The sequence below is a fragment of the Strix aluco genome, chromosome 29 (genome assembly GCF_031877795.1).
Source record: "Strix aluco isolate bStrAlu1 chromosome 29, bStrAlu1.hap1, whole genome shotgun sequence".
In the NCBI taxonomy this organism is placed as follows: Eukaryota; Metazoa; Chordata; class Aves; order Strigiformes; family Strigidae; genus Strix; species Strix aluco.
Window position 1 is genome coordinate 2019552 of NC_133959.1, and position 60948 is coordinate 2080499.

General features: G+C 61.4%; 5 protein-coding genes across 9 annotated transcripts in view; 1 reads left to right on the plus strand and 4 right to left on the minus strand.

The window, feature by feature from the left end:
• RAB3A (RAB3A, member RAS oncogene family) overlaps window positions 1-1247 on the plus strand; it is a 3778-nt gene extending 2531 nt beyond the window's left edge. Inside the window, exon 5 of the mRNA XM_074808705.1 lies at window positions 1-1247. This exon is cut by the window's left edge and continues 191 nt beyond it. The gene's annotated coding sequence lies outside the window, so the exon portion shown is untranslated.
• Window positions 1184-6506, minus strand: MPV17L2 (MPV17 mitochondrial inner membrane protein like 2). 2 transcript variants are annotated; one of them, XM_074808703.1, is made up of 6 exons: window positions 6428-6506; window positions 5410-5608; window positions 4302-4472; window positions 3939-4015; window positions 3719-3847; window positions 1184-2426 (listed from the first exon to the last, which is right to left on the minus strand). In XM_074808703.1, the coding sequence occupies exons 2-6, from the start codon at window positions 5582-5584 to the stop codon at window positions 2211-2213; spliced, it is 768 nt and encodes a 255-aa protein (XP_074664804.1). In that variant the 5' UTR covers window positions 5585-5608; window positions 6428-6506; the 3' UTR covers window positions 1184-2210. The 2 variants fall into 2 exon arrangements, with proteins under 2 accessions (XP_074664804.1, XP_074664805.1); XM_074808704.1 differs by lacking the exon at window positions 6428-6506 and having other exon boundaries at window positions 5410-5619.
• Window positions 6507-6652: 146 nt separating this feature from the next.
• IFI30 (IFI30 lysosomal thiol reductase) lies at window positions 6653-8818 on the minus strand. The gene is made up of 7 exons (XM_074808702.1): window positions 8574-8818; window positions 7628-7807; window positions 7474-7548; window positions 7292-7387; window positions 7049-7201; window positions 6885-6953; window positions 6653-6807 (listed from the first exon to the last, which is right to left on the minus strand). The coding sequence occupies exons 1-7, from the start codon at window positions 8700-8702 to the stop codon at window positions 6715-6717; spliced, it is 795 nt and encodes a 264-aa protein (XP_074664803.1). The 5' UTR covers window positions 8703-8818; the 3' UTR covers window positions 6653-6714.
• A 587-nt stretch (window positions 8819-9405) lies between these two features.
• On the minus strand, window positions 9406-31248 carry PIK3R2 (phosphoinositide-3-kinase regulatory subunit 2). The gene is made up of 16 exons (XM_074808701.1): window positions 31141-31248; window positions 23582-24309; window positions 19984-20076; window positions 19439-19501; window positions 18311-18442; window positions 17916-18117; window positions 17521-17606; window positions 16388-16493; window positions 16181-16279; window positions 15879-16059; window positions 15540-15665; window positions 14611-14753; window positions 14228-14404; window positions 13465-13536; window positions 13078-13248; window positions 9406-12867 (listed from the first exon to the last, which is right to left on the minus strand). The coding sequence occupies exons 2-16, from the start codon at window positions 23919-23921 to the stop codon at window positions 12675-12677; spliced, it is 2184 nt and encodes a 727-aa protein (XP_074664802.1). The 5' UTR covers window positions 23922-24309; window positions 31141-31248; the 3' UTR covers window positions 9406-12674.
• A 1293-nt stretch (window positions 31249-32541) lies between these two features.
• On the minus strand, window positions 32542-60431 carry MAST3 (microtubule associated serine/threonine kinase 3). 4 transcript variants are annotated; one of them, XM_074808407.1, is made up of 28 exons: window positions 60366-60431; window positions 57341-57372; window positions 47168-47256; window positions 46850-46922; window positions 46647-46667; window positions 45496-45574; window positions 44675-44832; window positions 42891-42966; window positions 42221-42430; window positions 42038-42139; window positions 41299-41431; window positions 40723-40790; window positions 40245-40330; window positions 39910-40118; window positions 39442-39580; window positions 39078-39210; window positions 38802-38967; window positions 38421-38522; window positions 38023-38145; window positions 37586-37695; window positions 37302-37447; window positions 36851-37083; window positions 36540-36740; window positions 36230-36456; window positions 36001-36123; window positions 35734-35870; window positions 35346-35527; window positions 32542-35233 (listed from the first exon to the last, which is right to left on the minus strand). In XM_074808407.1, exons 1-28 carry the CDS (start codon window positions 60402-60404, stop codon window positions 34188-34190), a joined length of 4443 nt encoding a protein of 1480 aa, XP_074664508.1. In that variant the 5' UTR covers window positions 60405-60431; the 3' UTR covers window positions 32542-34187. The 4 variants fall into 4 exon arrangements, with proteins under 4 accessions (XP_074664508.1, XP_074664510.1, XP_074664507.1 ...); XM_074808409.1 differs by lacking the exons at window positions 57341-57372; window positions 60366-60431 and adding an exon at window positions 56148-56197; XM_074808406.1 differs by lacking the exons at window positions 57341-57372; window positions 60366-60431 and adding an exon at window positions 53419-53606.
• Window positions 60432-60948: the final 517 nt, after the last annotated feature.

Sequence of the window (60948 nt, forward strand, 5' to 3'; positions counted from 1 at the left end):
GGCCAGCCCCACATCCCCCAAGACCCCCCAAAAATCGGTCAGTGCATCCCCCCCTACCCCTGCCCCCCCCCGCCCCCCCGCCCCCCCCAAGCTCCTCTTCTTGGGGGTCCCGCGGGGGCTTTTGCTGCTGATTCCTCCGAAAGGGCTGCGGCCCCTCTAGGAGCCTCCCCTCCCCAATTCAGTTAGGCTGTGCCCCCCCGCCCCTTAATTTATTTTTAAGCCTGGGCTGGTAGAAAACTCCCCCCATTCTGCTTTTAATCGTTCCATGAGCCCCACTCTCCAAGAAACACTATTTTCTCTGTGCTCGCCACCGCCAGCTCCCATCACCCCTCCTGTCCTTCCCTGGGGAGCAGGGACGGCTCCCCCCTACCCTGGCCGGGGGGGGGGGACTACGATGGGACCCCAAAACCTCCTGTCCCAGCTGGGACTCCCCATGTCCCCCCTCCCCAGCCTGGCAGTGGTCCCACCTGCCCAAAGAGCTCCTGGGGGCTCTTTGTGCCCAGCTCTCCTCATCCCCCCTCCGCAGATGAATGGATATTTCCTAACTCTTGTTTATTTGTATAAATAGATGCTAATTTATGCTCCCGCCGTCTTCCTCCTTGTACATAAGAAAAACTCCTTGTAAATAGGTGTAGGAAGTGACGCTGTGCGCGTGACCTGCTGTGCTGTGGCCGTGTTGGTGCATTTATTTTTTTTTTTTCTTAGTGTGGTAACCTTGCTTGTGAATATCACTTTTAAAAACTCTATTATTTAAAGGTTTAAAAAAAAAAAAAAAAAGAAAAAAAATACATGAGTGAGGCTAGCCAAGCAAGCTGTAGCAAATTAGCCCCGGTTCGGGGATGGGGACCTTTGCGGAGCCCCCGGATTTGGCTCGTGGGGGGGCGAGCGGGGCTCGGAGGAGCGTCGCTAGTTTGCTCCAGGGCGTTCGGCTCCTCGTGTGTTCCTGTAGTACCGTGCTTCTGTGGAGACTGTGAATAAGTGGATATTCCTGTAGCGATGACAGACCCGGAGGTCTTGCTGCCCTCTTATTTATTTTTCTTGGAGCGCTGTGTCTTTATTTTACAGATTTTTTTCCCCCTTCCCAGATCCCGGTACCATCCTCCCCCCCCTTTCCTATTTTTTGTGAAGTTTACTTATGGACGAGTTACACTGTACTGTACAAATGTCAAAAGTGTCAAAAGAGTACAATTTCCTAAAAATCACTGTATTAAAGAAATGTTGTGAAGAAATAAATCAATGCTGATCACCGGTTCCTCGGGGTCATTGCAGGCGGAGAGGGGGCAGCAGGATGGTCCCTCTGCTCGGTGTCGATAACCTCGGCTCTCCTCGGCCTCGCGCCGTTGAGCTCGTTGCCGGAGAGAAGCAAAAACCGATCTGGTTTCTTAATTAGCATTCACCAAATGGCTCCTGCCGTGGCTCAGCAGCTGCGGTGGGGGTCTGGTGTGCCCCTGGGGGGGGTGTGGCAGGAGGGATGAGGACAGAGCAGTAGGCAAGGCACAGCTTTAAGCTTTAGAAAAAGCACATTTAGGCAGTTTTCAGCGATGCTGGGAATAAGGAAGTTTCCAGGTTATAGAGCGAGTGTCCAGCTTCGCTGCGGAGCTGGGATGAGAGGGGAGCTGTGGTCCAAATCCTGCAAAAAGTTTGCCTTAAAAAACCCCCAACCGCCTCCGTGTCGACTCTGCCGCTGACGGCGAGCGGGCGGCAGCGATCGCGCCGCTATTTTTATAAAAATTGGGTGGCTGCAGCCCAGCCCAGCCGAGCCCACGCACGGTGGCGGGGAGGTGGGGGCAAGGTGGAATGAAAAGGAGCTGAGGCAGCGGGTGGGGGGGAGCCGAGTGACTTCTCCCTTCAGCTCAAAGGCAAAAAAGCAGCAGGGAGAGGGCTGAGGAGCCGTGCTGAGAGCCGAGGGGCAGCGGCCCCCTGCCAAGCAGCCGAAGGGCAAGGATCCGAGTTACTGGCTCTGCAGAGGAGGGTGGTGGGGGGGAGCAAGGGGCCAGCCCTCCCCTGAAAAAGGGAAAAAAAAATGTGGCTACAGCAGAGGGGAGAGCGCCAAGGACCTTCCCTGGGGTACTGGAGACAAAGTGGAGCCGTGGCAGCTCCTCGAGCACAGGCTCTGTGGAAGAATACAAAAAGAAACCGTTTTACAGGCTAGCCTGCGACACAAGATTGGTTAAAAATACCCAAACCCATCACCGCAATTAGTAGATGAGTTAATCAGCAAGAGTTGCCCAAGCTGCAGCCGGCGGTGGTCTCCGGCCGTGGCTTTCGTTGGGTGGATTGAGCCGCGTCTGCCGCGAGGCCGCGGAAAACCGCTCGCAGGAGCCTCCGAAAACGTCGCGGTCGCCGAGAGCAGCTGCATCTTCACATCCCGACCCGCGCCGGCTCTCACGTGGCGAGTCGTGCTCGGTGCTGGGGGGGCTGCCAGGCTGGAAAGTAAGGGAGAAATGGTGCTGAGGGGCTGCCAGGCTGGAAAGTAAGGGAGAAATGGTGCTGAGCGGGCTGCCAGGTTGGAAAATAAGGGAGAAATGGTGCTCAGGGGGGTGCCAGGTTGGAAAATAAGGAGAAATGGTGCTGAGGGGGCTGACAGGTTGGAAAATAAGGGAGAAATGGTGCTCAGGGGGGTGCCAGGTTGGAAAATAAGCAGAAATGGTGCTGGGGGGGCTGCCAGGTTGGAAAATAAGGGAGAAATGGTGCTGGGGGGGTGCCAGGTTGGAAAATAAGGGAGAAATGGTGCTGGGGGGGTGCCAGGTTGGAAAATAAGGGAGAAATGGTGCTGGGGGGTGCCAGGTTGGAAAATAAGGGAGAAATGGTGCTGAGGGGGCTGCCAGGTTGGAAAATAAGGGAGAAATGGTGCTGAGGGGGCTGCCAGGTTGGAAAATAAGGGAGAAATGGTGCTCAGGGGGGTGCCAGGTTGGAAAATAAGGAGAAATGGTGCTGAGGGGGCTGACAGGTTGGAAAATAAGGGAGAAATGGTGCTCAGGGGGGTGCCAGGTTGGAAAATAAGGGAGAAATGGTGCTCAGGGGGGTGCCAGGTTGGAAAATAAGGAGAAATGGTGCTGAGGGGGCTGACAGGTTGGAAAATAAGGGAGAAATGGTGCTCAGGGGGGTGCCAGGTTGGAAAATAAGCAGAAATGGTGCTGGGGGGGCTGCCAGGTTGGAAAATAAGGGAGAAATGGTGCTGGGGGGGTGCCAGGTTGGAAAATAAGGGAGAAATGGTGCTGGGGGGGTGCCAGGTTGGAAAATAAGGGAGAAATGGTGCTGGGGGGGTGCCAGGTTGGAAAATAAGGGAGAAATGGTGCTGGGGGGGTGCCAGGTTGGAAAATAAGGGAGAAATGGTGCTCAGGGGGGTGCCAGGTTGGAAAATAAGGAGAAATGGTGCTGAGGGGGCTGACAGGTTGGAAAATAAGGGAGAAATGGTGCTCAGGGGGGTGCCAGGTTGGAAAATAAGCAGAAATGGTGCTGGGGGGGCTGCCAGGTTGGAAAATAAGGGAGAAATGGTGCTGGGGGGGTGCCAGGTTGGAAAATAAGGGAGAAATGGTGCTGGGGGGGTGCCAGGTTGGAAAATAAGGGAGAAATGGTGCTGGGGGGGTGCCAGGTTGGAAAATAAGGGAGAAATGGTGCTGAGGGGGCTGCCAGGTTGGAAAATAAGGGAGAAATGGCATCTCCTCGTTCGCGGTGGCGAGGCACAGCTCCGTGGCACCGTGGTGCCGGCGCTCACCCTGTGTTTGAGGTAGGAGAGGTAGGTGTCCCAGCCCAGCGCGATCACGTTGACGTAAACCACCCGGTACTTGGGCGGGACGAAGAGGAAATTCATGAGCTGAGCCGTCGGCCAGACGCACCAGTCAGCCTGTCGAGAGCAAAGAGCAGCATGGAGGTCCCCGCCAGAGCCTGGTCCACTCTGGGGGCGGGCGGGAGAGCTCGGGGGGGGGTGTATTTACCTTGTAAAACTCCCAAAATTTCTCCTTCAGCTCCTCCCAGCTCTCCTCTAGAGACTGGCCCTCCAGTGTGCCCATGCCTGCGGGGACAGACGGACGTCAGTGGGGATGGGAGCACTCACAAGGCAGGAATTACCATCTCAGCTGTGCCGAACACTGAAAAATGCCCCAAAAAATGCCACCGTGGGAGGGAAGGGCAACGCCAGCACCTGCCAGAGGGAGGGAGCTCCGGGAAACCCACGTCCGCCCCACCAAGGGAGGGTGACGGGCGTCATGCCAGCACCCACACACCGAAACACGTCACTGGCAGCGTGGGCCACGCTCAATCTTCAGCGACATTGAGACAAGGCGGGTGCCGCTGCGTACCGAGGAAGTACCAGGCGCCCAGGGCGGGCGATGACACCAGCTGGTCGATCAGGACTTTCTTCAGGACGGTTTTTAGCCCCCGCACGCCCCATGCCGGGAAGGCAGAGTCCAGCCAGAGGTACCAGTAGTGCATCAGCGGGCCCATGCTGCAGCCGACTGCGAACATGCGTCCTGCAACACAACACCGCCCCGGCGCGCGATGAATTATTTATGGGATGCTCCCCCCCCCTGCCCCGCTCCCCGAAAGCAGATCCAGCTCTGCAGAAGGCACAAAGGGAGTGTGGTTTTGTGTGGTGCCAGGGAGCTGGACCCCAATTCCCCACTCTGTGATAACAAATCCCAGAATCATCCGGGTTGGAAAAGCCCTTGAAGCTCCTCCAGCCCAACCATGAACCTCACCCTGACCGTTCCCAACTCCACCAGATCCCTCAGCGCTGGCTCAACCCGACTCTTCAACCCCTCCAGGGATGGGGACTCCCCCCCTGCCCTGGGCAGCCCATTCCAACGCCCAACAGCCCCTTCTGCAAAGAAATCCTTCCTAAGAGCCAGTCTGACCCTGCCCTGGCGCAGCTTGAGGCCATTCCCTCTTGTCCTGGCGCTGGGTCCTTGGCTCAGGAGACTCATCCCCCTCTCTGCACCCTCCTTTCAGGGAGTTGGAGAGGGCCATGAGGTCTCCCCTCAGCCTCCTCTTCTCCAGACTAAACCCCCCCAGTTCCCTCAGCCGCTCCCCATCAGACCTGTGCTCCAGACCCTGCACCAGCTCCGTTGCCCTTCTCTGGACACGCTCGAGTCATTCAATGGCCTTTTTGGGGTGAGGGGCCCAAAACTGAACCCACTCATCAAGGGGTGGCCTCACCAGTGCTGAGCACAGGGGTCAGATCCCTCCCCTGTCCCTGCTGGCCACGCTATGGCTGATACAAGCCAGGATGCCATTGGCCTTCTTGGCCACCTGGGCACACTGCTGGCTCCTGTTCAGCCAGCTGGCAACCAACCCCCCTGCCCAGGTCCCTCGCTGACCTGCAGCTTTCCAGCCACTTAACGAGCAGGAATTAAACAAGGAATTAAACAACGTGTCAGGCTGTGCTGCGCCCCCTCCCTGGGTTGTCACCTGTGCGGGCCACCTGGAGCTCAGTGTCCGGGTGCCGTCGGCGGTGCCAGGCCTGCTGCAGCATGTCGCCGGTGGCCAGCAGCGCGCCGCAGCTCGCCGTGTTGGTCAGCAGCAGCAGGCGGCCGGTGAAAAGCGGCTTCCAGCAGCGCAGGAGCCGCTGGCCCCATGTCAGCATCCTGTGGGCAGACACACACCCCCCCTGGCCCCCCCCTGCCACCGGGGTCAGTGGGGATGGACCCCCCCTCCCCGTTACCCATAACACCCCCCCATCACCCCATGCCCCCCAGTCACTCCTGTGTCCCTGCTGTTATTCATGCTGTACCCCCAGTTTGTGCTGCTGGACCCCCCAGGTGCCCCAGTGCCCCCCAGTTCCCCATGCTGCAGTCCCCAGTTAGCACTGCTGTGCGCCCCATGTGTCCCCCAGTTATCCATGCTGTGTTTCCCAGTTTCCCCAGTTAGCACTGCTGTGCCCCCCGTTCCCCTCTGTCCCCAGTTCCCCTCTGCCCCCCAGTTTCCCCATGCTGTGCCCCCCAGTTCCCCTCTGCCCCCCAGTTCCCCTCTGCCCCCCAGTTCCCTGTTGCCCCCCAGTTCCCCCATGCTGTGCCCCCAGTTCCCCTCTGCCCCCCAGTTTCCCCATGCTGTGCCCCCAGTTCCCCTCTGCCCCCCAGTTCCCCTCTGCCCCCCAGTTCCCCCAGTTAGCACTGCCGTGCCGCCCAGTTCCCTGTGCCCCTCACTCACCCATGCTGTGCCCCTCAGTTTCCCCAGTGCCCCATTACTCCTGCTGTGCCCCCCGTCCCCCCCGTCGCGCCAGTGCCCCCCAGTCCCCCTTACACCCCCCAGTCCCCCCAGTCCCCCTGCGGGACGCCCCCAGTCACTCCAGTTATTCCTGCCCCTCCCCATTCACTCCCCCATACCCCCCAGTCCCCCCTGCTGTGCTCCCAGTCCTCCCAGTCCCACCCGCTGACCCTCTCCCCTCACCACCGCCCCCCCCCCGTGCCCATCCCCCCCCCCCGCTCACCGCCGCGCGCTTCCGCCACCGGCACGCGGAAGAGGGGCCGCGTCACGTGACGGGGCGACTTCCGCTTCCAGCGGCCGCCATGACATCTACCGAGGCACAGGAGGACGCCATGACACCTACCGAGGCAGCAGCGTTACCGCGGGGCCCCAGCTCCCGGCGGCCTCCTGCGGGGCACAGGCCGCCCGCTCCCTGCTCCCCCCACTCCACACACCACTCCGGAGCCTCTTGTTTTTCCGCTAAAACCATCCTTTTTATTCACTGCTTGCTCAGTTCTCCCACGCCGTCCCTCAGCGCCTGCAGTGGGCCGGGGCCTTCGGGGCCTTCGGGGCCTTCGGGGCCTTTGGGGCCCCTGAGCCACCACAAGCTTCGGGCTTCTCCCCCTGCCAGAGAGCAGCCGGTAGAGCCCTGACGGGGACAGGGACGTGTCCCCCAGCCCCACCCCGTCCCCAAATCCCACCTGGTAGAGGCGGCAGATCAGCCCCAGCAGCGAGGCCTCGGCCTGCGCCTGCAGCTCGTCCGTGTGCTTCTGTTGGGGGGGGGGGAGAGAGATGGGGCGGGTCAGGGGCGTCCCCCCGGTCCTACCCGGCACCCCCAGTGTCGTGTCCCCCCCGCCTGCCGTACCCCGTTGATGACGATCCAGGGCACGTATTGGTGCGGGGGGTCGAGCGCCTCGGTCAGCTGGGCGTTACGGTGCATCAGGGCGGCCCCCGTGTCCCCCTGCACGCAGGCGGCGATGCGGCCCCCATCCAGCTGCGGGGCGTAGACCTGCAGGCACTGCGGGGAGAAGCGGGGGGACAGGGACACGCGGGGAGGTCAGGGGGACAGGGACATCCCCACGGCAGGGCGCGGGGGACGGGGACATACGGCCTCCAGGTTCTTGGTGACGGAGCTGCCTGACTCCAGGCAGAAGATGACAGGGAAGTAGGTGCTGAAGTTCTTGGCTTCGTGCATCAGGCAGGTCTATGGGGACAGGGTGGGCGGTGAGGGGCTGCCAGACACACCCCCACCCTGTGTGGCACCGTGGGGACGGGGACTGTCACCGTCACCTCGATCATGTTGCCCAAACACTCCTCGGGGCCGTGCTGGCACTGGAAGTTCCACTTCCCACTGACATTCTTCTCCTGGCAGGAACAACCGGTCTGAGCGGGGCCGGTGGCACCGGGGCGAGCGCCCGCGGCACCGGCTCGGCCCGGTTCCTACCTTGGCGTTGCCGTAAGGCACCAGGGTGACGCTCAGGGCCTCGTCGGGCAGCACCAGCCAGGCGGTGAAGAGCTCCTGGACCAGGAACCCGCGACACGCCGGGCACAGGCTCTCATAGAACAGGCTCACCTCCACGGGAGTGGCCGTCGGGCGCGAGAGGTTGGCACAGAGGCTCTCTGCCTGCACGCGGGAAGGTTTCGGGGCACAGAGGTGGGGGGATGTGGATGCAGATCCCCCCCCCCCCCGCCATATTAGCAGGGGATGGGGCAAAGCTCCTGGGATTGTGGGGCAGGAGGGAGATGAGGGGGTGTGCGGGGCCAGGGGGGAAGTGAGAGCTGCCAGGGGCCTCCTGCAGCTGCAGGATCCTGTGCGCTGTCAGCATGCAGAATTGGGGCTTTCCACGGGAACTTCCCCAAAATATTTTGGGGGAAAACATCTCCGGCAAGGGCAGGATGTGCCTGGGTGGGGGGTACAGCCCAGCACCCACCACCAAGTGGTGGCTGCAGCCGGACCCGCCGTTGCAGCAGTGTCACTGTCCAGGGATGTTCAGGGCAGAATAAGCCAAAAAGCTGTTTTATGCTGAAAAAGCAGAAGTGTCAGCAGCGCCTGGGGAAGGGTTGGGGTCCGGCTGCAGCATGGTGCTTCCCTCGGGGATGCCGGGGAGCGCCGTGGTGCCAGCGTGGCACGGGGGCTCCGAGCATCCCCACAACACACCAGCCTGCGCCGCAGGGATGCTCAGAGCCCGCGCTGGCACCGGGTACCGCGGCTGGGTGATGCCGCGACACCGTCCCCTGCATCCCCCATCCCCGTTGGCCGGGCAAGCCCCCAGCCCCACGCGTGTGCCATATTGGCGGGACGTGTCCCCGCAGGCCAGGGGTGGCTGTGCCCTGCGTGGGCTGCCAGCGCGGGCGGGCGGCAGCGCAGCCCTGGCACCGGCGGCTCTGACCTGGCAGGCGACGGCGATCTCCCGCGAGCTGCACCATTGGTGGACCGGGTAGTCACAGCCGGGGAAGGCCACCCCGAGCCCCGGGGCCAGCAGGGCCACCAGCGCCAGGAGAGCCAGCGGCACCGCCATGGGGATGGTGGGGTGGCGTGGAGGCGCACCCGTCCGCGCGAGGACTTTTAAAGCCCGGCTGCGCCCGCCTCCGCGCGCCCTTCCTGCCCCGTTCAACCGGCCTCCTCATGTGACGCCGACGCTGCTGACTCACGCGGGGCCGCCTGGCTCCGGCCACCTCGGCCCCGTTGTCCCGCCGGGGGCCGCAGCCCCGAATCGGGGCTTTGTGGTCACAGTCCCTCGCCCCAGCCCCGCCGGCGTCTGCTGCTTCCCCACAGGTTGTGACAGGTCGGGGACAGAAACCCAACCCTGAGCAGCTCACGCTTGGCGTCTCCCGCTCCCCGCTGAGCCCCCGTGGAGCCCCCCCGGGGCTGGGTGCTGGTGCCGAAGCCCCCCCAGACTGTCAGCTCCGGGTGTGGGCAGGGGGTGCTGCCCAAAACACCCCCCAGGCTCATTTCATGGAGGAACCTCGTACTTCCCCCGCTGTTTATAGCTGCTGTTTCCGGCTGTTTCTTGCCGCTTTGGGCTCGGCTGCCGCCTCCTCGCTTGCCCGGCCGGTGAGCCCGGGGCTGGCCCCAGCCCTGCAGCGTCCTGGCCCAGCCCCGCACCAGCCGGGCGATGGGTCACATCCTGCACCCAGCCCAGGAGCTGGGGCACAGCCCCAAGAGCCTCCCGCCTCCGCTCCCCCAGCGTGACACCCCTCCCACAGAAATCCCCACAGCCGTTTCAATTAATTCTGTTTATTTCTTTTTTTTTTGTTTGTTTGTTTTTGTGGGTTTTTTTGAAGTACCGTACAAAAATCCTCTTACAGTAACAAATACTGGGTTTACATTAGTAAACATCAACAGAAAGAGCATAGAGAGAACTACTGCTGGTAACAAACAGCTGAAGTGGCGAGTTACTTATTATTGCATATACCTAGGAACTAAAATTACGCAGCCGCCGCATCCTCTCCGAGCAAAAAGCCTCCGGTGACACGAGAGCTCTCGGGGGGGGGTTTACGTGGAGCATCCCGAGCCGGGACATGGCGTGACAAGAGCAGGAACGGCCACGGGATGCGGGTGCGCAGCTCGGTTGGGGGCTCACGGGGAATTGGGGGGGGGTCACAAGCAGCAAAGCAGAGCCCAGAGCCTCGAAACACATCGTTACCGGGTTCACCCGGCGGCGTGAACACGAAGCGCGAGCGAAAGCATCAAAGGACAAATCACAACCAGCTTATTCGGGGGGCAGCGGGGGGCAGGGGGGGAGCTGCGCTGCAGGCAGGGAGCTCAGGGCTTGGGTTTCCACCTCTGGGGGAGACGGGGGAAAAGCTGCGTTTCAGGGAGCCAAGACAAGCACCGTCAGGGAAAGGCAGCGCTGGGGAAGGGCATTTTCCTCCTCGTTGTCCGCAGGACCCTCGAGCAGAGCCCTGCCGGGGCCGGGCCGCGGTGATGGGTGCTGGCAGGCAGGAACGGGCAGGAACGGGCAGTGCTGGGAGAAGCAGAGGGGTGACCATGACCCCCCCGCCGTGCTCACGCTGAGCTGCCCAAGCTCCTGCGGAGGAAGAGGCTCTGAGTGGGCAGCAGGAAGGGACAGCGCGGGGAGAAGAGCAGAAATTCAGCCAAAAGGATAAAAAAAACTCGCTGTCAAGAGAAGCTGGAATTTCCCCGGCCAGCGGAGCTGGGGTGAGCACCAAGCGAAGTGTTGACAGGTGACGGCTTGAAGCCGAGACTCTCCCCGATGCTTGACGGGGCTGGGAGCGAGTCAGGAGCAACCCCCCCGCCGCCCCAGGCAGGACCAGCCCCGAGCTCACGCTGGTGGGGTGGTGGGGGGAGGACGTGGACTCTGTGGGGCGAGGGGCTGGAGGATCCCACCTGCCTGCAGCCTGCCCCGCGGCGCAGGGCCGAGCACAGGACCAAGGCAGGACCAGTGCAGAGTCCCCAGGCTGAAAATGTGCCGCCATGACCCGCGTGGGAGCCTGGCAGAAAGCTTTGGGATGTTGGTGCGACCCCCAGGGTCACCCCACAAACCCTGGGGGGGGTCTCTGCAGAGAGAGCTCTGAGCCCCGGGCCTCCCTGCCCCACTGCCACGTGCTCTCACCTCACGTGTCCAAGCCCAAATTATTCCCTTAATTATCCCTGACAGCTTTTCTCAAGTGATCCCCAAAGTCAAACGCAGCCTCTCTGCGGCTCCCCTGACCCATCGCCTGCCCCTTCTGCGGCAGTTCAGCACCCAGAGCACCAAACACTGACAAACCAGAACCAAAAAAAACCACAGCCTGGAGGAGGCATGCAGAGCAGGGAACGGGGTCTGTACAGTCGAGCACAGCAGAGCTGCCACAAGCAACGGGAATGGGACGTTTGCTCCAGCAATCCCAGATCCAAAAGGATCTGGGGAGCGGCCCGGAGCGAGGTGAGGAGCAAAGCTGAGCGGGGGAGGAGGAGGGACGGCACCGTCCCCGACGCCGATGGCACGTCGAGGGCAGGATGCAGGCAGAGCAGGAGCACTCAGCACCCTGCAGAACTGCGAGTCGCAACACAAAACAGAAGCGGCAAAACCTACAGCATCCACCAGCCCGTCCTGAGGACGCAGCCTCCAGAAGGGAAGGAGCCTCTCCGGCAAATCAAGAGGACAATTAATGCTTTCTTCAAGCCAGGCAGACGGGATAACCCAGTCAAGAAAATACCACCACGACCTCAATTCTCAGCCTAGGTCCGGCTTTTAAAGCTCTTCCAGGGCCACCTCCGCTGCCCTCGAGCCCTCGGAACTCAGACACACCAAATCCCTGCCCGCGCCAGCCAGCCACGACGGGCAGCACGACCGCAACCGCCAGCTCTTTCACCCCAAGTCCCCGTACAGTACTCGTGATTATAAGTGCTTTGCATACATAGTTCGACATCATGCATATACGTTTCTATGCACTAAGGCCCTTGGCCCAGCGGAGATACCGTCCTCCTGCAGCAGACAGGTCCTTCATTTTGCGTAGGGCTCGTAGCGTGCGTCGGACTCCAGCTCCCTCCTGCTTCAGCCGGTAGGACCCGAGTCTGCAACAGCCTGGCCGGCTGCTGCCCACGCGCTTGCATATCGTAGTGGGAGTTCAGCAAACACCAGTACTAGGTAAGCAGCCGATTACGAAAAGAACCATATTTACAGAGCTACAGTTAGCTTCAACAGGTTACGTTTGCAGAGATTCACTGAAGACAGCCAGAAACAACGAGCTGTGCATCCCATAGATTCTGCCGGGAAAAAAACACGGGTACCAACACGGATTTCACAGCTTAGTTGGCACAACGAAGGCGAGAGATTCATCGCTAACCAGATCCTCCCTCCCCAGACAGCAACACTCGAGAGGTGGTTACAACATTAGGGAACAAAACGGTGAGGTGGGGCACGGCACGGAGCGGAGACCTCAGCCGAGAAGCCCCACGGAGGACGGGGTTTCTCTTTTTTAAGCAAGTCTCTGCACCGGAAAAGCAGCACCCCTCGTACCAGACACCACCGCAGCCTGCGAGATCGCCGAGGGAAGCGAGAGTGGAGGATGCACAAGCTCAACTGCTCAGCGGAGCCTCCTCCTCCTCTGCCTCCCTCCGGCATCCAGGCAGGGAGCCCCTTGCTCAGAGCAGAGCTCGGCCGGGGCGGTGACCGAGGACTCGGGAGCCAAGCTCTACAGTGATGCGTAGTGGGGCGACCTGCCAGCAAGAAGGGGGCTCTGACCTGCTTATCGGGGAAGGGGAGGGGGCTGTGCTCACCCCCAGCAATTCAATCACAACTGGATCCCACCTCCTAGAGGCTGGAGCCCACTGGGAATCAACAGCCCAGCCTTTTTGTCCCATCAGCAAGACACGGGTTTCAGCTACTGACCAAAAGGGACACCAGGAACGGTCACAGACATCTCAGAGGCTCTGGAGGGGCAGGAGCACAGAGACTCAACTATACAGGGTGCAAGAGTCCAGAGCCAGAAAGCAGCGCCCTGGGGAGAAGCTGAAGGCAGCTGTTGTGCTGTGCATGGGCTGCTCATCTGGCTGGTGGCTGGGAAAGGACCGGGTGAGCCAGCGTGACATTCAGGGAGTCGTTGTGCTGCACCAGGGACGTGTGCTTGTAGTGCAAGACCAGGTCCTTGAGGGAGGCGTAGAGGTTGTAGGGTTCAGCGAAGCCGTAGCCAGTCGCCGTTTTGTAGATCACGCAGTGCTTGGTGTCACCGTCCACCCTGCCGGGGAGACAAGGGGGTCAGCAGCAGGCTGGGGACATCACCGAAGCAGCCCAGAAATACACCTGGCCCTGGCAGGAGGAGCTGAGGCGGACGGGAGACCTTGGGGATGCCTCTGCCAGGCTCCAGCAAAACTGGAGAAGGGCAGAGGGAGGCGGGAGCGCGGCCCGCGCCACCCTCACCCCACCAGCTCTGCCTGGGGGTACTCACACCACGGAGCAGGCGTAGCATCCCTTCTGGCTGCTCTCGCGGATCAGGAAGGTGCCGTCCCGCTTGCCGCACAGCATCTCTTCTGCCTGCAAGCGGTTGATCTTCCCCACATACCACGTGCGTTCCTCGTGGTGGGGCAGCTCCTCCTCGTCATCCATCATGGAGTACTGGCTGCAAACGAGCAGAGGCAGGCTCAGATCCCCTCGGTTTGGGCACGTGGACTCCACACCTCCTCTCCCACCCTCATCACCCCTTCCAGCAGGGAAGATGTCCTCAGCTCCCGGGCAGGGAGACAGGACTTGCCCGCAGCCCCGCAGCAGAACCAGCCGCGCGTCCCACGCTCCTGCAGCTCCCCCCATCCCACAACGCGCGAGCAGGGACACTCACTCCTCCGTCTCGTTCTTGATGCCCAGCCACTCATTGATTTTCTTCTGCCGGGCACCCTTTTGCGTCAGCCACCTGGGGAAGGAGAGGCAGAGCTCAGCGCAGGCAGCGTGTCTGGCCTGTGGCGGCCGGGCCAGACCCCACTCGTGCAGCAATGACAGAATCCCAGAATCATCCGGGTTGGAAAAGCCCTTGAAGCTCCTCCAGTCCAACCATGAACCTCACCCTGACCGTTCCCAACTCCACCAGATCCCTCAGCGCTGGGTCAACCCGACTCTTCAACCCCTCCAGGGATGGGGACTCCCCCCCTGCCCTGGGCAGCCCATTCCAACGCCCAACAACCCCTTCTGCAAAGAAATCCTTCCTAAGAGCCAGTCTGACCCTGCCCTGGCGCAGCTTGAGGCCATTCCCTCTTGGCCTGGCGCTGGTTCCTTGGCTCAAGAGACTCATCCCCCCTCTCTGCACCCTCCTTTCAGGGAGTTGTAGAGGGCCATGAGGTCTCCCCTCAGCCTCCTCTTCTCCAGACTAAATCCCCCCAGTTCCCTCAGCTGCTCCTCATGAGATCACCAGAGGGCAGCAGCCGTCCCCTCGAAGAAACCGCCGTGCCCCGAGGCTGCACTGTGGGGCTCCCTCCTGCACCCAGCAGCCCACAAGCCGGTCCAACAAGCCCCAAAGCCCTCAAGGAGCCAGTTGGCTCCCAGGCCAGGCTGGGGGGGGGGCAGCAGGGCCCCAGTCCCAGCCCTCTGCGGGGGCAGGCACCACGTACACCAAATACTGGTCCCGCAGTTTGCGCAGCTGCATGAGGTCTGGCTTGAGGCTGTTCATGCGCTTGTCGATCTCCCGGTTCTCCGAGGCTTGTTTCTTCAGGTCCTGCTCCAGCTTCATCTTGCTGTCGTGGATTTCGGTGATGCGAGACTTGAGCTTCTCCGAGTTCATGAGGATCCTGGGAGAAAGAGGTGGGGGGGAGTTTAGGCTGTGAGCCAGAGCGGGGGAGGCAGAGGAGGCAGCCTGCCAGCTCCAGCCCACAGCACGCTGCTGGAGAGACAAGGATCGCGCATGCCTCAGCTCTGCGCTGGGCCAGGATGATCCTTCCAGCCCCCAGAGGCCTTCCCCGGGCAGGACAGGTCACCACTACCCCCCCGTCCTCACCGTTGCACCTCCTTCTCGTTGCCCTCCCGTCGGAAGCGCTCGATGTACTCCTTGCTACATTTCTCCTGCGTCTGACACTGCTCCTCAAAGATCTTGATCGTCTCGTTGAAGGCCTCGATCGCTGTCCTCTTCATCTGCAGCTCCTGAAAAGGGAGGGGAGAGCTGAGGAAGGTTTCTGCCCATTTGCATCCCCTTTTTGCCCCTCCCCGAAGCAGCACTGTCCTTGCTGCAGCCAAAATATCCCCCTCTTCAAAGACCCTTCTCTGGGGAAGTCCCCTCAAGTCCAGGAGCAGACAAAGGGGGCAGCGGGTGCCCGATCTCTGCTCTCTACGCGCAGCAGCTGCCGGCTGCCAGCGATCAGGGGATGTTGAGGCAGCCCGTGGGGCCTCTGCTCCCAACTGTGTTCAGTTTTGGGCCCCTCACTCCAAAAAGGCCATTGAATGACTCGAGCGTGTCCAGAGAAGGGCAACGGAGCTGGTGCAGGGTCTGGAGCACAGGTCTGATGGGGAGCGGCTGAGAGAACTGGGGGGGTTTAGTCTGGAGAAGAGGAGGCTGAGGGGAGACCTCCTGGCCCTCTCCAGCTCCCTGAAAGGAGGGTGCAGAGAGGGGGGAGGAGTCTCTTGAGCCAAGGAACCAGCGCCAGGACAAGAGGGAATGGCCTCAAGCTGCGCCAGGGCAGGGTCAGACTGGCTCTTAGGAAGGATTTCTTTGCAGAAGGGGCTGTTGGGCGTTGGAATGGGCTGCCCAGGGCAGGGGGGGAGTCCCCATCCCTGGAGGGGTTGAAGAGTCGGGTTGACCCAGCGCTGAGGGATCTGGTGGAGTTGGGAACGGTCAGGGTGAGGTTCATGGTTGGACTGGAGGAGCTTCAAGGGCTTTTCCAACCTGGATCATTCTGTGATGCTGTGAAGGGGAAGGCAGCGCCTGTGTACCTGGGAGGTGCGCGTGTACTCCTCATACAGCAGGTCGTACTCCCAGCTCTTGTCCTGATACTGCTGGTGATAAACCTTCAGCTGCTCCCCGACGGCTTCCACGCTGTCCTCTTTCACCACTTGGTCCTGCCAGAGGCACAGCCTCAGTCAGGACCTGCTCCTGCCCTAGAGCAGCTGGTCCCACAAAACCCCACCAGCCCTGCAGGAGGTCTGGCAGTCACCCCACAAAGCAACAGGAAAGGAGGGGGGTGGACGTTGTTGTCTACCAAAGGGCCAGGAATGGATGAGGAAACTGCCCCGGTTCCGGCTGCAGCCGCGTCCCTGCAGCACAGGCCTCACCTGCTGGTACTTGGAGATGGGGTAGAGCAGCCTGGTGTCCAGCTTGGCGTTGTACTGGGCGAGCGACTCGTGCCGGTAATGGGTGATGAGCTCCACCACCGAGCCGAAAGTCAGGGGCTCTGAGAAGCCATACTTCCCTTCCCGGTGAAAGATCTTGATCAGCTTGTTATTGCCTCCCTTCCTGCAGTGGGGAGGGCAGAGGAGAGGGCACTTAACCACCCCAGCACCCGACAGCAGCCCCAAGTGCGGGGACACGCATGGACCCCCCCACCCGGAGCTCTCGGGGGACGCCAGCGCCCTACCTGAGCGTCAGCGTGTACTCCCCCTGGATCTTGCTGGAGGCATCGCGCACCAGGAAGGTCCCATCCGGCGTGTCCCGTAGCTTCTCATTCACCTCCTCCCTGCAAGGAACAGGATCGTCATGGCCTGGGAGGTGCAATCAGAGCTCCCCTAGGTAATAACTCCATGGACAGGGCACCCAGGACGTGAGCTGCCAGCCCCCACCTTACCGAGAAATGTCACCCCAGTACCACTCGGCGTCCTGCAAGGGCACGCTGTTCCCGTTGGCCAAACTGGCTGCACTGGGCTTTGGCTTAGGCGGTTTTGGAGGCAAAGCTGGAAGGGAAGGAGGGTTGAAGCAGGGTGGGTCTGAGTCCCAGCTCCCCACAGGTAATCCCTTGGAATGTTGGGGCCCCCTCCCTGCTGTGACTCTCTGGGGAAGCCCCCTTGGCTGCCACACTGCCAGGAGCTGCTCCAGGCACATCTACGGCAGCAGATCACAGAATCACAGAATCCTCTTGGTTGGAAAAGCCCTTGAAGCTCCTCCAGTCCAACCATGAACCTCACACTGACCGTTCCCAACTCCACCAGATCCCTCAGCGCTGGCTCAACCCGACTCTTCAACCCCTCCAGGGATGGGGACTCCCCCCCTGCCCTGGGCAGCCCATTCCAACGCCCAACAACCCCTTCTGCAAAGAAATCCTTCCTAAGAGCCAGTCTGACCCTGCCCTGGCGCAGCTTGAGGCCATTCCCTCTTGTCCTGTTGCTGGGTCCTTGGCTCAAGAGACTCATCCCCCCTCTCTGCACCCTCCTTTCAGGGAGTTGGAGAGGGCCAGGAGGTCTCCCCTCAGCCTCCTCTTCTCCAGACTAAACCCCCCCAGTTCCCTCAGCCGCTCCCCATCAGACCTGTGCTCCAGACCCTGCACCAGCTCCGTTGCCCTTCTCTGGACACGCTTGAGTCATTCAATGACCTTTTTGGAGTGAGGGGCCCAAAACTGAACCCACTCATCGAGGGGCGGCCTCACCAGTGCTGAGCACAGGGGTAAGATCCCTTCCCTGTCCCTGCTGGCCACGCTATGGCTGATACAAGCCAGGATGCCATTGGCCTTCTTGGCCACCTGAGTACACTGCTGGCTCATTATCAATCAACCCCCCCAGGTCCCTCTCTGACTGGCAGCTTTCCAGTCACTCCTCCCCAAGCCGGTAGCTGCTGGGGGTCTCGAGATGAGCGTCTCGAGCCGGCCTCCAGGCACAGCTGGGCTACAGAAACGCTCTCAGCAACCCACTCATGGGGGCAGAGACTCCACAACCACAGAGCACAAACGCCAGCGCTTCGGGCGCCAAGGAAGGGGCATCTCAGTACCTGGAGGCAACTGTTCTGGCTCCAGCTCCTTCGTCTGCAGAAGCATCTCCAAAAACAGCGCGGAGAAGTCAGGGCTCAGCTCTGGGCTGCAGGGAGAGAGGAGCCAAATAAGAGCAGTGGTTGTGGGGGAGAACTTGGCACTGCTCCCGTGCCCGCGGGGAAAGGGGCAGCCGCGGTCAGCTGGTTCAGCCCAGCTGCCAGATCCCAGGCTGACACAGAAGCAAGAGCTCTGCCGCGGCTTTGAGTCCCACCTCTGTGTGCTGCCAGCACTTTAATCCCACGGGCAGCGAGGCAGGGGCTGCGGGCAGACCTGCTGTTACAGGCTGGACTCCTCGTCCTGGCAGGCACAGCGGCCGACGCTCGGTACACGGCTGGAACCCGAAAGCCTCACGTACCTGGCGCCAGGCAGCCGGAGGAGAAGGGGACCAAAGATCTCTCCCAGGGCGCGAGGGTGGAGGCTGTTGCTCTCGGCCTGCTGCGATACCTTCCCCAGATGCCGGAGCAGGAACTGCAGGGTGAGCGTGTTCTGGAGTGGGACCGCAGGCGACTCCAGGGCCAGCAGCAGCTGCTTCCGGCAATTCTCCGGCTGGGGGATCTCTGGGGAGAGAACAAGACACGATGGAAGGGCTGGGACAGCCGACACCACTCTCCACACTCCGGCCGTGTCACAGCGTGGGAGCGCTGTCAGCAGCGGGGGCCGTGGGCCAGACCCCATAGGGACAGGATTTATTTTAATACGCCAAAACGCGTCCGTCCCGCCCAGCCGCCCGTTTCCAGGGGAGGCCCTTACCCTGCAGGACACGAAGGATGTCTCCGTGCACCGACACCGGCACCACGGGGGAGGGCAGGTCCTGCAGGTAACCTCGCAGCGCCTCGCCCAGGGAGTGCACGTCGAAGGGCTCCAGGTCGCCCAGGGTCCAATCTGACGGGGCACAGATTTCCCATGGCACGGGGGCACCCAGCCGGCAGCTCCAGCACCCGGCCCGGAGCCCATCACACACCACCCAGCCAGCTACCCCGGGACACGGCACCACGAGGGAGCTCACAGGACAGAGGGTGCCTGGAATTGCCCCCTGCACCCCAGAAACAAGCTGGCTCTGGGAATTCAGACAGGTCCCCCCACCCTGGGAGGGGGTAGAGGTCATTTTGGGTGCCCACACCCCGAGCCCTGCCACAGGAATCCTGGACATGCATGACTCGGGGAGAGTTTTATTCCCTGTGTTGTAGAGACAAGCACAGGCTGAGCAGCCACAAGCTGAACCCAGCGGGGAAAAGGTCTCCCTTGAACCAAGGCGCAGGCTGTGGGGGCAGGCACAGCCTGTCCCGAACGCAGCGTGGCCAGAGGTGACAGCACCGCATAGTTGGGGTTTGCAAGAACATCTGCGGAAGGGGACAAGCCAGCACGGGGCTGGATGAGGCCCAAGCCCAGCCGAGAGGCAGACAGCTCCGCAGGCTCCCCGGCAGAGCCATCAGCTGCTGGCACAGCAGAGCCAAGGCTCCAGCCACCAAGCTGAGCTGAAAGATCCTCCCCTGCTTATTAGTGGCGTGACAGAGCCAGAGAAGCCTCCGCCAGCCCGTCAGCAGGGCACCCCGAGAGCGGGGCACCCCGAAGAGACGGCAGGAGGCGAGCCCAGGGGTCACTCGTTGGCCTGCGAGTCTCCGAGCTGGTGCCACGTCCCTTTGCTCCAGCCCAGGGATGGTGGCAGGAGTGTCCCCCCCTTTTTCCCATCCCTTCCACGCGGGACGGGGACGTGTCGGGACGGGGACAGCCCAGCCCCACAGGCAGCGTGCCGGGAGTCAGGAACTGCCGGGGACAGGCGAGCCTGGCCTGGATTGCATTACTGCTGGCGCTGTCACATCCACTAATCTCCTCCATCTGAGCCGATTCGCCTCCTCACCACGCCGAGCTGGTTCTTACCGGTTCTCAGCGCTTGCCGCAGTTCGGAGCCAGATGTCCTGTACAACATCTCGCCGTCTAACCCTGCGGAAGCGGGGACGCTGCTCTGAGCTGCGAGCTCTGCTGCTCCCAGCGCACGCACCGTTTCGCTGCCAGCCCGGCGGGCCGATGGCTGCGGCACGGTTAACCAGGCCTGGATGGGGTCCAGCCCAACCCCCTCGGCCCCCAGGACTCCCAGTTCAGTGGCCCCACGGCACAAATCCCAGCTGGAAGCGCTTCCCAAACCCCAGCACCCACGTGGGGCGCGCAGGCGTCCTGCGTGCAGACCCAGCGCCCTCACCCCAGGCCTCTGCGCAGGACGGCGCAGCGGGGTCAAGCCCGGCTCAAGCCCAGCTTAAGCCAGGGAGGAGCAGGAGGGCCTCCCCTCCTGCAGGCAGCTGCGTCCTGCACGTCCCACGGAGCTCGGTCCAACGCCAACAGCTTTTAAAGACAGCTGCCTCCCCCTCTGCCCTCACTGGGGGGTTTTGGGGGGTATCAGCCCCTCAGTGCTCAGCATCCCCCCTTACCTTTCTTCTCAATAGCTTCCACCAGCTTCACCAGCAGCGGCGGTGCAATCTCCGGAGGGCTGAACTGCTCCTGCAAGTCTGGGAGAGGAGACCCTGGGGGGGAGAGAAGGGGTCAGCCCCAGCTCAGCCCCCAGCAGACGCTCTGCAGCAGAGCCGGGCTGGGGCACAACCAACGCTGCTCCCAACGGCAGCGTCCGAGGGCGAGGCAAACCGTGGCCACTGCTGTGAGGCCACGGCCCACGCAAACCCAGCACGGAGGCTGCAGGGAACCCACGAGCTGGCCCACAAACTGGCACGGCGCTTTTTTGAGCCCAGCCTTGCCCTGAGCCCCTGCCCTGGGGTGTGCACAGGGGATCCCCACTGCTCCCTGCAGAGGCTGAGAGGCAGCACCTATCTCTGTGGGGACCCCCGGCACCCCCGCGCAGGGGTGACCAGGGCTCCCAAAGCTCAGGCTGGGTTTGGTCCCTGCCCAGCCCGGGGGCTGCGCAGGGCTGGTGGAGAACGGCCAGGGAGCTCACTCGCGGTGGTGAGCTGTGATTAATCCAGCGATTCAGACAGAACGCCATGTCAGCAAATTCCTGCCCTTGATTGCTCGTTTAACATGGAAACCAGCCCTCTGCCTCCCCCTCCCCGCGAGCCCACAGCCTCCGCGCAAGCTGGAACAGGGCGCAGACAGCCAGTGGCACGGGACTGGGGTCCCCCCCTTCCTGGGTAGGGGGGGAATCTACGGCCCCACATTGGGTGGCATTTCACTGCCAGTTCCAGAAAATCTTGAGGTTCTGGCTCCGGGCACCCCTGTTCCCCTGCGCTGGAGGGGTGACGCATGCCGGGGCAGGAGCACGCAGGCCCGGCCGGGCAGCTGCCAGCGGGAGATTTGCCGAAGGACGAGCAGTGCCAGGCCCCGTCTCGCTTCCAACTGAGCACCAGCCGGTGCAGGAGGCTCCTCCGGGCTGGTCCAGAGCACCGGGCAGCCCCTGTGGGGAGCCCACGGTGGGTGAGGACACTCAGCACGCTCCGCTCTGGGGAAGGCAGAGCCAAAAGGCAGCTCCCCGTTGCGAAACACGACTCTGTTATCGCGGATCTGACCCGAACTCGCCCGGTGTGGTCTCACCACGAGGCGCAACAAGCTGAAACTCTGCACCGGGCTGAGCCTCCTGCAGCCATGGCGCGGAGGGGAGACGAAGCAGCTCGTGTCGGTGCAGCTGCGGAAAGGGGAGCAAATGGGGCAGGCACCCAGCAAGGGCCTGTGCTGCTGAGGAGGCAGGGCGGGGGCAACCCCCCACCAGAGAGAGCCCCTGGGCACGGGAAGGGGCCCAGCGTGGTGCTGGTCAGGGTGGGGAAGCTTGAGGCAAGCTGCCAGGCTGGCAGCTCCAAGCCTGACCCTTGGGAAGGGCTGAAGGGAGAGTAAATACTGGTGCTGCCCACGTGGCCTGGCCCGGAATGTGCTGCTTCAGCAGGCAGCAGCTTGCCTTTTTTTATCAGGCAGCCTGTGCCGGAGCCAGCAGCAGCTCCTGAGCCTGCCGGGCCTCCGGGCTGGGCTGCCGTGAACAAGGCTGCTCACAGCACGGCCGGGGCAGCTGCGGAAATATTTCCGAGCCGCATTTTCCGCTTGCGTTCTCTGCGGAAGGCAAACACCAGCAGCTCGTAAATTCACCGGTAGAAAGAGCTGGGTCTGCGAGGCCGGTCGTGCGTGATGGCCGTGGCACCGGCCCTGCTCCACGTGTGACACTGGGGGGGGCTCAGGGATCCCTGGACAGGACCCGGGAAACAGGGCAGAAACGCCACCGGCTGTGAGCCTCGTGGGGCAGCCAGGAGACGTCTCTGCACCTCCCAAAGCGCAGACCACGAAGAAATAACACGGGCTTGGCTTAAATACAGTTTCTCAGTTGCAAAAATGTGTCTCCCCACCAACATCCCAGCAGGCTGCGTGTAAAATGGCCTCGGGCGTTTGAGTTGCCACGCTGCAGGCCCCGGCTGCGCCCAAGGTGGAGGCTGGCCGTGGGGATGCACCCGCTGGGGACAGGGCTGGACCCTCCCCGCGTGCCCCGGCACCCGATGCCCGGGCAGGTCGCAGACAGGCTGGCTTTTGGTTTCTTTCCCAACCGCGTCTTTTCTGTGTGGCAGGAGCTTTGGCACGTATCTTCTTCCACATCCCAAAGATCCCCACACCCCTCGCGCAGGGCAGCGGCTTTGACCACCCAGACACGCCTCCAGCAAGCCCCGCTTGAGAAGAAGAGGAGCAGAGAGCCCACGAAGGCATAAATACAGCCCCCGAGGGAGCACAGGGCTGGATGCAGGCAAGGCCGACGCATCCACCGCAGAGCATGTCCCAGGCTCCCAAGGGGAGCTGCTTTCTTGGAAAGGCAGGTTGCGAGTGGGATGACTCAGGTCAGCGGCTCTCGCTGCCAACCCAAACGCACGGCCCGGCTGCGTTCCCACCCTGCGGAGACGATTCCCGGGGCCGCCCCTCCGGCTCCAGGAGGATGGGAGGCAGCTGTGGGAAGCTGCATCAGCCCCCACCACCCTGGTTTCTGAGATGGGGGCTCCTTTCCATTCTTTAAGACCCCAGAGGTGTTTCACACAGCTAGAAGCATCTGATGGGATAGCCGTGGCTTCCCAGGCAGGGAGGGATGGGGAGGACGCAGGACGGCCAGCCGGAAGCGTGCTCTGATGCCCACCAGCTCCTGCTGCTGACCCTACACCTCCTGTGTGCACCAGCACGAGTTCTTCTGCGAGGCACGAGAAGGCAAAGCGTGGCTATCACCCCTATTTGCCATCTTGGAGCACCTGGGGGCTGCTGAGCCCCTTGCCACAGGGTTTAGTGCCCAGGAGCAAAAACAAAAAAAATAGGCAAAGAGAAGGCAGCTGCCGCAGCTCTACAGGCAGCGCTGAGGCACGGGGCTCTCCCAGCTCCCAGAGCGGGTCCGTGCCAAGCCCAGCGCCGGCTGGGAGGCAGCCGCAGGTGCAGGACGGCTCATGCCCTGCCCGAGGGCGGCCGCCCAGCCCCAGCGAGAGCTCCGCGATCCGCAGCGAGGGACGGGTGCCAGGCAGACAAGCAATTAGCTCCAGTTCTCGGAAATACTCTTTTAGACCCTGACTTTTCTCCTCTTGCCCAGAGACAAGTAACTGTGTGTCTCAGCAGGGCTGAGCGGCTCTTGGCAGGGAGCAGTGCCCCGGGCACTCCAGAATCAGAGGCAGGGAGGTGGCTGGGAGAGGTCAGGACTTTTCCTAAAGGGAGGGAGTGGGGCAAAACCCTCAGCAGAGCAGGGAGAGGGACTAAGGACCACAGGGGTCCTGGCTGATTGCAGGCCAGAGAGGAAGAAAGATCTTGGAGATGTAAAAGCGGGACAAGGCTCGCCCCAAGAATCTCTGCTGAGCAGATGGATAAGCTGGAGGAACAACGTCCTTTTCTCTCGGCCAGGACTGAGCGTGAGCCCACAACCCCCAGGCAACTCGACCGTGCTGCTGCTGGCAGGGCAATCTGGTGCTGCCGAGCCGAGGGCTTCACCGCTGTCCTGCCAAGCCACTCACCCCCCCCCCATCTGCCACACGCCGCGCAGAGGTGTCTCGCAGCAACCGGCAGGCAGCGCGGCTTTACCTTGCTCCAGAGCCTCCTGCAGCCGGCAGCCGCTGGCCCCCGGCGTTGCGGGCAGGGGTCTCTGCACTCGGGGCCGGTGCGAAGGGACGGAGATCTTCACGGGCCCCACGTACTCCACGTAGGTGCCGGGAAAGTCGCCCTTCTGCTTGGTTCGCTCGTTGACGCCCAGGATCCACCCGATCTGATTGGGGGTCTGCTCATCCCCGTCTTTGAAGCCCAAGGCTTGCAGGGCCCCCTTGCTCACCACCAGGATGTCCCCAGGCAGCAGATCAATGTCCTCCTCGCGCTCCTTGCGGTAGGGGTAGAGCGCGCGGTACTGGAACCCATCGGTGCTGCCCATTCTCTCTGCTGAGGGGAGAACGGCTCTGAACAGCGAGGCAGCGTCTTTCGGGCGGGAGAAGAGGGATCTCAGAGGCAGCTCTCCCCCATCAGCACTCTAAATGTCTCTGCGTGAACCAGCAGCCCAGCAGCCTGGTCCGGGGTGCCCCGGCGCGCTTAGGTGCAGCCCCTTTTCCTTAGCTTGAAACCACGATTCAACCAAATTATGGAGCAAAGGGAGAAGGAGACAAACATAATCCAGCACTGGTGAGCGGGCATGCAGCAAAGAAACGGGAGATCAGGGTCTGCTTCACCAAAAAAGAAGCAGGTTTCTTGGAGTCCGGGGGGCAAAAGCACGGTGCGCTTCCAGCCCAGAACGGCGTGGCATGCTACGTCTCCCTTCCCAGTGCCTGCAAAGAGAAAAAGACTTGTCACTGCACAGCCAGGCACCCCACACCCTCCCGAGACGCCAACATTCAAACTAGGGGTTCATTTGAGCAGCTGAGAGAGGCAGGACTCGTTTCTCTCCTACCTACCAGCTAATGCTGAGCCCTGGATCCAACCAGGACATGCTAATACCAATTTACACTCCCAAAAGCCAGAGAGGAGCCAGCGGCTGCGGGCAGAAATGCCACCTCCTCTCTGCTACAGTCAGGCACCAGCTCTGCATCTTAAAGAGGTTCACTCCTGCTTCTTCAGCTTACCCTCCTCGCAGCACTTATGCAAACAAGAAGACAACAAGTGGGACAAAACAGCCTTTATGCAGGAACTTTTGCATACAGAAAAGGGTGACCCTGCAACCACCAGCTGGAGGCCCTGAATAGGAGCAAAACAAACAGATTTAACCTCTTCTCATTAAATTGATTAAATTTCACAGTTCACCTTTACATCTCGCTGTGCAATCCCCCACAAAGTCATTTTCTGAAGGTAGCTGCCCACAAATGTAGGTTAACCAAGCTTTCAGCGAAAGGCTTTCGAGATGCTTTGCCATTCCCACAGAGCAGCACTTCAAAGCTTTGCTCTGAGCAAAGTAAATTTTTGAACTTTTCAAAAGCAGCAACAGCATCAAGTGCGGGCACGGGTTCTTTTTGCAGAGATGGAGGTGAGAGGAGTTAAAATAATCTTTAGAAGCCTTCAAGTCTGCTGAGAGCTGCTAACTGCCTTTCAGCTATTCAGAGAGAAATTGAAGAATATGCTGCCTCTCCTGCCCAGAATTCCACCAAAAAGAATAAACCTGGGTTATAACATGTTGTTGAAGGGATGTATGAGCTGGGGCATTCCCACCAGCCCAGCACGTTCTCTTTTCCCATCCCCTCCCGGCTGCACAGGCCAGTTTTCCACCTCCCCCAGGCAAATCCCAGCGTCCTGGTTCCCGCAGCCACGGCTGCAACCAAGGACCAGACCTACAAGGCACCGGGGCAGCCAGAAACCAGCCTTCCCAGGGAAGGCCTGCTGAAACGCTGCAGGTCCTATTAACAGCTTGAGCTGTTTTGGCCCAGAAACCACCAAACCCAGCTCAAACTCTTGAGTCTCATCTGAAAACTATTAGCGAGCAGGAAGGCGCTTTTCAGGGCTGCGGGAGCCTCTGCGGAGGGAGGCGAGGAGGCGAAGGGAGCCAGGGCACCCTTCCCAGCGGGGTCAACACACAACCAAGCACGGCACGGAGCCAAGGCTGCTCCGACCGCTGGTTGGACTCTGTGAGAGGCACTAATTGTTGGTGATCTGCAGTATTTCAGAATAACCCTTTCGGGCCAGCAACACGTTAACAGTTCACATCAGCTACAAACCCTTCTTCCCTCCCGCACGGGCTACCACCCCTGCACGCTACCAGAAAGTCTGAGATGGGTGCGAGTCGCCCGAGAGAAGCCAGCTTTGCCTCTCCACAGCCAGGCTCTCCAGCCCAGCCCCACGCTGCGGGCTCCGTCCCTTGACAAAGAGGAAAGGCACAAAAAGGCCATGGCACGTAAAACCTGCGCAGCAGCCAGGGCCTGCGCTAGTTGCCTGAGCTCGGGCAAGTGTCCCAGCTGGGCTGTCTTCGCCATGAATGAGCAGGCGCTGCCCTTGGGGAGGTAAGACACTTGCAGCCAGGCTCCGGTGGGTGGGGAACAGGATTGAGCCTGATCTGGGTTGCTGGAGAGCTTCTCCAGAACTCCAGAAGCAACATCAGGCCGCAGAACTCCCAGAGAAACCTTGGGGACAGGGGGGGTTTGCAGGAGGAGCAGCACATCCCAGCAGAGCCGCTGTGCGAGCTCCCACCGTGCTGGGATGGCGGCCGCAGGGAACTCGCAGCGGAGCCCGCGTTTCTCCAGTCCAACCAGCCCCAGCCAGGAAAATATTACTTCATAATCCAGAGCATAAAGAGAGATTTATGACCAGGCTCACTGCCTGCCCTCGCCCCTCTGAATGCTGCCTGTCAGGGTCCGATGGAACCGAGTCGACAGCGCCGGGGGCACTGCCTGACTGCCAAGGGCCCGCGCGGCCGCTGCCTGCTGGGAAAGACGCCGGCAGCTCCTGCTCCTCCCGGAGCGGACAGACCCCATAACGTACCCAGAGACAGCAGAGCCCAAACCCAGCGGGGTCGATGCTCCCCTGAAGGCACCTCCCCAGCTTCCACCCGCAGATCCCAGCCCCGACTCCAGGCGCCTCAGACAAGCCGGTGCAGCTGAAGAGGCTGGAAGGACAGAACGCTCAGCCCTGGCAAACTCGTTCAGTAGCTTTTAAAAGCAGACCTGCGTGGAGGGGTGGGAAGAGGAGAGTCGTTCTGGAACACTGAGTCTCTCCAAAGAGCAGGTCCCGCAGCTCCTGCTCTGTCAACTCCTTCCAGCCTCCTTCCCTGCGGTGGGAACGCAGAGACGCAGCTCTGTGTCACCCTGTTCTCCGCGTCCCAGTGGGTCACTGGGCACGTAAAAAAACCCCAGAAATAACTTAGAATCAGCCCGGTCCTGGAGCAGCCTCACCTGCCTTCCCTGCGCTCAGCCCCTATGGGGATCAAGTACCCACAAACTGGGGCGAGGAGGCCCCCAGGAAACCCAAATCCACATGGTTAACGCCGGTGCTCTCCTCTCCAAGGGAAACACTCGTCCTCTGTCCTGCCACGGACGCGCCGAGCGGCTTCCCGGGCTGAGCTGTGCGTGCGGGACGCGGTCAGGAAAGCTCTGCGCCCCACAGAGAGCAGCTGACCGAACTGGCGTGTCTCTGGGGAGAGGGAACACACATTTCCCCCGAGCCCTGGAACAGCTCTTTGGAGGGAAGGCGAGTTGGGGAAGGCAGCGCTGAGAGCCCGGGACACGCACGAGCCTGTTGGCTGGAAGCACACGGAGCCGGGGCTCTGCGTGTGCAGGAGAGAGGGAGCAGCTTGCCAAAAGATTTCAGCTGGGCCCGGCTCCAGGTTCGCTCGGCTCACGGAGAGGAACCTCGTGTGTCCGCGCTGGCGAGCACTTGCTTAGGCTGCTCTGAAAATCCCATGCATCAGACTTCTAAATACCTTTGGTAAATCTCTCAGTGCCCAGAAACAATCCCCCGATTCATTAACTGCTGTCAATACTTTCTTTGTTTAATACATGGGTTTGAAACAAAAAACACATTACAAGTCTTTTTGTGTGTGCCCAGCACATAAATAAAAGCATCTTAACGTTTTAAATGTGGTTCCTGTGCTTTTTAACCCAGTTCCAAACGCAGTTCAAAGTGCAGCTTGACTTGAAGCGAGACTGAGCGTTACTTTCCCTCCAGTGAGGCAAAAGAATGCATAAAAATATTTAAGAGAAGAATATGCTTACAACGATCTACACAGCTCAAGTCTTTCCAAGTTACATCGGATCCTTAGCGAGCAAAAAACCAACAAATCAAGTTTTGAACAGCAGAATGCTACATGTTAGTGGATGACAAACAATGAGAACAAACCTTTCCTTTATTAAAGGCAGAAAATAGGACAATGCAACCAGGGATGGAACTAAAAACGGACACGGGACCGCCTGCCACATCGAGCCCTAGCGTGACAACTGCCGCTGCACCGAGTCTTGCGCAGCCGGGGCAGCTCTGGCGGCCTCACACCCCGCCGGAGCTGCAGGAGCCGGCGGTGCCGAGCACGCTGTGGGTCACGCTGTGCCCACGGGCAGCACCGGGGCAGAGAGGGCGAGAGCTTGGCAACCCCTGGTTTATAATTTGGGACAAAGAGCACAGCAATCCCCTGCGCTCCCGGGCAGCTTCCTGAGCCGGCTCCCTCCCCGGCCCTGCCGAAGAGGCCGAAGGACGACTCGCAAAGCTTGAGCCACGAGCGAGGCCGCGGCGGAGCCGGCAACGCCACGACGAGCTGCGGAGGAACGAGCCGGGCGAGCCCACGGGGAGCTGGCGCGGGCGGGAAGCGGAGCTGGACACGCTCCCCCGGGGAAGCGGCCGGAGGAGTGGGGAGAGCCGGAGCCATGCCGGGGGCTCACGCTCCCGGGCTGGCGATGGCCACGGCGCTGCCAAGCCGGCTGGTATTTCCCTCCAAACAGGGAAAAGCAACAGGGGAGGCGAGTTATGCCGTGAGCCGAGCCTAAGCCAGGCCTGCTGTCCTGAGAGCGACTGCACCAGGGCAGAGGCACCGGGCAGCTGAGGCCATTTTCACCTCTTTTCTCACCAAGAAATGTCTCCCATGCAGCTGGCAACAAAGCCCAAGGAGTAGCAGCATCCTGCCCACGGCCACCAGTTGCCCTTTGCCAGGGGTACAGAGCATTTACTGCTTTAAATATTAAATATTTTGCTTTATTCGCTGAAGCCCAAGGAAGTGAAGGAATATCTGAAACATTTCACTGAAAAAGTAAATGTTACAGTTAGCAGGGACCCGAGTAGCCTAATAAATCCCTGCCTTGGATGACCGATACCTTCCTCATTTTTGAGAAACAACTGGAGGTCTCAGCAACCTCCTCCTCAAAGGCTGGACAGTCTGAGAACGCCTCAGGAAATCTGCAACTCTACTCCGAGACTTCTCTCACTGTCTGGAGGCTTCTCCTGATGTCAGACTTTCTTGCTACACTTGAAGCTCGTCCTGTCTTACCCACCTCAGAAACTTTCTCCTCCTCCCTGCAAGAGCCTTTTACTTGGCCAGAGACTTTTACATGCACCCTGTACCAGCACCATCGCCTCACTCCAGGCTCCCTTTACACCAGCCCCCAAGCAGCAAGAACACACTACTTCCATTTTAGGAGCATTCACGGGGCTGAGTTTAGGGACTTTTTTCAGAAATAAACCCAGGAGCTGTACTTTGGCTACTTCCCTCAAAAATTACAGTTCTAAAAAAACTGAGTACATAAAAAAAGAAAAAAAAAATCCAACTGCTCTTGCTAACTTATCTGCTTAAAATCACATTCCCTGGGGTATTTGGAATTTATACGACAATTTATTAGCAGCTCCGCACAGCACAGCAATCGCATGAAGTAGCCTACAAGGTGAGAAGTAACCACGTTAGCAGGCCAGCTTTATTCGGCTTGAGACCTTCCAACTTGAGAAATCCACTGTCCCTTCCTCTGTTTGCTTTTTATCTTCCATTACTCGGTTCCTTTAGCTCCAAGCTGCGGCTCCAGATATTCCCAGAGGAATTAAAAGAGCCCTCGATATTATAAATACTCTTTTTCATTGTAAACACACCCCAGCACTCGGAGCAAAGTGCCGGAGCTCTGACATGGCTCCAAACTGGCTCCGCAAACCACTCTGCTCCTCACCACATTCCAGCTGAGCCGCGGTTTCTCTTCCAACCCAGAGCTTTTATCCAGCGAGACCCAACTGCGGGCAGAAAGGATTTTCCTGTGTGCTTAAAACCTTGTTATAGCGAGTTAAAAAAACGAGGGTTTGGGGCAGCGATCACCTTTAGGAGGACCGAAGCCTTGCCGCGAACCGCACAGACGGACTGAAGCACGATCTGCCCATGTCAGAGGAGAGAGTCACCAAAGAAACCAAACCATGGCTTGGACTTTCCCACATCATGGAAGAGTCGATGACTAGAGCAGAGGCCAACCCAGCCTCGGGGACACACCAGCCCTTCGCATGTTAGGGAAGGGCGGGGGAATGGCCAGGAAAGCAGTGATTTAGGCTATATTTACTCAGCTGTCTCCATTCTCTGCTCTCACAGAGAAAGTCACAGGGCCAGTTCCCCAGTGGCTTTAAGAGCTACTCGGGAAATAAAAGCCGTGCATTAATGGGGAGGAGAGGCAGCCATTCCTCCGCCGCGCTGGGTGCCGAAAGGCGCGATGCTGGTGCCGCTCCAGCTCTTCGCGGCTCCCGCAGAGCTCATTTTAGACAGGTTTTCCCCCAGGTTTTATTGCCCGTTGGACGCAGACCCTCAGTTTGGGAGGTACGTGACCATGGGAAGCTGCTTCTTCAAGGGGCCGATAAACGTCCCCAGGATTGGAAGAGACACAGAGCACAAACCTCACTGGGAAGAGCGGGGGCTGACCACCGTCCCAGAGCCAGGGTTTGGGGGCAACTGTGTCTAGAGATGGCAAAGCTCGGACTCCGACACATCCAGAGGGCCAGGGGCGTCCTTGGGCCACTCAGCCCCAGCCCGGGGTCTGCTGGGTTAGAACCGCAGTGGGGCCAAGCCGCGGCGGGGCAAGGGGCCATGGCGGTGGGGCTGAGCCCCCAGCCCAGGCTGGAGCCGTACAGCCCTGACAGGCCGCTTCCCTCCAGCTCTGCCCCCCAGTGAGGGTGCCCAGGACCCCCGGCAGGGGGGGGCTGCACCCTGCCAAGGGTGGGGGGGTCCCTGCACCGGCCCCGCTGCAGGGGGAATGGCGCAGAGGTGCCCGTGGTGCTGGGGATAGAGATAGCCTGGGGGGAGCGGGGCGGGGGGGTGCAGCCTTTGCACAGCGAGGGGACAGGGACAGCCCTGGCACCACGGGGCGGGGGACACCCAGCGCTGACACAGGGGACCTGCCCTGGCACCTCGGGGCGGGGGGGACAGGGCCAGCGCGGGGGTGGCACGGCCCGGGGCGGGGGGGTGACACTGCCCTGGCAGCGGGGCACCCCGCGCTGGCACCACCGGGAGGGGGACGGGGACATCCCCGGTGCTGCCCCCGGGGAAGGGACAGAGGCTCGGCGCGGGGGGGCCCGGCGGGCTGCTCCCACCCAGGGCCCCCGGGGCGCCTCACGCTGAGGGGGCCGCGCTCCCCGCGGGTCCCGGCGCCGGCCCGCCCGGCGCTGCCTCCGCTCCCGATCGCGGCCTCCCTCTCCCCCGGCCCCGGCCGCTCCCTCCCCCGGCCCCGTCCCACCTCTCCGCCGGCCCCATCCGCCGCCGCTCGGCTCCAGCCCGCTCCTGCCTCCCAGCCCGGCGGCAGCCTGGGAAAAGGCCCGAACGCCGCCGGAACGGCCCGAACCCGCCCCGGAAAGAGCCGACAGCTGCCGGAGAGACACGAACCCTCCCGAAGCGCCGGCGGCCCCGCCCCTTCCCCGCCATCGGGGCCCCGCCCCCGCCCGAGCCGCTCCGGAAGGAGCCGAAGGGTCCCCGGCGCCAAACGGCGCGAGGCACCGCGGGAGAGCGGGCGGCGCCCCCTGGCGGCCGGTCAGGACCGCGGGTCGGGCACCGGGCACCGGGACTGCACCGGGCACTGGGCACCGGGACTGCACCGGGCACCGGGCATCGGGACTGCACCCAGCACCGGGCACCGGGCATTGGGCACCGGGCACCGGGACTGCACCGGGACTGCATCGAGCACCGGGACTGCACCGGGCACCGGGCATTGGGACTGCACCGGGCATCGGGCATCGGGCACCGGGCACCGGGACTGCACCGGGCACCGGGAATTGGGACTGCACCGGGCACCGGGCACCGGGACTGCACCGGGCACTGGGCACCGGGACTGCACCGGGCACCGGGCATCGGGACTGCACCCAGCACCGGGCACCGGGCATTGGGCACCGGGACTGCACCGGGACTGCATCGAGCACCGGGACTGCACCGGGACTGCACCGGGCACCGGGCATTGGGACTGCACCGGGCATCGGGCATCGGGCACCGGGCACCGGGACTGCACCGGGCACCGGGCATTGGGACTGCACCGAGCACCGGGCACCGGGACTGCACCGGGCACCGGTCACCGGGACTGCACCGGGACTGCATCGAGCACCGGGACTGCACCGGGCACCGGGCATTGGGACTGCACCGGGCACCGAGCACCGGGACTGCACCGGGCACCGGGGCTGCACTGGGAGTGCACCGGGCACCGGGACTGCACCGGGCACCGGCACTGCACTGGGCACTGGACACTGCACTGGGCACCGGACACCGGGACTGCACCGGGCATGGGGCACTGCACTGGTCACTGCACCGGACACCGGTCACCGGACACCGGACACTGCACTGGGCAGTGGGTGCTGTGGACACGGGGCACGGCCTTGTGTGTGCTGCGCCGGGCACCGCACCGAGCACTGGGTACCGCACCGGACACCGGGCACCGCACCGGGCACCGGGCACCCACAATCCAGGCCCGGGCCGGAGCCAGGCCGGGTGCCAGGCTGGCGGGGCCGCGTTCCCCAGCCCTCCCCGCCGGAGCTGGGGCAGCCCTGGCACCCACCACCCCCCCGTTACCCCCCACCATCGCCCCCGGCAGCGGGTGCTCCGGTACCGGCAGTGCCGAACCCACCCCCCGGCCGCAGACACCACGCCGCGGCGCTTGGCGAGGAACAAGTTTAATACATCCGAAAACTTCCCGAAGGTAAGAACAGAGCCGAGCGCTGGGCAGGCACACACGGTCCCTCGGGCTTTTAAGACATTTTCCATTAAAAAAAATTCCTTTTCCCGCCCTCTCCACGCTCCCGGTGCGTGGCTGAGCCCCGCTTCCCCGCGCTGCTGGCGGGCAGGGGTGCTCGGTGTCTCCCCCAAACCCCGCTGCCTCCCCGAGACCTTCATAGAGACGGCGAAAGAAGCAAAGGAAACGTCGAGCAGCTCTGGCTCTGCCCGTTTTGGGGGGGGTTAAACGGCACCGGTTTAACGGCGGGGGGGGGGGCAGAAGCAGGATACAGAGCCTGGCACAAACCGCACACGCACAAAATAGTCCAACACGCAGCCGAAAAATCCGCCGGTCGCTTCGGGGTAGGAAATGTGCCCGTCGACGGTGATGCCCAATGGCGGGGGGGGGGGTCGGCGAACCGGGGACAGACCCCCCCCCCCCATCACCGGCACGGTGCTCAAAGCACCGGGGCGGCAACCGCAGCGGAGCGGGGTGAAGCCGGTACATGCATTATCAAATGGAAACGTTTCTATCCTAGAAAACAGTAGAAACGGGAGAGAAATGCCAGGTTGAGCTGTAGTTTGTTGGATAAAAAGCAACGGGGGGAAAGAGGGGGGGGGGTGAAATTTCCAAATTACAAATGAAGAAGCAGCAGCACAGGCACACGCTGGGTTAAAAAAAAGAAAAAAAATTGGCTTTTTACGGATGTCTTTACGCACCTACTGACGAACACCGTGGAACGTGGTGGCAGAAGAAAGGCAAAGAGCAAAACCTGACCCTAAAATTCCTGTTAATATTCGCATCTGATTGCTGACCCCATGGGGGGGGGTCTCTGCTTTTCCCGCCTGGAAGGGCCAGTGGAGCTGGGTGGCTCCAAACGGCTCCAAATAAAAAAAAAATTAAGCGCTTTACATCCGCTCGACGTTTATAAAATGAACCATATGCATCATCCGACGATGAACCATCTGCATATAAAATCACCCACATGCATCCCAGCTTGGGCTGCCAGCGTTTGGGGGATGTTGCTGTGGGGTTGGTTTGTTTGTTTTTTTTTTTAATTTTAAATATTACAATTAATCCCCCGATTGAGGTTTCTTAAGATTTGGGGTGTTTTCAGCTAAAACTGAAGTTAAAATGTGGGGAAAAGCGAGTGGGTCTTTGCAAGGTTAAGAAAACAGCATGTCATCGGGCTGGGAGACGCATGAAAAAGCCTGGGACCCCCCCCCCCGGGGCCAGGTTGGACCCTGCAACGGTCCTGCACTGCCCAATTAGCTTATAAAAAGTAATAAATTAATTAACGAATATTTGCATCGAGTCCTTTCTATACACAAAGGTTGGGGCCCTGCCGGGGAAATGCCGCCACCGGAAAAGCTCCTGCATCTCTATAAAAATATGAGCATCTTTCAGGGAGTACAAAAAGCCTTTGGGGGAGGCGAAGTGTCGGGGCGCAGCCAGCCCGGCCAGCGCCGCCGTCCAAAAGGGCTCCGGGGACGTTTCTCTCATGGATGTGCCACGCAGGACGGGTTTTTTGGGGAGGCGATGGCATGCCGCGGGGAGCCTGAACCATCCCCGGGGTGCCGGCGTGGGGCTCAGGGGTGCTTGACCCCGCTCCATGCGCTGCCCCGGGGTGCTGGGAGCTGAGCACCCCCCAGCTCCTGGCCCCGTGCCGGCAGCACCGGCGGCACCCGCGGTGGTTGCCGGTGGCTGGTTGCTCTCTCCCCGCAGTTCCGGTGCTGCCGGGAGCCGCGGTCCTGATGCTCGCATCCATCCTGCCACGGCAAGGAGATGCTGGCGTCCGGCCGCTCGGCGCTGCCGATGGGGTAGGAGCCCTGGCACTCCCACTCGGCCGCCGCCGGCTCCTGCTCGTCGCTCTCGGAGCCCTGCACCGCGATTTGCGGGACCGGGCTGGCCTTGGGCTTCGGCTCCACGCCGGCCGTGCCGCCCCCCTGGAGAGCTACGCCCTGCCTGGCTTCGCTCTTGCCGCCCTCTTCGCTTGCCGGCGCCGGCTCCGGCTCATCGAAACTCACTTCTTGAACCGCTTCTTGTTTCTTGAAGGAGTCCCGGCGCTCGGAGAGGTTCAAGCGCCGCATGACCACCATCTCCTGGTCCCGGTCGTGCCTCTCCCCTAGCCGGGAGCTGGCGGGGTGATAACCGTGGTCCCCGGGGTACGCCGGCGCTTCGCCCTCCCCGATGGCCTCCCCATCCATCGCAGGCATCTCCAGCCCCAGCTTGCGGCTGCCGCCGGTTTTCTTCTCCGCCAGGATGGTGACGATTTTCTCAGCCGACTGGACGCGTTTGAGGAGGGGGGAACGGGGACAGTCGGCGCTGCGGGGTCGTGAGCTCTGCCGGACGATGGTGGGGGGGGACAGGGTCTTGCCCTGGAAGGAATGGGGGGTTTTGGGGTATCCGGGGAGCGGGGATGGGGAGCGTTGGGGAGAAGGTGGGCGCTGGGCGGAGGAAGGGGTGCAGGCGAGGGGCGAGGGGGGGATGCTGCTGGTGGATTTGCGACGTCCCACTTTGTAGCGTTGCCCACCCAGTTTGGGGGCCAGCCCGTGCAGGGAGCTGGGGCGCACGTGGCCGGCGGGTGACGTCGGGGTGCTGGAGGAGGGAGAGGTGCTCTGCGGGGACACAGCATCTGCCGCACAAAGAGAAACAGGTCACCGCGAGGGATGGAGGGACACGGCATCCCCCTGCTGTGGCCTGAGCAAATATCCCCCCACCCCCGGCCCCGGTGCGGGTTGGGGTACCTGGGGGCAGGTCGGGAGCGGGGCTGCGACAGGGTGTCGTGGGACCCGGGGACAGGCTGTGCGTGGGGGACTCCGGGAGGCTCTCGCTGGAGGACAGCGAGTGATGGAGACCGGAGGAGAAGCTGCGGCTGGTGTGCAGGACCGACGACTGCTTGGAGATCTTCTTGAAAAGGGATTTTCTCCTGGGGGGGTTGGGGGGGGCAAGGACAAAGGTGGTGGCAACACGAAGAGCTTCAGCTTCTCCTTAAAGCTGGTGGCCACCAGTCTGCCAAGCCGGTGCCAGCAGGACCCCACTGGATCCCCCGGATGGCAGAGCTGGAGCATCTTCCCCCAGCTCCAAGGACACCGCAGGACAAAAGCCATTTTATCCCGCCCGGGTTGTACCCACCTGTCCTGGCTGTCCCTTTTCCTGCTCTTCTTACTCCTCCGCGCCATCCTCGTCTTGGAGCTGTTTTTCCGAGCGGGGCCGATTTTAATGGAGGTGTTCTCCAGGGCGGTGGTCCGCAGGGCCACTTTATTCCCACTCTGAGGGGGTGGAAAATGAGTCACTGCAGCCCAAGCACCAGATCGCAACCGCCTCCCGCCTCAGAGATGCCGGGGAGCCGCTGGATTGATGGGCCGGTGCTGGGCGAGCAGAGCGGCTCCGATCACCCACCTTCAACAGCAGCTCCACGACGTCCCGGTGAACTAAACCCAGCACTGACTCGCCGTTCACGTGTGTGATGAGATCGCCCGCTCTCAGCCCCGCTTCCTGCGCAGGGCTCCCCTCTTCCACGCTCTGCAATCAAAAAATCCAAGATTTTCTTTGGCTCTGAGTTTCCTCCTGGGGTTTTCCCATCGGGAAACGCAGCGTCTGGCACCACCGGTCCCTCCCCGACACGTACCCAGACCATATGGTGAACGGTATAGACGTCGCTGTCCCCCATGTAGACGCGGATGGCTCGCAGGGTGAAGCCGTACTTCTTGCCCGAGCTGTGGATGATGATGGGGGGCCGCAGGCTGGCGATGGCGAGGGATGAGTCTCGGCTTGGGGAGGAGTCACGGGAAGAGGGGTTGGACGAGAGGGAGTGGGGGGAGATGGGGCTCATCAGGGCGCCGCCACCGAAGTCATCTGCAAGCAGGAGAAGCCGGTTCAGCCCGGAAGAATCACGCAGCAACCGCCATCCGGCAGGATAAACTGCGCGGCACACGGACCTGATGTGATGATGAGGGAGAGCGCTGAGACGGAGGCGGATTTGGGGACGCGGCTGCCCGGCGAGGCTCTCTGCCTGTCTGGCACATCCTTCTGGCTGCTCAGCCGACGGCTCCCGCCCGGCTCCAGGCCCCGGGGAGTCGAATTTTTGGTGCCAGTGCTGTTGCTCCGGAGGCGGATGCGGTTCAGGCTGACGAGATCGGCTGCACAGAGGGAAGGAGGGAGAATTTGGGGACGTGGAGAAGCCACCCCATGTCATGCAGGAGCCTGGCTGGTCCCGGAGCATCCACACCGGCACCCACAGCCTACGCACCGGATAGCGCCGCCGGCTTCACCGCGCCGCCAGTCCCGGCGTCAGGGTCTCCCAGCACAAATTTGGGTCTCTCCGGCTTGGAGGACGCCACGCAAGGGCTTTCATCCTCCGAGGAGAAGGCAAACTTGGGCATGGTGTCCAGGCTGTAGGTGCTGGGCAGTGCGGCGGGGCTGCGGCTTCGCTCGTGCCGGGAGGTGTACGGCGTGGAGCTGCAGGACGTCCAGGAGCGGAGCCTGTGTGGGGAGAGCAGGAGGGCTCGGGACAACCACAGAGGGGTGAGGGGGGTGGCACCGACCCGCTGCAGCACCCTCAGACATGTCCCACCAACACCTCTGCAAACCCTTGGTGCCAGCACAAACCTTGATGCCGGCACAAACCCTCAGTGCTGGCACAAACCCTCAGTCCTGGCACAAACCCACATCAGCGTTGCACCCCCCGTCTCAGCACGCACCGGGGCTCTGTGCCCGCCAGCCGGCTCCTGTCCTCGTCTCCCGAGTGCCTGTCCCATCGCTCCTCTTTGTCCTCGCTGTGACTCCGGTCGGAGGATGAGAGGCTGAGGTTGGAGTTAGCCGCCAGGAATTCGGAGCTGCTGTACACCTGAGAAGGAGACGAGCCATCAGCAAGGAGCAGAAATTTGGGCATCCCCAGGTGCTCCAGTGTCAGCCAGGACACCGAAGCTTGGCACAACCGCCACAGCGCCCGTTGTTTCGGCTGCTGGAGGAGGGATTGGAGCACCTTGCTGAAGCGATGGGAGCAGGAAGAGAACTGCCCGATCTCCACGGATGATTCCTCGTCGTTGGTCTCTTCATCCTCCGAATCCAAGTGGCGGTACCTCTCTGAGCGAGCTGAAAGCAAGAGCCAGAGCAGGCAGGGCTGTCACCCTGCCTGCAACACACCATGTCCCGCCTGCCCGCGGTGGGACCTGCGCCCGTGGGGAGCTGTACTGCGGCTGCCAGCCTGGTCCCAAATCCCAGGAGAGTTTTGGGGTGAGAAAGTAAGGCTTTAGGTAAGGCTGAGCAGCCTGGAAACAGGATTGCATCTGTTTTGTGACTTTGGTTGTAAAGCGACCAACTTCACCCAGGAGATTTTCATCTCCCGTGGGAGCATCCAACCGGCAGCCGGGATAACGGGTTGGTGGTGTTGGGGGGGAAAGGGGATGGATTTGGCCTCACTGTCGAAGTAGCTGGTGTCATCCTCCGACTCCAGCTGGGGGATGAACTCAGCCTTCTGCCGCAGCAACCCGTTCCAGTCCAGGTGGAGGAAGAAGGAATGGTGCTTCACCTCGTGCGCACCCCCTGCCAGGCAGAGAAACCCACGTCAGGGGGACGGGGCAGGCCCCGGGGTGCTCCCGAACGGCAGCACGGTCTCTCCTCCATGCAGAGCAAATGGCTTAAAACAAGAGGGACCAGAGCCCTGCGCTGCCTTCCCGGGGTGAACCCCGAGCAGGGGATCTCCTCCGAGCATCCTCAACGCGGCAGGACACACTTCGGTTTCAGCACCAGGCAAGCTTGATCTGAATTGGGGTGTCAGGTCACCCCCCGAGCGCTTGCGTGGGGGCTGTCACGCGTACCGGTGCCCAAGCGCTCGAGGGGACACTGCCTCAGCAACCGCGTGATCAGGTCCTGGGCGTCCGCGGGAAGAGCCTCGTCTCCTTCTGGCCACATAATTTCATCTGCAAGGAAAAAGGAAAAGGAGTTCGGAGCAGCTGGAAGGGTTTGGACACGGTGTGAGCTGCGAAGATGCAAGGTTGAAGGAGAAGCCACTTCTGGGCAAGAGAAAAGTCCCTCAGGAGCTGCAGCAGATCCTCACAAACTGGGAAATCAAAGCTCGAGGAGCCTCCTCACCATCCAACTGAGTATGAAGTGAAGGAATGAAGCTCTCCACGGCTTAAGGATGAGCCGTGATTGCCAGGAAGGGTGAACCAAGGAGCAAAGTTGCCACCGAGACTCACCGCTGATGACCTGCCCGAAGAGCTCCTCAGGGGTGTCTCCAAAGAAGGGGACGCAGCCCACCAGGAACTCGTAGAGGATGATGCCCATGGCCCACCAGTCAACGGGCTTCCCGTAGCCCTGTATGAGGATGACTTCTGGGGCGATGTACTCCGGAGTGCCACACACCTGCGTGGGAAGCAGTGGCTGACACCTCTGCAATGACCTTTGCAACAGGTCCTGAGGTGATCCTGGTCCCTGGTGATGGCAGATTGGCCAAACGGAGCAAGACCTCGTACCTGCTTGTCCATGAACTCCCGAGTGTCCTTCTCCATATGCCCTTCGTAGAGGTTCGTGGTCATGTTCATCAAGCCGATCTTTGACAGACCGAAGTCTGTCAGCTTTATGTGGCCCATGGAGGTGATGAGCAAACTGCAAGAGAAAACGGACACCCCACAACGATGCTGTTTGCTTCTGGGCAGACCTGAGCAGGACCAGCTGGACCCCACAACCTCTGGTCCTGGTGCAACAGCACAGAACCAGGTCTTTGGGCACCAAAACCCATGACCTCATTTGCCTTACCCTCTTGGTTTGGATCAGTCCCTTTCCCTTCACCACCCGAACCCAGCCTCATCCTTGCTCAGACCTGACCCACATCCTCACTTGTCGGGTTTGAGGTCCCGGTGGACGATGCCGTAGTTGTGGAGATACTCCAGTGCGAGAACGGTCTCAGCAAAGTACATCTTCGCCATGTCGACGGGCAGCGGGCCCATGTTCTTCAGCAACGTGGCACAATCCCCCCCTGCGGGGACACAGGGAGCTCAGAGAAGGCGGGGAGGTCAGCAGGCAGAGCTAGGCTGCCTCTCCTGCCAAGCAGGCTCCCAGCCAGACCCTCCTGTCCCTCCTCAGAGCAGCACTGATCCCTGGGCACAGGGCACAAACGCCCTCCTAGGTGAGCATGGCCACCACCTTCATCAACATGAGACTCAGGATCACAAAAGCATCTCCTTGTGCTTCCCCCTGCTCCCTGGAGCAAAGCAGGGCAGAAGATGTCTGGGTGGTGCCCTCGATGCTCAGACATTGATATCCTCCCCTCCTCATGCACCATCCAGCCCCGAATCCTGTCCTCACCTTCCACGTACTCCATCACCATGCAGAGGTGTCGCTTCGTCTCGAAGGAGCAGAACATGCTGACCACGAAGGGGTTCTCCGCAAAGGTGAGGATGTCCCTCTCCACGAAGACCTGCTGGATCTGGTTCCTCAGGATGAGGTTCTGCTTGTTGATTTTCTTCAAGGCAAAGCGCTGCCGCGTCTCCCTGTGCCTCACCAGGTACACGGCCCTAGGAGACAGTGAAACAGCTGGACCTCAAGACGTGTCCTCCAACCACCGGGACCAACCACATGGACAGGGAGGACTTTGGAGATGTTTACAGACAGAGACAAGTGTTAGGAACTTCCCAACTCACCCATAAGCCCCGTTGCTGATCAGCTTGATGGTCTCAAAGTCTCCCTCACAGGGCTTCCTCCGAGGAGCGGTGGCCAAAGGCTGGCTCTGAAGAAGACACAGAAGGTTTTTATCATTTACTGGTGTGCCGGCGCTCTGAGTGCAGGCAGGAATTCACTGAGCACCATCAGATATCACCTCCAAATGCTCCTCGCTGCCAGAGGACATCCCTCCCTGAGCCCTCTCCAGCCACAAACCCCAAACCAGAAGACCGAGATGCTCTGCAGATCAAGAGCTCACTCAGCTCTATCCACTCAAGAAGCCAGATGAAGGACTGTGAGATATTACACCTGAATACACCAGTCACCCTTGGGGACAACCCAAATTAACGTCTCCCAGCCTAAGACAGCAGAGAGGCTGCTTCAAGGAGCTTCGGTGTGGGGTGAGGCAGGACGAAGCTGGAGGGAGCAGGTGGGAGACGCAGGTAGGGCCACACTCACCTCACAGGCATCATCGTTCTCCGGTGTGATGGTGTTCCCGCTGTCAAAGTGATCCAGCTGGACCATTTCTGCAGAAGACAGGGATGGTTTTCACCTTCTTCATGCTCAACCCCCACCAAAACAACCCCCCACCAACCACTCGCCCTCTAAACTCGGAGATCCGGTGGGGATTTAGCCACACGCTTTGCTCGAGTTATCATATGGAGAAATTCAGGTCATGGCGTTAAGAGGTTCAACCTGAGGTTAAGCATTTATATAATTCTCTTTTTTCCATAGTCATTCCCGTGTTCTTTGGGGATTATGGTTCCCCCCCCAGGGCCGCGGTTTCCTATGGATTAAGTGTTCTTGAGCTTAAGCTGCTTTGCTGAATGTGTTGGGAGCAATAACGAGGGATGTGGGGCTGGCCTGGAGACTTGGGCACCATCCTGGTCCTGCTGTGACCCACCTCATGACACCAACTCAGCCCTGCTGGTCCCCCTGCCACCTCCCAGTGCTTGTTCACACTCGCCAATGGCCAAACTGTGAGTCCACATCCCACTGCAGACCTCAGGGCCACCAATCCAAACTCTTCCCTACCCTCCAGCGGGTCCTTGACAAGCCCCAGTTGGCTGATGATGTATCGGGGAATATCGGTCTTTATTCCCTGGCCAACTTTGGCGTGGCCTTCTGCAGCTTCCAGGAGATGGTAAAACTCCTCCGGGTCAAACTCCTGGATGGGGAAAACCAGGCACAGCTGAAGAACAAGACTTCACAAAGTTAAACCTTTCCTCTAAGCCTTGCAGGTGACACCTGTAATTGGGGACAGGCTCTGGACGCTTGCAGAAGAAAGCTAAACCCTCTAATCCTGTTCCTAGCATTGTTCCTGCATCATTCCCCAAGTAAAGGCTTGATGGAAAAAAAATGTGGCCCCATGAGTTGGCCTTGGAGGAGAAATCAAGGAGAGCACACCAGCAGCACGCTTCATCGTGGCTCCTTCTTTCAGCTGCAGGAACCACAGCACAAAGGCGAGTGCTTTAGGAATTCAGCACAACAGCTAAAAAAACACCTAAAAATGGATGAGAAAACTTACAAAGAAGTTCACATCTCCCTACTCCGCTAGGACAAAGCAGCTTCTCCTCTCTGAGAAATGGCTTTAATGCTAGAAATAGTCTTAGCTCCTTGCTACAGCCTGGCCAGGATGGTGAGGAACAGCGATTCCCATGGTGAACCATGCAAGGTGGTGAGAAGATGCCTTGTCTTTCATGGTCCACGCCTGCCCAGAGAGGAGGCAAAGCCTCATGAAAGACAAGATACATCAGGAGCTGCCATGTCTTACCAGGCACTCCAGAAGGCGAGCAGGACGGGAGATGATGATCAGCAGCTTCCTCACCAGTTGGTCAATGAACTTCACCTCCTCACTCTCTGAACGCTCCTGAGCCTGTGGGAGAGGAGACAGAAGCCAGGTGTCTATCGGTGGCCTCGGGAGATGGCACCAGGCAGTGAACTGCCCTGTACTCACATCTCGGAGCATCTTCTCGAGTTTCTCCTGCAGCTCCATGAAGTAGCGGGAGGTGATGAGAGCTCCCTGGGACTTTGCCAGGCAGTCACGGGCCAGCTCGATGATCTGGTGGTGGATGAAGCCCAGGACCCCGTCTGCCAGTGGCAGAGTGCTGCTTGGAGAGAAGTTTCTGATGGTGTCCTGCAGACGCTCTTCCATTTGGGCTGTGGCCTGCAAGGCAGAATGGATGGTGATGCCCAGGAACACATGCCCCCACACCATGTGTTGGGTCTGGCCAGCCCAGATCTCATGCTACCACCTCCTGCGTTGGGTCTGGCCAGCCAGATCTCATTTGACCACCTCCTGCGTTGGGTTTGGCCTGCCAGGATCTCATGCTACCACCTCCCACAGCTCCAATATCCACATGCACACCTTGGGACCCAGATTCCAGCAGGCTGGAGAAGCTCCACCAAAGTCTCTAGTGACCTCTGCCTGTATGTCTGATGACACAGACCCACAGGTCCCTGCCTCCCCCATTCATGACCACGTCTCCAGTGTCCTCCAACACCCCCTGGTATATCTACCCATGCATTCTATATTCCAGCACGGAGAAGAGGTTGTTCTGGAGAAGATGCTGTCAGGATGCCATGGAGGCACGAACGTGCTCGTCCTTCCCAGTCCCAGCAGTTACCTTGGGGAACCGCTCCTTGTAGACATGGTTCATCATCACAACCTCATTATCAAACGTTCCACTCGTCCGCCCAGGGCTGCAGAGGGAGAAAACCAGTTGTGCCACGAGGTCCAAGTGATTTACATCTATGCAAATAGCTACTAACCCTGGAGAGCAATTTGTTCACTCCTCCTAACTCCCTATCCCAAGCGGTTAAAGCCCATCCAAGTGGAGCCATCAGCCTTGGGCCAGCACTTCCAGCAGCAACTCTCCACCATGCGCGGATCTGGAGGTCCCTGGGTCCTCAACTTGAGTCCGCCAAACTCAAGTCACTTGAAAATCCAGAGCTAAGAGTTTGGTGCATCGGTCAACCTGGCTTTGAGGAGCGAGCTCACCCTTTCGTTCCTCTGCATCCCACAGTTTCTCGCCATCGTTGCCCTTTTTGCAGCTCGCCAGCAAAAATAACTCAACCCAACCCCGTGGTGGACGCAGGGACCATCATTAAACAAGGCTTCTCTCTTACCCTCACCCAACATTGCCTCTCTCGGGCCCCTGTCTGGTGATCCCATTATGCAAAGCAAGTCACAGGAGCAGCCAGCAACTCATTAACCACTGTATAATAAATGAGGCGATTAAAACCAGACCCAAGCCGCTCACTGCCAGCCCCAGCCCAGCCCCAGCTCAGCCTTTGTCGTGCCGACCGCAGAGATGGCATCTCCTTGGTGAAGAGTTTGCCACCTACAAAACCCTACCAGATAATTAATCTGACTTTAACGAAATTTCAGCTGGCAACATGCAGCGCTATGGCTCTGCCTCCGGTACAAAGAGGGTCGGGACCTTTTTCAGTAGGAAAAGAGGATTTAACCAAAACATCCCCTGTAAAAAGCACAAGCTCCTGGTGCTGGACAAGCAGAAACGTGACCAGCTCCTTGAGCAGGACACGGTCTTGGAGCAGCAACGTGGAGCTCAGCAGGTCCGTAGGGTCAGCTTACACGATGCTACGGCCACCGGCTTGATGCTGTCTCTAATTTTTCCTTTCTCCAGCCCACAAATGCCCGTCCACCTGCACTCCTTATTTTTTGCAGAAGCAAAGGCCAGGCTGATGCTCAGTCCCAGCAAACACAGGTGATATTTCCCAATCCAAGCACAGAAATGTGATTTTTAACCTTTTAATGGCAGGTCAGGCCAGTGGCCTCCCAGCTGTGCCCTGCAAGGACGGCCACTACTTGGCCTTCTGCTTGGCGGCCCCTTCTCTCCACCAAAACCTTTGAGACAATTGAGCAAGAAGCTGCAAACCAACTATTTTGGAACAAATCCCACTTTCTCCAGCTTCAGCCCCAGGAAAACTCGCTCTCAGGTGTCATCTGCTGCCAGGAGAGCAACGCCGCATCCCAACAGCCGAGAAGATGCTGAGAACCAACCCTAACGTCCAAAATCATGGAGCTTAGGATCATCAAATCTTAGACTCATGGAATGGTTTGGGTTGGAAGGGACCTGTAAAGGTCATCTAGTCCAACCCCCCCTGCCATGAGCAGGGACATCTTCCTCTAGATCAGGTTGCTGAGAGCCCCGTCCAGCCTGACCTTGAATGTTTCCAGGGATGGGGCATCTACAACCTCAGGCCATAACTTCTCTGCTCCCCTACATGTTGTCCCCATATTGGGGTCAACACCTCGGGATGGGCTCAGCAGGACCAGAACATCCCAGGAACAGCTCACGAGAGGGCAGAGGATGCGCTGGACGTGCCGGCACGCGGCGCATCATCCCGGCAACGCTGTGGGTGCTCCCCACAGCGGGTGCCATACCTGAGGCTCCTGGATCGTGGGCGCAGGCAGGGCGAGTGCCGCCCCTCCTCGTCCGTGACGCTCTCCGTACTGCGGAAATGCTTAGAAAGGAAATGCAGCTCATCGGGGGTGGGCTGGTACGGCAGCTGGTGCAGGCGCTCCTGGGAGGACGAAGACGACTGGAAAGAAAAGAGAGACGCAGGGGATCAGGAGATGGCTCCATGCTTCTGGGCAGCGGGGTGGAAACCAGGAAGCCCATGAGGAAAATATTCCTCAGAGCCTCTTAGGAGGCTGAAAACATTGATGGGCAGCACACTCTACACTCAGAAACATGAAATACAGACAGCAAGGCCAGCCCGGGGAGGGCTGCGCTGGCCATTCCCACCCCAAACCCTCCCCTGCTCTCCCACTCAATCCAGCTCCACTGAGCCCCTTCCCTTGTACCCGCAGCATCCCGGGTGGCTCCTGCCCGCGACACGCAGGGATGCTGTAACGCTCGGGGATGCTGTAATGCTCAGGGATGCTGTAATGCCCAGGGATGCTGTAACGCCCGGGGATGCTGTAACGCCCAGGGATGCTGTAACGCTCAGGGATGCTGTAACGCTCGGGGATGCTGTAACGCCCGGGGATGCTGTAACGCCCAGGGATGCTGTAAGCCATTAGCCGAGCTCTACAGCTTTCTTAAAAGCACATTTGGAAAGCACGATGCAGTTAAAGCACACGGTCCTCTGGGAATGGAGGGGCTGCCTAGGAACTGACGCTGCAGGGCTCAGGAGGCGTTTCACCAAAAATCAAGGATTTTGGGTTCTCCTCGCCTGCTGCCATGAGAAAGCAAACGTTACCGAAACAGTGGAGCTGGGCGTGTTGGTCCCATAGCCAGAGGAGGGTAGCGAAGCCAGTGACCACCTTCTGCCATCAGCCCTGCGAGTGCAAACATGCCGATCACATATGGGCAAAAAACCCAACATCTAAATGCAAATAAATAATGTCAGAATGATAAGGATGGGGAAGAGGATGCAGGTTTGGCTTGAATAATAAAGCCCTGAAACCTCTTTTCAGAGAGGACTGAAATTGGGTGAGATGAGAGGCATTTGCAGGTGAGGTGGGCTGTTCTGCAACCCTGGTGTGCAGGGCACAGTGACAGCAAGCAGGGTCCCCACGAAGGGACTGCGCTGGGGCTTGGTTGGGTGGTGAATCCGTTTCAGATGGGAAAAAAACCCCAACCCTGTGAGAATCTGATTAGAGCAAAATTCAGCCTTCTGAGACTTTGTTCTGTGAGAAATTGAGATTCTTAAAGACCCATCCTGAGACAACAGGCGCCGCGGCGCAGAGCCCGGTTATAAACAGGAAGGCAACTGCTCATACGTAGGCGAATGCTTCCTCTTGGAGACGTTTCTAATGGATGGGGCAATGTCCACGTCAAGATGAGGCCCTTCACCTCCCGCCGCCGTTTCCCGTGCGGGGCCAAGGACGGTGGGAACTGGCAGGGTGCCGGACCCAGCACCGCCGCGTGCCCTCGCTGCCGGCAGACTCACAAAGCCCCGGCCCCGCAGTTTGGGTTTTCATTCTGTCACAAGCGTGAAAACCATCCGAAAGCCTCCAGCTTTTTTCCATGTGATGATCAATGGTTTTAAATCAGCCGTCCGCCCCCATGTGTGCAATTAATTAATTAGTTAAACAGGATTTTGCGTCTTGAGCAGTGCGGGCTGGGGAGGGGATGCAGCGAGGTGTGTCTCCGTGGGGACTCAGCCGAGCATCCATCCCCAGACATCTGCTGAGCATCCGTCGGGAGCGCCTGGAGCGGGCCTGAGCTGGGGCTGAGCTTGTGGCTGGGGACAGTGGGGTGGGAACAGGGATATTTGTGCTCCCGGAGCTGCAGGGAACCCGGTCCCAGAGCAAAATCTCCCGCCCAGGGATGCACACAAAGAAGGGCCGTGCCGATGCGGAGCAGACATCTCCCTGGAACGCAGCCCCAGCCCGTCCCCCTACTCACCTGTCAGTCCGAGGAGCATGGCTGGGGTGGTGGGAGGCACCGGTCATGGCAGAGCAGACAACACCAGACCAAAAATCAGGGAGAAAAAAAGCCAAAAAAAAAAAAATCAAAACAAATCACTTGAGATCAACAGAACAGTCCCAGGTGGTGAATTATAATTATTAATGAATATTAATGGTCTGGGAGGGAGGCTGGGAGCTCACCTGCGAGCGAAGGGGAAGTTGATGGAGGTGCTGGCGGAGAAGTTGCGTGGGCTGTCCAAGGGGCTGCTCCCGGCTGTGGGGAGAAAGGGGGAAAAGTCACCCTGGTACCCACCCCAGGGTGCCGCCGGCTGTTCCTTCAGGGGAAAGGGGGTAAATCGTTTCCCAAGCTATTCCCTCCTGGAAAAGGCACCCGTGGCCAGGAGCCAGCCTGCTGCTGCTAACAAGGTGCTGCAGAAGCAGAAGGGTCCCCCACTGCCCCTCCAAAACATTCAGGTAATTTTGGGAGATTCTCTACCCATCCCCTGGGATATCCCTTACCTGTTGGCACGGAGAGCGGGGAGAGAGGTCGTGAGAGGGTTGGAGAGGGGGTGCCCACCACTAAGCTCTTCCTATTGCTGCTTCGGCAACTAGGGAAGAAAAAGAGGGAATTAATTTGGGGAAGTGAAAGAGAGACGGGGCTGGATGGGCTTGAGCACACATGGGTCCGCTTGAGCATGATGCCCTGCGCCAGGGGACACGGGTGCTGTCACCCCATCGATTATGGATCTCCTGCCACAGGGAAGATCTGTCCCCGGTTCAAGACTGCTGAAGACGTACCGACGGGGTTATTTTTAACAACAAACTGTCTCATCGAGGTCCCACTCCTGGTTTTGGCTCGCTAGGGAGGGCAGAGGCAGGCAGCCCCTTGGGCAACGGGCTGAGGGCAGGAACAGAAAAAGGGATGTAAAAGGAGGAAGTGATGGAAATGCCAAGCGGCCACAACCTGACCTGCTCCATCGTGTGGAAGATGCTCCCCCCAGTTCCTATAAACCTCCCTACACTTGGTGGTCCCCACGTCACAGAATCCCAGAATCATCTGGGTTGGAAAAGCCCTTGAAGCTCCTCCAGTCCAACCATGAACCTCACCCTGACCGTTCCCAACTCCACCAGATCCCTCAGCACTGGGTCAACCCCACTCTTCAACCCCTCCAGGGATGGGGACTCCACCACTGAAAAGCGGGGAGGACGGTTGGTCCCCGACCCCCTGAGACTTTGCGGCGCCGCTGGGCGTTTGCGATGCCGCGGCAGAGGCCCGGCTCGACCGCGCCCCGGCGGGCAGCAGGGGGAAGCCACGTGTGCTGGCGCCGGGTGAAAAGCAGCACCACGCGCAGGTCCATGCTGGCGGTGCTGGCACCTCGACACTCCAGACACCCCAAAACTCCCATCCTGGTGCCACATCCCAGCATCCTGCAGAGCTTCTCTGAAACAACTGGAAGGCCACGTCCACAAGTGTCAGGTCTCCATATCACCATCTCCATTTCCACCCTCCCAACTCACAAGATTTCAATCCTTCTTGCAGGAATTTCCTTTTTCCTCTCCTTTCAGCCCTTCTCCAAGCCCCGAGCCCAAGGCTACCTTGCAAGTATGGCCCAGCCTCGACAGCAGGCCCAGCAGGGATGCTGCAGCCCCACTGCCACCATACGCAGCCCATTTCAACCCTGTTTAAAATATGATCAGCTCATCTAAGTTCTCTTTCACTCTGCCAAGAGGAAACTGCAGACAGCCACAGCACAGAGCAGAAGTTCAAGCATGAGGACAACCTTCCCCTTCCTCTGTCTGCACTTCCTCAGGCTGCAAATTCTGCAAAGGCGACGTTGAATTTCCTTGCCAGGCTGGGAACGGGAACCAACATGGATGCCACTAATTAAATGACATTGTTTAACATCACACCGCAGCCAGATACACCTGCAAAATCAAGAGGCTGAGCCTGGAGCGAAGGGATTCTCCCCGGATCCCAAAATGAGAAGTGAACGGCAGATGTGGTATCCGGGGTGCAAAGGAGGACGTTTTGCAACATGCCGTCCCTCCAGACAGATGTACCCGACACCGACGCACGGCCAACGCGGGTGCCATGTGGTCAGAGCTCCACAAGTGTGGTCAGAGCTCCACAAGTGGGTCAGAGCTCCGCACATGTGGCCAGAGTCCTGGATATGGGACCAGAGCTCTGCACACATGGCCAGAGCGCCAGACACATGGCCAGAGCCCTGGACACGTGGTCAGAGCTCCACATGCGTGATCAGAGCCCCGTACACGTGGTCAGAGCGCTTGGACATGCAGTCAGAGCTCCACATGCGTGGCCAGAGCCCTGGACACATGGTCAGAGCTCCACACGCGTGGTCAGAGCCCCGCACATGTGGTCAGAGCCCTGGACACGTGATCAGAGCTCCATATGCATGGTCAGAGCCCTGGACACGTGGTCAGAGCTCCACACGTGTGGTCAGAGCCCCGCACATGTGGTCAGAGCCCTGGACATGTGGTCAGAGCCCCACATGTGACGTCCAGCACCCCATCACCTCCCGCTGGCATCTCCCCCCCAAGGAACTCCTCCTGCTCCCACCCTAAAACCAGAACCCCCAACTCTTCTGCTCGAGACTGAAGGTCTCGGCCAAGACAGCGACCAGGGAGGCTGCTTTGGGGTCCCCCCCAAAACCCTCTCTGCTGGCTGCACCCTCCCTGTAGCCAGGATGAGGGTCCCTGGGTGCCCCCCAGGACACTCACCCCCGACCACCCTGAGCTCACCCGGAGCTGCCGTGGCTTCAGAGGGCTTGGAGCCTCCTGCTCAGTGCCAGAGCTGAGCCGTGATGCCCAGGCCGGGGCGGAGGAGGCAGAAACCTTCCCCCCCGCCGTGTCAACCATTCACCCCCTCCCATCCCTGCCCAGCCCCTCCATTTGCTTCTCTTACTTAAACACAGGCTGGAACACCAATTGCAGCACCCACAGCTGCAAACTCACAGCCCAGCACCCACCCCTGGAGCAAGAGCAAACCACAGCCTCTCGCTGCCGCCGGCTCCGCACGCAGGATGGGAAACCGAGGCCCTGCAAGCGAACCCGCTGCCCCTCCGGAGTGGCACCCGCAGAGGTTTATTAACCAGGAGGGCTGCAGAGAGCAGCCAGCTTTGGCGTTGCTTCGCCATTCGGTCCCGCCGCGGGGTGCACGGCATCTGGGTCTTGCAGGAGGGGACATCCCCGGGGACGAGGGGCTCGCCCCTGCTTGCTCGGCTTCATTTTGGAAGTGAAAACAAACCTTTAACGTAGCAAGTTCCAGTAATGGTGACACAGAGGGAGGCCGACGTTTCCTGTTTCCGCGCGCTCCACCCTCGGCTCCGCAACCATCTTGCGCCACTTTAACCCCCCTTCTCCTGATGCATCATCTACAGCTGGTTCCCATCCTTCTCAGCACGGAAACCTCGGGCTAGAAACCAGCCTCGGGGTACAGACGAGCTGCCGAGCCCTGAAGGCAGGAGCTGGCGCTTGTTTCCCTCTCTGCCGCCATCACCTAATTGCACATTTGGTACCAAAAATGGAGTGGAAAATCGCCGTCAGCATCTCCCGTGCTGCTCACGCTGAGGCAGCCGCGGCCTCGGCGCTGCCGTTGCCATCCAGCACTTATTTCAAAGGATGTGGAAAGTGTGTGACAGCTGGTGTGACCCCGAATCCTGGAGCAAAATAATGTGTCACCCATCCCCGAGGCTGCTTGCGAGGAGGAACCAGCACCTCCCACCGCCTGCCAGCACCCACACCGGCACCCAGCCTTGGCACGGCGTGGCCGGGGTGTCCGCAGGCAGGAGACAGCAAAATCTGGCGGCTTCCCAGAGCTGTGGGAAAGGCAGGATCTGGCTGCGCAGCACAATGCTGATGTCTCTAATTGGGAAATGGCTCCGCCAGGATCTGGGCGAGCGGCATCAGGTGGCAAAGAGTCAGCACCGTGCCACACCGGCCACGCTAAACCACCCGAGCGTAGGCAGGGCCACCACTGGGAAACACACGGAGGGGGCTGCAGCATCCCAATCCTCTCCCGCAGGATCTGACCCCTAAAACTTCCCGGGGTGGTAGAACATCGCGTGTCAGATGCCAGCCCGGCGCTGGGCACCGCCGGCGGGTGAACGCGACGCAGAAAGCCGGTGGTTTGGGGCAAAGCAGGCGCAGGGTGCGAGGGCAGGGGCAGGCTGATAATCACAGAATCATGTAGCTTGGAAAAGACCTTTAAGACCGAGTCCAACTGTAAACCTCACGCTGCCAAGTTCACCACTAAACTGTGTCCCTAAGCGCCACGTCTACACGTCTTTTAAATCCCTGCTGTGAGGGTGACTCAACCCCTTCCCCGGGCAGCCTGTTCCAGGCTTGATAACCCTTCCAAGGGATAAGGCAGCGGGCGCCGTCTCAAAGGGCAAGCGGGCGGCTCCGCTCTCGGCTGCGTGATGAAGAACACGGGTCAGTGCTCCCGGCTCCCTTCTTTGCATGGCTGCAGAGAATATTTTTCCTCCATATTCCCCAGAAGGAGAGATTCGGGGAAGTGCCGTGGATCACCACATCCTGGAAAAATCAGTTTCCAGTGGGATAAGTTTGTGTTTAATGTCAAAACCTGCCAAACCAAGCAGCCACATCCCGAGTTTCTCCATGACATTTCTCCTCCGTGAGTTGTGACGGCGCTGAACTCGGCTGCCTCCGGGGATGGAGGCTGGGCTGGGGGAGCCTGGGCTGGGGGAGCCCGGGGACGGGGGTTTGGATGGTAAAACGCAACACGCTGCCTGGCCCAGGCCATGCACAACCCCAGCACATCTTCACAACCCCACCAGACACCCGGCATCGCTCTGGGGAGCCGCTCTGGCCCCTCGCCCCACCCCAGCCGAAAGCCTGGCGCTGCGGATGCTCTTATTAACCCGCCCCAGAGCAACGCGCCGGGCACCTCCCAAGAGCCAAATCCCAAACCCTCGCAGGGAATCGCGGGGTAACGAGTTGGGTACAGACTTATTTATTTCTTCGCACTGCAAGAAAACAACCTAAAGAAACTGCCCCGCACCCTGGGACGCATCCCTGCACGTCCCTGTGCTGCAGTTTCCCGTCAGTGGGTAGGAAATGGTACCTGTTACGTCTGCTGGCACGTTTTTCTGCAGTGTGCGAGGTGTGAACAGCCACGGGCAGCATCCACGGAGAAGAAGAGCCCCGTCAGCCATCGAACCACCGGCTGTCCTGCCCCGCGCCGACCATCTCAGCATCCCCCCGCAGGAAATGAGGATCCCTCAGCCCTCTTAATCCCGCTAAATAACGTCATATGCTTTCTGCCCACTGCAAAATAGGCCAGGCCGGTTCTCGACGTGGATTCTAGGAATACCAATGAGAGGAGCAAATCCTCTGCCCTTCATGAGAATTACAGCCTCATCATGCTCAGCTGGAAACGGATCACTGCCTAGATCATCTCTCCAATTACACATCTCTCCCAGGGCCCCCCCCAGTTCGGCCACTCCAGGTTGGAAAATCCCATCCAACGCCTTTTCTTATTTATTAAGGGTCCCCCTCGCCCGTCCTCACGCGCCGGCCGCAGTAATTCCGCCGCCCAGGTGAAGCGGGCGCCTTCCCGGGATGGGATCGGTGCTGGATGGATTCATTTGCTAAGCAACCGTGTTGCTTTGTGCCAGCCCACAGTAACATTAAAAGACATTCACAATGGGAATATCTCCCCTCTGCCTCCGCACTGTCTTAACCACCTTTTTTATACAAAGCTGTGGAAGGGTTTGATGCCTGGGATGGCTACAGCACCCCAAATCTGCTGGATGGAGGTGCCAGCCTCCACCACCCACACCTGGGGGGGCTCAGTGGGTGCTCACTGCACCTCTCCCGGGGCCGGCAGCGCTGCTTGTCCCCCTCTTTGGGGACACGTCCCACCTACCTGCCTGGGTCAAGCCTGGCGTTGCAGCTGGAGACCTGGGGTAGCCCCCCCCTTGCACCCCGTTTATGCAGCAGCCCCCAGCGCTGCCCCAGCCCCACTGCTGAAGGGTGTGTGAGGTCTTTGCCCCCCGCTTTGCGCCCCTGCAGCCCTGCCCATGGATGGCTCCAAGGGACTGGCCTCTTCCCAGCCCCCCCCCCCGGCACCCTGGGGACCCCCACCGTGGCTCAGGACACGTCACCGCATGGGACACGTCCCATCAGCGCGGTGCCCACCTCGGCGCGGGGGCTCACAGGGGTAATTTCCTCCTTTGTGCATGCAAGGACCCCCTCCCACACATGCACCTCTGCAAAGAGCCCACATCCCCCCCAGGATTGGCGCACAGCACCCCAAAACGTGCATCCCCTAATGCCCCGGGATCCTAAACACTGAACACCCCCCCCCATGGCACTGGGGTCCCAACAAGGCACCCCCCGATGCACAGTCCCCCCCACCCCGGCAACCTCAGGGCTCTAAGGATGCACCCTCAGTTCACAGCACCCCCCAAAAAGATGCACCTACGGTGCACAGGCCCCCCTCAAACCACACACCTCGGTGTGCACCCCCCCAGTGCCCAGACCCCCCCCCCAAACCATTCACCTCAGGGTGCACCCCTTGGTGCAAAGACCCCCCCAAACCCCCATGTGCCCCCCTGGTGCACACCCCCCCTCCCAAACCATGACACACATTGTCGTATCCACACACCCCCCCCCGCATTCCGGTGCATAGACCCCCCCCAAAACAACGCACCTCGGTGCAAAGCCCCCCAGCTCATACACCCCGGTTGGGCCCCTCCCCCGCCTGCCCCCCCCCCGCCGCCCGGTACCTCTTGGAGCGCTGGAGCAGGGCGCCGGCGGCCCGCTGGCCCCGGTAACCGGGGGGGGCGGCTCCCCAGCAGCTGGGGTCCGACATGGCGGGCGGTTCGGTGCCCCCGGGGCCCGGCCGCATCCACCGGTACGGCCGAGCGGCGCCACCGGGGGCGCGCGGCGCCGGGACCGCGGCGGGGGCTGGGACCGGGGCCGGGCCGGGCTCCCGCCGCCCGCCCCTTCCCGCCCGGCGGCGGCGGGGTTACCATGGAGACGGGCAGCGCCCCGAAACGGGGTCGGGGTTTCCATGGAGACGGGGGGGGGGAGCACCCCCAAAAAGGAGGGGACGGAGGGGGGGAAATAGGGGGGTGTGTTACCATAGAAACGTGGCAGCGCCCCGATATGGGGTCGGGGTTACCATCGACATGGGGCAGCACCCCAAAACCGGGGTCTGGGTTAACTAGAGAGGGGGCATCACCCCAGAATTGAGGGAGGGTTACCATAGAGATGGGGCATCACCCCAAAATGGGGGCTTGGGGTTACCATAGAGACGAGGCAGCGCCCCAAAATGGGGTCAGGGTTAACACAGAGACAGGGCATCACCCCAAAAGGGGTTCAGGGTTGCCATAGAGATGGGGCATCACCCCAAAATGGGGTCAAGGTTGCTGCAGAGATGGGGCAGCACCCCAAAATGGGGTCAGGGTTACTATAAAGATGGGACATCACCCCAAAATGGAGGCTTGGAGTTACCATAGAGACAGGGCAGCACCCCAAAATGGGGTTCAAGATTGCCATAGAGACGGGGCAGCACCCCAAAATGGGGTCAGGGTTACCATGGAGATGCAGCATCCACTGCTGATGCATTTGAGGGGCACAAATCCCCTCCCTCAAGTCAGCGGGGGCCGCCCCAAAGCCTGAGTCTCCCTCGGGGGGACAACGTGCTCGGAGGGGACTCGCCCATCAAGCACCCCGCCACCCCACAGCCTCCCTCCCACGCCGGATTTCACGGTTAATCCCGAGCAAAGCCCCAGTGACACCCACCCTCCTCCGTGCCGGTGACCAAACCCCACGCGGCGACACGCCGGGGCCGGGGCAGCCTCCTGAGCTGTGTGGGGTGGCATCGCCACACTTGCCCGGTGGCAACCAGCCAGTGCCATGGCCACAAATCTCAACGCCGGTGGGTTTTGGGCAGGATTTCGGCATGGTGGATGGGCAACACCGAGCCTGGCAGCACCGAGCCTGGCAGCACCGGCTTCCCCTCGCCTCCTGCCCAGCAGCCGCGAGACACCAGCGCGTGGAGGCACCCAAGGGTGCTGCCAGACTGCTCATCCCCATCCCCACCGTGAGCATCCCAAAAAACACCCTCCCCAAGGCCTCGGCTGAGCAACGGCAGAGCCGTGCTTGTTTTTCCCCATGCCGGAGTCATTGCGGGCAAGGGGTGGCCAGCCAGGGCTAGTGCAGCAGGCAGGGACCTCCGCGTGCAGGCAGAGCGCAGGCAGCACCCTGGCTCCTGCCTGCAACAAATGGCTCTGCCTGTTGCTGAGCAGCAGCAGAGCTCCCCGCCGGTTCCCTCTCGGCTGGTGCCAGCCGCTCTCCCTGGCAGACGGATGGAGGCACCCGGCGTCACCCATGGGTGCTGGGCAGGCCGCAGCTCTGCCCTGTGGGTGCCACATGGCCGGGACGTCACCCGCTGCACCTTGTCCCCGGGGGCAGAGCGCAGCCGGCATATGCCACAGGATCTGGCCACCCGCCTCCGCGATGGCAGCACCCGGCGGGGCACCGCAAGGGGTTTGTGGCATTTTGGGTGGGGGGGCACCCATCCCCCCAGAGCAGCCCCCGCTCCCTTTCCCCCACGGCGGAGCAGAAAAGGTGGCGAGGGAGGTTTCCTGGGTGGGGTGAAGGCGCCATCCCCACTCCCACCCTGCACCCATCGTGGCACCCTGCCCTGGTCCGATTTTGAGGTGACCCCCCCCCCCTCAAAAAAAGGATTCTCGGAGCCTGAGCTTGACCCACCAATGATGGTGTTTCCATCCGGGCTCCCCAAAATGGACCAGTCCGTAGCAGAGATGGAGCCCACTGGGATGGCCAGGCCGCTTTTGGGGGGCGTGGGGCTGGGGGTGGCCCCAGCCATGTCACCCCACGTGCCCTGCAGAAGCCAGAGCTTTCAGGGTCCCCCCCGGGCATCCCTGGTGGGGGGGACCCACCTTGCAGCCCCCATCTCTATTTCTTCCCCCTCTGCTTCTGCGGAGCTGGTGGCTGCGGTGCCCCGGGGAGGGGTTTGGGGGGGTCTTACCTCCAGGGGTGCAGGGTTAGTAAGGGGCTGCAGGGGCTGCAGGGGCTGCAGGGGCTCAGCAGCGTCGGGCTCTGGCTGCTCGGAGACAAACTGCAAGGCAAGAGGTGTCGGTGGGTGCTGGGGGGTCCGGGGGGGGGCAGGGGCCAAGAGCTTGGGGGGGGTCAGACACGGAGGGAGGGGAGAGCTGGAGGGGGAGCAGCGGGGTCTAGGGCTGCGGGGGGGGGAAACACCGGGTGGGCTGGTGCTGCCGGGGAAGGTGGGGGGGAGTCACCGGGGGGGTCACCGGGGGTGTGGATGTAGGAGGAAGGGCTGGGACCTGCGGTCCGGGGGTGGGGACACAGCGGGATGGGGATGGAGCGGGGACGGGGATGCTCCGGGACGGGGATGCCCCAGGGCCCCGCCGCCCGCCCGCCCCCGGGGCCGGTACCGGTGCGCCCCGCCCCGGTCCCGACTCACTCCAAGGTCAGCGAGGGGATCTTCAGCCGGTCCCGCCGCGACTTCATGCCGCTGCCCGCCGCCGCCGCACCGGCTGCCCCCGCGCTGGGCGGCTCCCGCGGGCGGGCGGCAGCGGCGGCCCCGCCGGGGCTCCCTGCTCGGCCCGCCGGGCCCGGGCCCGCCCCTGCGGCACGGCTGGGCTAGGCTCGGCTGGGCTCGGCTCGGCTGGGCTCGGCTCGGCTCGGCTCGGCTCGGCACAGAGCCCCCGGCGCACCCGACTCAGCCCGGCCCGGTCCAGCGGCAGCCCCGATCCGTACCGTTCCCCGGATGTTAAGACACCCAGCACAGCCCCAGCACAGCCCCAGCACAGCCCCAGTACAGCCCCAGTACAGCCCCAGTACATCCCAAACACAGCCCCAGTGCCCCCCCAGTGCATCTCTAACACAGCTCCAGCACGGCCCCAGCATCCCTCCGGTGTCCCCCCAGTACAGCCCCGTGACCCCCTGACAGCCCCAGCCCAGCACCAAGACCCCCTGTGTCATCACCTCTGTGACACCCCAAAACACCCCAGAACAGCCCCAGTACACCCCAACACACCCCAGAACGCAAACCAGTGCAGCTTCGCAACAGCCTCCTACCACATCCCAGTACACCCCAATACCGCTTAGAACACCCCAACACATCCCAACACACCCCAGTACACCTGCAGCAGAGCACAGTGCACCCCAGTACATCCCAGTACACCCCAATACTGCTTAGAACACCCCAACACATCCCAACACACCCCAGTACACCTGCAGCAGAGCACAGTGCACCCCAGTACATCCCAGTACACCCCAATACTGCTTAGAACACCCCAACACATCCCAACACACCCCAGTACACCTGCAGCAGGACACAGCACACCCCAGTACATCCCAGTACACCCCAATACTGCTTAGAACACCCCAACGCATCCCAACACACCCCAGTACACCTGCAGCAGGACACAGCACACCCCAGTATATCCCAGTACACCCCAACACACGCTCAGTCAGGTCCCTCCAGTATCGGAGGACATAGCGATGTCACCCCGGATTTGGGCCCAACAAGCCCCGGCGCCATCTAACACCCATCCCCGCTGCCCCCACGGTGCCAGCACCCATGTCCCCCCACTTGTCCCTCCCGGTGACACCCTGTCCCGCGCCCTGGGGTGGCCCAGCTCGGGGACTTACGCTCTCCCTCTGCGCGGCAGGCTCAGCTCCTTCTGCAACGAGAAAAGTGAGAATCAGGGTCAGAGTGTTGTGGGGTGCCCGGGAACTGTGGGGTGCCCACCCACCGGCCCCCCACCTCCTGCCAGCCACGTCCACGCACCCGGCAGCATCCCCACCGCCCCCAGCTGCACCCCAGCAGCAGGGCTGTCACCGCAGGATTGGGCCCCCCGCTCACCGTGCCCAGGGTGCCCTGGCTCTGCCACGCGGGGTGAGGGTGCCAAATCACCCGCCCAGGGGCAGTGCAAGGGGACATCCCCTCCCAAAGTCCCCAGGGCTGGTGGCCCCGTGGCCAGGCCCTGGGAGCGAGGCCACGAGGGTGGCGTAGCGGGAGCAGCACCCAGACACCTGGCCGGAGCGTGGCCCTGGGGTGGTGGCTGCGCCCTGTCCCCTACCCCGTCCCCCTGACCCCGGGCGCGGGCAGCAGCTGGCAGCCCCCGCAGTGTTTATTTTTCCAGCCGCTGGGAATATTTCTTGCAAGAGCTGTTTGCTCGCAGGTGGTGCAACAGGGCAAAGGGCAACTGTGCAGGCAGGAACGCTGGCCCACGCCATCCTCCCGCTGTGGCAGGCACCGGGCTGGCTCCAGCACGGGCCCAGTGTCACCGGGCACGCCACGGGGGGTGACACAGGTCCTGGTGGCACACTGCGAGGGGCACGGTGTGAGCGGGCCAGTGCGTGCCCTGGCACGCTGTGAGATGCTGGCTACCATGTGCCCACCGCTGGTGCGCGCTGGCCCCGTACCCCTAAGCAGCTTAACCACAATCCTGACACGGGCAGGGAGCTCCCCACGGGTGGGGGCTGCTGCCACCCCTGCGGGGACAGACGGCAGCACCCATGGCACCCCACACCCCCCCCCGGGGTGCCCACGCCCCGTCCCGCTGCCCACGCCACGCAGCCCCTGCGGAAATCCCCGAGTTTGGGGTGCGCTGCAACGCAGTGATGCAGCAGCATTGCCATGGCAACGGGTGACATCATGCCTGGGCGCACAGGGACTCGGCAGCCCCGGGGCCCACGGGTGTGTGTCTGCCCCCAGGGTAGCGTGGGTGCTGGGGGGGCGGGTGTGGGTGCAGGAGGTGGGTGATCGGGGTGGGTGTGGGTGTCCCAGCGCACCCAGCAGCACTGGGTGACCCCAGGCCTGGGCTGGGGAAGGGGGTGCAGGGTCCCTGCGTGGAGCAGGAGCCCCCCAGCACCCTCACCCAGCCCTGCCATCACCCAGCCCGGATCCGCACCCACAGCCGGGGCCGTGCCGCCGGCCACCAGCCCTGAGCAGACAACGAGAGAGGGTCACACCGAGGGTTTTAGGTCTCAGCCAAGTGACAGTGGGACAGAGGACAGAGACCGTTGTCCCCCACACCCCCACCCCACAGCACAGCCTCCCCACCCACCTGTGGGTGCAAGGGTGCAGAGTGGTCCTGTGGCACCCAACACCCCTCATTGCCGGGGGCTCTCTGGCCACGCTGCATCCCCAGGGACAGCCAGAGCATCCCCGGGGACAGCCAGAGCATCCCTTGGGGACAGCCAGAGCACCCCCAGGACATCCAGAACACCGCTGGGGACAGCCAGAGCATCCCCCAAGGGCCCTGGGGACCCGCGTGGGGCAACTCCACAGGGCCAGCACCCACGGGGTGCTCGATGTGCCCATCCAGCACAGTGTGTCTCCCATCAGCAGGTGCTGGTGGGAGTCAGGATTAACCATCAGCTGATCCCTGCGGGGATGGCGTTGGGGATGGCTTTGGGGACAATATCGGGGATGTCATCGCCACCCAGAGCTTTGGGATCAGCTCCATGGCGGGAGCCCCCTCCCACCCCTCCTGCCGCGGGGATGTGGGCACACAGCCAGGGCCCCGGGGCTCTGCTCTCCCCAGGGATTGCCAGGAATGACACCCACGGCCACAAGCCCCGAAGCCCACGGCCGTGGCTCTGTTCGCCCGCATCCATGGGGAGGCGGCTCCCACGCAGGGCTCCTTCCCGGGTGGGGGTGCTGGGCCCCGCGGAGCTGCCAGCTCAGATGAAGGCAGCACCGTGCCACCCTCCACCCGTCCAGACAGCTCTGGGCCCCCCGGTTACTGCGGCTCCGTTCTGCAGGTGGGGACGGAGGCGTGAAGTCACCCGGAAAATGGGGTTCAGCGCTCAGCTCTGCGCCCCGGGGGCTGTGGTCAGCACCCCTCCAAGCACAGCTGTGGGTGCTGGGGGTCCTGTGGGGAGGATGGGTGCCCCTCGGCCTGGCGGGAGCAGGAACACGGGGTGATGGAGGGGGTGGCTGCTCGGGGGGGGCAAATCGGTGCTGGCACAGTGGTTTGGCACAGAGCTGGGCTGGGGGGACCACGGTGCTCCCACGGGAGCCCCCAGTCCCTGCAGAGGTGGGTGCCCCCCTCTGCAGCACCCCACGGCATGGCTGGGACTTGTACCCTGCCCTGCTCCGGGCACTGGGTGCTCAGGTCCTGTCCTTCCCCATCACACGCTGCTCACACGCAGCCCCCACCTCTTGCACACACAGCACCCACCTCCCATGCACACACGCGCCCAGAGCACCCACCTCAGACGCAGCACCCACTTCTTGCACACACACACACACACACACACACAGAGCACCCACCTCTCACCTGCAGCACCCACCTCTTGCACACGCAGCACCCCCCTCTCGCCCAGAGCACCCACCCTGAGCACCCACCTCTCGCCCGCAGCACCCACCTCTTGCCCACACCCACCCAGAGCACCCAACTCCTACACGCAGCACCCACTTCTCGCACACGCACTCGGAGCACCCACTTCTCACCCACTGCACCCACCTCTTGCACACGCAGCACCCAGCTCACACGCACCCAGAGCACCCACCTCTCACTCCCAGCACCCTACACGCACCCACCTCTCACTCCCAGCACCCTCCCCACCCCCGCAGCACCCACAGCACCCACCTCACTCCCGGTTCACCATGGCTGGGTTGCCCCCCCGGCTCCCTCCCGCCGCTGCCCCGGTGCCCGGTGCTCACCTGGAGGCCCCGGCGCCGCAGGATGCTGGGCTCGTCCATCCCGCCGCGCCCGCCGCCGCCTCCCGCTGCGCCCGCTCCGCCCGGTGCGCCCGGTCCGCCCCGCCGCCGCCGCCCGGTGCGCCCGGTGCGCCGCCCAGCGGCCCCGCCGCGTCACCGGACGCGCATCAGCACCGAGCCCGGGGCTGGCACGGCACGGCACGGGGATGGCACAGGCTGCCTGGCTTGGAACAGCCCAGCACGGCAGGGGCTGACACGGCACGGCACAGCATGGGGCTGGCATGGGGCTGGCACAGCACGGCATGGCACGGCATGGAGCTGGCATGGGGCTGGTGCAATCTACCTGGCTCGAAATAGCCCTGCGTGGCAGGGTCTGGCACGGCACGGCACGGAGCTGGCACAGCACGGCATGGCACGGCATGGGGCTGGCACGGGGCTGGCTCAGCATGGCATGGCATGGCACGGCATGGCATGGCACGGAGCTGGCATGTGGCTGGCACAATCTGCCTGGCTCGAAATAGCCCTGCGTAGCAGAGTCTGGCACAGCACGGCATGGCATGGCATGGAGCTGGCACGACACAGCATG

Bases quoted from the DNA above. Each gene is read 5' to 3' on its own strand.
- MPV17L2 (XM_074808703.1), bottom strand. From the start codon at position 5,584: ATGCTGACATGGGGCCAGCGGCTCCTGCGCTGCTGGAAGCCGCTTTTC. The intron at 4,473-5,409 runs GTGACAACCCAG...GTTGTGTTGCAG, and splicing joins GCTCCAGGTGGCCCGCACAG to GACGCATGTTCGCAGTCGGC. The intron at 3,848-3,938 runs GTAAATACACCC...TGCTCTCGACAG, and splicing joins AATTTTGGGAGTTTTACAAG to GCTGACTGGTGCGTCTGGCC.
- IFI30 (XM_074808702.1), bottom strand. From the start codon at position 8,702: ATGGCGGTGCCGCTGGCTCTCCTGGCGCTGGTGGCCCTGCTGGCCCCG. The intron at 7,808-8,573 runs GTCAGAGCCGCC...TCCCGCGTGCAG, and splicing joins AGATCGCCGTCGCCTGCCAG to GCAGAGAGCCTCTGTGCCAA. The intron at 7,202-7,291 runs GTATGTCCCCGT...TTCTCCCCGCAG, and splicing joins TCACCAAGAACCTGGAGGCC to TGCCTGCAGGTCTACGCCCC.
- PIK3R2 (XM_074808701.1), bottom strand. From the start codon at position 23,921: ATGGGCAGCACCGATGGGTTCCAGTACCGCGCGCTCTACCCCTACCGC. The intron at 14,754-15,539 runs GTACACAGGCGC...CTCCCTTTTCAG, and splicing joins AGTACACGCGCACCTCCCAG to GAGCTGCAGATGAAGAGGAC. The intron at 14,405-14,610 runs GTGAGGACGGGG...TCTTTCTCCCAG, and splicing joins AACGAGAAGGAGGTGCAACG to GATCCTCATGAACTCGGAGA.
- MAST3 (XM_074808406.1), bottom strand. From the start codon at position 53,540: ATGCGGCCGGGCCCCGGGGGCACCGAACCGCCCGCCATGTCGGACCCC. The intron at 41,432-42,037 runs GTAAGACATGGC...TTCCCCATCCAG, and splicing joins CTCGCCTTCTGGAGTGCCTG to GAGTTTGACCCGGAGGAGTT. The intron at 35,871-36,000 runs GTGGGTGATCGG...CCACCCCCTCAG, and splicing joins TCGTGGAGCTGCTGTTGAAG to AGTGGGAATAAAGTGGCCCT.